This window comes from Mustela lutreola, chromosome 4, assembly GCF_030435805.1.
Source record: "Mustela lutreola isolate mMusLut2 chromosome 4, mMusLut2.pri, whole genome shotgun sequence".
In the NCBI taxonomy this organism is placed as follows: domain Eukaryota; kingdom Metazoa; phylum Chordata; class Mammalia; order Carnivora; family Mustelidae; genus Mustela; species Mustela lutreola.
Genome location: NC_081293.1, coordinates 191,236,741 through 191,297,688, shown reverse-complemented (window position 1 = coordinate 191,297,688; position 60,948 = coordinate 191,236,741). Strand labels below are relative to the sequence as shown.

The 60,948-nt window shown below is 50.0% G+C and overlaps 3 protein-coding genes and 1 long non-coding RNA gene across 7 annotated transcripts in view; 1 reads left to right on the top strand and 3 right to left on the bottom strand.

Moving 5' to 3' along the window:
• Nucleotides 1-3,137: 3,137 nt before the first annotated feature.
• Nucleotides 3,138-6,706, bottom strand: LOC131829891 (uncharacterized). Its single transcript, XR_009353024.1, has 3 exons — nt 6,155-6,706; nt 4,644-4,707; nt 3,138-3,973 (listed from the first exon to the last, which is right to left on the bottom strand). It is a non-coding gene; the product is annotated as an uncharacterized LOC131829891 (long non-coding RNA).
• On the top strand, nt 5,154-12,417 carry FAM131B (family with sequence similarity 131 member B). 3 transcript variants are annotated; one of them, XM_059172124.1, is made up of 7 exons: nt 5,154-5,356; nt 7,974-8,083; nt 8,637-8,672; nt 8,925-9,018; nt 9,283-9,480; nt 10,903-11,046; nt 11,243-12,417. In XM_059172124.1, the coding sequence occupies exons 2-7, from the start codon at nt 8,030-8,032 to the stop codon at nt 11,713-11,715; spliced, it is 999 nt and encodes a 332-aa protein (XP_059028107.1). In that variant the 5' UTR covers nt 5,154-5,356; nt 7,974-8,029; the 3' UTR covers nt 11,716-12,417. The 3 variants fall into 3 exon arrangements, with proteins under 3 accessions (XP_059028107.1, XP_059028105.1, XP_059028106.1); XM_059172122.1 differs by lacking the exon at nt 5,154-5,356 and adding an exon at nt 5,512-5,700; XM_059172123.1 differs by lacking the exons at nt 5,154-5,356; nt 8,637-8,672 and adding an exon at nt 5,512-5,700.
• Nucleotides 12,418-16,095: 3,678 nt separating this feature from the next.
• CLCN1 (chloride voltage-gated channel 1) lies at nt 16,096-45,477 on the bottom strand. The gene is given in 25 exon segments (XM_059172117.1): nt 16,096-16,511; nt 17,000-17,086; nt 17,177-17,281; nt 20,189-20,227; nt 20,477-20,556; nt 20,872-20,983; nt 21,256-21,500; nt 24,166-24,299; nt 24,530-24,743; nt 26,745-26,855; nt 27,044-27,113; nt 31,760-31,909; nt 32,157-32,241; nt 32,537-32,638; nt 32,855-32,939; nt 33,204-33,329; nt 38,696-38,774; nt 39,795-39,872; nt 40,951-41,034; nt 41,036-41,085; nt 41,309-41,429; nt 41,829-41,971; nt 42,414-42,482; nt 42,485-42,533; nt 45,224-45,477. Coding segments are annotated over 25 exon segments (2,973 nt in total). The 5' UTR covers nt 45,404-45,477; the 3' UTR covers nt 16,096-16,136.
• A 4,511-nt stretch (nt 45,478-49,988) lies between these two features.
• Nucleotides 49,989-60,948, bottom strand: part of CASP2 (caspase 2) — a 16,145-nt gene continuing 5,185 nt past the window's right edge. Inside the window, exons 6-11 of one of the 2 annotated variants that reach the window (XM_059172115.1) lie at nt 60,921-60,948; nt 55,971-56,099; nt 55,730-55,820; nt 52,608-52,757; nt 52,322-52,431; nt 49,989-52,190 (exon numbers count right to left, since the gene is read on the bottom strand). The exon at nt 60,921-60,948 is cut by the window's right edge and continues 149 nt beyond it. In XM_059172115.1, the coding sequence (XP_059028098.1) occupies nt 52,059-52,190; nt 52,322-52,431; nt 52,608-52,757; nt 55,730-55,820; nt 55,971-56,099; nt 60,921-60,948 (640 nt within the window). In that variant the 3' untranslated portion in view covers nt 49,989-52,058. Of the gene's footprint in view, nt 52,191-52,321; nt 52,432-52,607; nt 52,758-55,579; nt 55,645-55,729; nt 55,821-55,970; nt 56,100-60,920 lie in introns of those variants that run through there. The other variant, XM_059172116.1, reaches the window with a different exon arrangement.

Here is a 60,948-nt window from a genome sequence, read left to right as displayed (position 1 = left end):
CCACTGACTCCCCCGCCCACTCATGACTTCGTTCTGAGCCTGTTCCTCTGTGTCAGCAACTTCCAGCTCCCTTCTTTGTCTTCCTGTTCCCAGAGGATTAAGTAAATGACTCCCACTTGAAAGAATCCCTGCCGCCATCACTGCTGTTCTGACCTCACGCAGATGCACTGCCCTTCCAGGTGCTACCACCAGATAACCTGAGGCCCCTTCCCTGAGTTCCCTAAGTTCCCTAGTAGCCGCATGGCATGCCCACTTCCGGTGCCTTCAGCCAACGAGGCCTCCTGTGAGCCACTAAGAACTGCCCCAAGGCTGACTGAATGTGGGGGTGGCCTGAGTCACTTTCTTGTCTCCCTGAGACAGAGACTCTGATACAAAACACTGACATTGATAAGTAGGAACCGACACTCTGGTCATCTGTGCCTCGTGACCTACACCAGGGGCTGCAAATCTCCCTTGGCATTTCAAAATTTAAGAGTGTGGATAGACAATTCCTCTCTTCAGCTTACGGCCCCACCTTCATGAAAGAAAGACAACAGTGAGAGAAGGTGTAGCAAATAAAACCCTGAACAAAGTAGCTCTAATTATTTAAAAAACAGATGAACAGACACATAAAAGAGTTTTCCTACAGCTTCCCGAGTGAATTTTCTACCGGAGGGGCTGAGTTTATGCTCTTGCTTCTTCTCTTTCCAGCTGGGTAATTTGGGGGGGGGGGGGGAAGATAGTTAGTTAATGGGCCTCTAAGCCCAGATTTCTCAGCTGCAACACAAAGACAATGATTTCCCTCTTGGATTGTTGTACGAAGACAATGAAAACTCTTTGTCAACTGCTCAGTGATATTTGCACATTACTTATTATTATTTTATGCCATCTCCCCCATTCCCAGACTTAGTAGATGACTTGCTTCCCACTTCTCAGAGAAAACAGACACCATCAGACTGGAATCCCTCAACTCCCCAACACCAAATGTGCGACCTACTGGCATCTGCTCCATCTTTGCATCTGCAAGAATAGCTGGGCTTCTCGGTCTGAGCCCAGTGCCCCTTCCTGAGCCTGGTGTGCATCCCTTGCGGTTGTTGCCTTAGGAATTCACGCTCTGCCTCATGAACCTTCCTCTCCAGTACTTTGAACCTCCCCCTCTCAGCTGGATCTTTTCATCCACCCTTAATTGTGATTTAGTGTCTCCCAGTAAAACCAAAGAAATTCTTTATTAAGCTGTTGTTGTTTTAGGGTTTCCTCTGGATTTCTTGGGGGCGGGCATGAAGCTTGAGTGTGACTCTTTTAGTCCTGCAGATAAAAGGGACCTATCTTTGTTCCTGGCTTGGGGACCAAGTCTTCAAAATGAGATGTCAATTGTCTTGCTTGGTCATTGAAGTCGGTACTATTAACGGGATTATTAAACTCCTGCAGAATCAGAGACCACCCCACATCACCATCAACACCAAAAATATATTTAGAAGCCAGAGATTCCTTTTTTTTTTTAAGTTTTTCAAAAAAATTATTTTTAAGCAATCTCTACACCCATAGTGGGACTTGAACTTACAACCCCAAGATCAAGAGTCAGAAGCTTCGCTGATCCAGCCAGGCATCCCTGAGGCCAGGGATTCTCAAATGTTTTTCTGGTCTGGATCCCTTGGCAATCTAGAAAATCCATGGCTTCCCTGTCAGAGTAATACTAAATACTAAATAATAAACAATAATATAAAAAGGGAACAACTAATATAAAAAAAACAATTATTATAAAATGGTGACATAGTAATATATTTGCTTCTTTATCAAAGCATTTAATAGGAACATGTACAGGCAGGTTTACTACCACAATAATTTCAATGTAGTGATGAACATAAAGGATAGTGTAAGAAATCTGCAACAACCGTTGTATAATAGAAACATCTATGATTTCTATGGGCGGTAAAGACACAGAACAACAGCTCTAATACCACTGTGCTTTGCTGCCTATACACATACCTGAAGGACATGGAGAATTTCAGTTACAAGTCAGGGAACATAAAGATGTAAGTGCTTCCTAACTTTCAAGTTAGACACTCTGGATGCTGCCTGTGTATCCTGGGACAAGAGTTCCTGTTTTAGGGACACCTGGGTGGCCCAGTTGGTTAAGCACCTGCCTTTGGCTCATGTTGGGCTCCCTGCTCAGCTAGAAGCCCGCTTCTCCCTCTCCCTCTGCTTCTCCCCATGCCTGTGCTCGTTCTCTCTCTCTCTGTCAAATAAATAAATAAAATCTTTACAAAAAGTTCCTGTTTTATTTAATATTTATTTATTTATTGGGAGAGAGAAAGATCGAGCAAGCCAGGGGAGTGGCAGAGGGAGGAAGAGAGAGAATCTGGAGCAGACTCTTCATTGAGTGTGGATCTTGACCCTGGCCTTGATTTCAAGACCCAAGTCAAAACCAAGAGTCAGAGGTTTAACCCACTGGACCACCCAGGCACCTCTAGAGTCTCTGTTTCAGATGGTGCTATTTCTTTCTTTCTTTTTTTAGAGCAGGCTCCATGCCCAGTGTGGAGCCCACTGTGGGGCTTGAATTCACAACCCTGAGATCAAGACCTGGGCTAAAAAATCAGACACTTCACCAACTGAGCCACCTAGGCACCCCTAGACAGTACTGTTTCTGAACTCGGTTCTATTCCTTCTGTCCAAGAGCTATCCATAGGAGATTAGGGGCATGAAACAGCAACCACAGAGAAGGGGGAAACATCATTCCACCCCGTCGTGTTCCAAAAGGGACCAGTTAGGAAGTACCAATGCCATACTTGGGCATTCGGCCAAAGTCCTCTATTTTTAGAGTTTGGAAATAGACTCATTAATATGGTGATTTCATTGAGAGCCAAACTTACCTGATGAGTGAGCCCAGACATCTGTGAAACATAGACTTTCCTCAGGGAATCCCATAAATTACTTGGGATGGAAAGCCTGACAAAAGGCAGAAGAATGTGTGTATGCGATTTTTAAACAAACATTGATATATTCTAATTCTTGTATTACAGCTTGCTTCTTTATAATGTCATATCATGACTAATTTGTCAACAAATTCAATTATCAAATATTATCAGTGGCTACATAGTATTCTCTTATAAGCATATACATAACTTATTTAATTAATCCCCAGGTTTGAGCATGTGGGGTGTGTACCATCTTTCATTATTATGTAAATAGTGCTCTGATGGGTGCTGTAGATTAAATCTTTGTCCACATTCTATTTTTATTTCCTTAGAATATTTCTATAAATGGAATAGCTGTGTCACAATTTAGTAATGCGCAAAAACAGCAATGCATATTTTAAAGATTTTTTGATCAGTACTGTCAAATCGTCCTCCAGAAAGGTTGTTCCTGTTCATATCAGAACTGGAATCTTTGACCTTGGCTCTGAAGATAGCAAAAAGACTGGGAAAGAATGCTTCTAAATGGGGAAAAGTAAGAGGATCCTGTACTAGAAGCAGAAAGAAAGCAGGCCAGTGTTGCGCCTCTGACATTCTGTGTTTCCCTCGTGCTAGAAATACCTTTAAAACAGAATAGGAAACAGGACTGATTCCTTAAAACCTGGGGTCCCTTTTGTTGACTGGATTTCAATCATTAGGATAAACCCAGCCTTGTACAGCTGTGGCAAGGGGAACAGGAGCGGGGTTTGTATCCATGTTTGGACCAGATGAATAGTGGGAATACTGGAATCAGAGAGCACCCCAAAGGGAGAGCAGTTTCAAGTGGGAAGGTGTGAGCAGAGCTGGCCACTTGGTCTGTTACTTCCTGACCTGGATATTCCCATCAGTGCTTTCCCTCCACAAGCAAAAGGGACTGAGTGGCGCTGCTGTAGTACTGGAAGCTGTTTCCTCTTCCTATTCCCCTTACCCTTCTCCTCCTCCTCCTCTTTCTTCTCCTCCTTCTTCTTTCCCTCCATCATTCCATCTTCTTTCCTTTGCAGCTGGACAATATATTCCAGAAGGGCAGAAACCACATGATGCTCCTTTGTATAACCAACAATAGTAAGTATGGGGGGAAAATACTTGTTAATTCTTCTCACTGTCAAAATAAGGTATCAGATCTTGCCACAAATGATACTGGATGATTAAAATCTCAGGATGCCTACTGGCGACTCCCTCTTCTCTCTCGTGCTTTTATAGATGCAGACTGGATTTCTTTTGTCATGCACAGAGAACAAAGATCAGTTCTCTCTCCATAATTCCATCTCCCAGATCTACAATTAGATTATTTTCACCTTCTCTCCTATCTTTCATCTGGGACTCCACAGAACGTGGTGGTTATCACCCTAAAATTTAGCTCCCCATTCAAACTATACAGGGTTAAAAGGTGCATCTATGAGACTTGGTATTTTGTCCTGTTACACACCTGCACCAGGGACAGTGCCCTGCTCCCTGCCCAGCCCGGGAGGGACATGAACGCAGGTGGGGAACACACAACCCTGGGTCAGCATTTGCTGTCATTGGTGCTGACCCCATCAGCTCTCTCACACTCTGGGTTTGTGGGCGCTGCTTTGACAAGAGCCTCTGGTCCCTTTCTTGTGTGACTTTTCTGGACTTCACTTCCTCCCTGCTATACTATAGTACTTGACCCCTACCACATAGATCACTCCCTCTTTCTCTCAGTCTCTTACCCACCACACCCTTGGTACCTACCTGACCCCTTCTGGCCAGCCAGAGGGCAATCCTCCCTTCTCTCGACTGCTTCCTGACATCCATGCTGTCATTTGTCAGAGGAGATCATCGCACAGAAAGTTAAATTGGATACAAAACTGTGCCGTCTAGTCAGTCTTGAATCCTGATTTTTATTCCCCTCTAGCTGGGACGGAATTATCTCATTCTACTCTCCCATCCCCAGGCAGGCCTGGAGGGATCTGCACCAAACCCATACTTATCCCCGAGTTTCCAGCGAGCGCCCAGTACAGGGAAGCTTAGCACACGATCCACTCGCAAAGACTCCGCGATCTGTTTGGGTGGACAAAACAGCGCACAGGAAACGCAGAGCAGCCGAAGCTGTATCCAATCACGCTCGCGTTTGTGTCCCAGATGAGGCCCCAGGAAGAAAACAAGTGTTTGCGGAATTAGGCGGCCAAGGCCCTTCATCCAAGCTCTATTGCACGTCCCCCGCGCGCCGCCCCCCCACCCCCAATCCCGCGCCTTTCTCGCTGGGCATCCCCAAACCCGGCCCTCGAAATCCATCTACCAGAACCGGAGGGCGGGCGCTGGGTTCCTTCCCAGCGGTCCCCACCGGGGACCCAAGGGGGACGTTCTCCGGGTCTCCAGCACCCCCCGACGCCAGCCCGGCCGGGACCGGGCGAGGAGCCCCCGAGCGGGCCACCGACAGGGCGGGCGGAGGGGAGCGCCGCGAGGTGCGCGGGGAGCGCGGCGGCGGGGTCGAGGGCAGGGGCGGGGAGGCGCCGCGCGCAGCCAATCCCCGGGCCGCCCCCTCCCCGCCGCCGCCAGCCGAGCCGGGGCGGGGGAGCCAGGCGGCGGCGGCGGCGGCGGCGGCGGCGGCGGCGGCGACGGAGGCTGCCGCGGGGAGGGATGGAGAGGGGAGGGGGGAGCGGAGCCGAGCGGAGACAGCCGCGGCGCTGCAGAGCGGCTGGGGCGGCGGCGCGGCTCCCGGTGCTGCCCCCGGCGCCCGCCCCGCGGCGGTGAGCGCCCGGCCCCGGAGGCGCCCGAGCCATGGGCTGCATCGGCTCCCGGACCGTGGGTGGGTACCGCGGCGGGGCGGGGGCGGGCGGAGGCAGGCTCGGCCCGCGCCGCTCCCTGACCCCCTCCCCCACCGCCCCCCGGCGCCCCCCGGCCCCCGCCCCGGCCTGGCTCCCGCACTTTCCCCGCGCTCGGCTCTCCTCCGCGCTCTCCCCTCGCGCCTCCGGTGCCGGACGCCCTCCCGGCTGCTCCGCTCCCTCGTCTCCCTCCAGCCTCCTTCCGCCGCCCTCCCCCCGCGCCGCGGTCCCTCTCCATCATCTCTCCAGCAGCCTCCTCTCGCTACTCGCGCGTCCCCGCGCCCGCCACCTCCCGGCCATCCGCCTCGACCCTGCCTCCCCGCCCGCGCCTTTCTCCCCTTCCATTTCTGGGGCAGCCCCCTTCCAAGGACCCCCGGCCCCCGCCTCGGCCCCCGCCCCCCCCCCCGCCTCCGTCTGCCTTGGGTGTTTTGCTCCCACCTCTTTCCCTCTGTCTTGTTGCCTTTTTCTGCCGTTTCGGCCTCCCCCGATTCGCTTTGTTCACGTGCATCTTCCCTCCGGGGCGGGGGCGGGATGCGCCCGGTACCTCGGGGAAGAGAACTGGGTCCACGCCCGGAGAAAATGGGGCCGGGCTGGGCTGGAGGAAAGGGCCAGGGGCGCGGGAAGGAGGCTGGGGGATTTAGAGCCGCGGACTGGGGTGGGGAGCCCGCTCCCAGGAGGGTGGGGCCGGCCGGCCGGAGGAACGGGGACCAGCACCTGTCGGCGGGGGCTGGCGGGGCGGGGCCGCCTCTTTATTTACCTTGGACTGGGGGCGGGCACAGGCGCCTCCTAAGTCGTCTCTCCCCTCAGCCTTTGCCTTGCTTCCACCCCCTTATCCCCCGCCCCGCGCACCCACTCCACGCTCACAGCTCCATGAATTAGTCCAACCCTCTCCCAAACCCCCCAATTTTTCCCATTCCAACTCCCAATTTCCCCCGCCTACACGACCCAGTGACCTCACGCTGAGAGAATAAATCGTATTATTATTACAAACAAACTCACTCTCGGGAAGCCCGATTTCTCTGAGACCCCATTTATTTCCATGGATACTCCCCTCCTCTGCTTTCACCTCTTCCTGGGGTTCTCTTTCCCTCCCTGCCCCCCCCCCAGCTCTGACTCAGCTCTCCCTCCTTTACAAAGGCCACCCCCCCCTCCTTCTCTGCCCTCCTCATCTCTGCCCCCTTCCTGCTCCCTACCCCAGGGGTCAATTATTTCCTCTTCCCTGACAACCACAGGGCCTGGTCTGACCCATCTCATCACTCCCCTGTAGCTCCAAGGGAGAGGGGCTCACTTAGGAGGGGGCTACCTCCTTCCCACCCATTAACCACCATCCGCTTTGCACTAGCTGTGTGGATTCCTGCTGAAGGCCTCCCCATGCTTAAGCAAACCATCTGATGGTTGAGTCCCTTTCCAACTGCCCAAGGGGTTCTTCCCCAACTTCTCAGGAGAGGCACCACCCTGTCCTCTTGCCAGCATCTGCCTTGGCCACAAGCTCTGGCCTCCCCTGAACAATTCCCAGCCTCCTCTGTCCTCCAGCTCTCCAGTCCGCCCTCAAATCCTGTGCACCAGCCCCCTCATTATTTTTTGTCTTCTCCTTGACTTGAATGCCTATTCTTTTAGGTCCTCTTTTTTAAAGTCCCCTTCGCTTCTCCCCCATTTTGCTCCTCCTCCATCCATGGCTTGTCTCCCACCAGTCAGGGCAGATGATGGCATCTCAATCTTTGCTTTCTCCCCTCTCATCATTTCTGAGTGAACACACCCAAATCCTGCCTCTATCCTTGCCAAGCCTCCTTCCCGCCAGACAGACTCACCAACTCCAAGATACAAGTCACAAAGGCCACATATAAGGAAGCTTACCCCTAAAGAAGCTGTGCCCTTATTTGTGGAAACAGAATGGATGAAAGGCACCGCTCCCATATACTCCCATATAGAAACCCTCAAAGATTCCTCAGGACAGAATAAAGAATGATTTTCCTGGTAAAACCCAACCACCGATTCCTCCATTTAAACAACAACAAATAAGGCCATACAACACTTTCTCTGAATATGCTATTCTTGGGTGAGCTCAGAGGGAATATTCTGGCTCAGCATTAGGGTTTGTCCTACCAAAAATTGGGGAAGAGTAGGGACCGGAAAGGAATGTACTTTCAGAAGGAGTGGGAACTGGAGGGAAAGGAAGGTTCTGGTGGGGCTGCCCCTGGGCAACACTCTGCAGGGGGTGTTGATGGTGGAGCAACTAATGAGCCTGTGGCTTCTTCAGGGAATGAGGTGATTGCAGTGGACTGGAAGGGCCTGAAGGATGTCGACCAGATCCACATGGACAGCACCAGCTCGCTGCACGGGAGCAGTCTCCACCGGCCATCCACTGAGGTGAGACCCCATGCCCGGCTGCCCCCTAGCCAAAAGAGTTTTTGTTTGTTTGTTTGTTTACATTTTATTTATTTGTGTGAGAGAGAGAGTGAGCCAGGGAGGCACAGAGGCAGAGGGAGGAAGCAGGCTCTTTACTGAGCAGGGAGCCCAAAGTGGGACTCCATCCCAGGACCCTGGGATCAGGACCCGAGGCGAAGGCAGATGCTTAACTGACTGAGCCACCCAGGCGCTGCAGCTGAAGGATTTTAAAAGACCCCAGAAACCCTCATGAACAAAGCCTCCCAGCTGCCTGATCCTTGAATTATCTCCCTAAATTCCAAGAGAACAGCCCAAATACTTCTTCAGACTGACACTTTTAAGGAACATTTCTCCTGCTTTCCTCAAAACACAGGCCAAATGTTCCACATTGAACTCCTAATCCCCTAAATTAAGCTGAGGAAAAACCTCTCTACTTCACACACTCCTAGAAGTCCCTGGGATGGGGGTAGGGGGCGGGCTACTTGCATTCCTGGGAGTGCCTGAGAGCCGCACTCCATTTGCTCTCTCCTCACAGCAAAGCCGGACCGATTTCTCCTGGGATGGCATCAATGTGAGTGCAGCCTCGGCCGGCCCTCCCCGGGCACCCTCGCTCCTCTCCCTTATACTCTCCCTTGGTCTGCCACAGCAGGCACCAGGAGCCTCACATTTCCTAAGGATTCCCCATATTTTCAAGGGCATTTGTGGGATAAGCGTCCTTGGGATTCCTGGGCATAATGTTTCCCCGTCACCTGCCCTAACTCAGACCCTTTCTCCTGCAAGCTCTGAACTCCTCTCTGCCCCTCCTCCACGTTCCCTCTCCCAGCTCTCCATGGAGGACACCACTTCCATTCTTCCAAAGCTGAAGCGAAACTCTAACGCCTATGGCATTGGGGCCCTGGCCAAGTCATCCTTCTCAGGTGAGACTCCTGACCTGGGGATGCATCCAGACAGGAGAATACCTGTGCATTCCTGCTCTCAGTCTCCTTGCTCCTTGAGGTCTAAAGAAGACTCCTACCCCTGACCTATTTGCCCTTTCCATCAAGCCTCCTGTCCGGGCTGCCCGTCATATGGGGCTTCCCCATTGGATGGAGTCCCGTGGGACTTGGGTGGGGACACGGGGTGGATCTTGTATGGGTATTGTGTGCTATTCTGGAGGATGTGGAGAATGTCTGGCCCCTCAGGGATTTCTCGCAGCATGAAGGACCATGTGACGAAGCCCACAGCCATGGGGCAAGGCCGGGTGGCCCACATGATTGAGTGGCAGGGCTGGGGGAAGACACCAGCCATTCAGCCGCAACACAGCCACGAGGCGGTGCGCAGGGATACCGACGCCTACTCGGACCTCAGCGATGGCGAGAAGGAGGCACGTTTCCTAGCAGGTACTTATTCTGGGGACCCTCAAGAGACATGTTTTCAGGATGACTAGAGACTGACCTTCCAGCCCAATCCCTGATGGTAGGATTGGCTCTATCCATAGGATGAGCATAGTCATAATTTCCCCATCAGCTCCGATTTCAAGTACTTTGACTGATTTGGGTAAGTGCCCTCAAACTTATTTTTATTATTATCTCAGAAATTAAAGAGAATTACATAGGACTGTGGGTCCACCTGTTCCAAATTCCTTCTTTCCTAAATGGCAGCACTATCAGTATAGAACAAAAAGGCAGGGGCCTTCAACTCTGAAAGACTTTCCTTCCACTCATGTCTCTTGAGGAAAAAGAAGAAAAGGCAGTGGGAAGTCCCTTCTAGACTCTGCCCCCTCAGCACATTGCAGTAGTGGGTTCACTCACTTGACTCATTGCTTATGACAGCCACTAGAAGATCAAGGGAGCTTGGTGAGGTGAGGGCGGGAGGCAGAAAAGGCTTCCGTCCAGGACGTGGAATCCCTGCAAGACAGGCATATGGCGTGATTACAGGAAGACAGCTGGGAAGAATGATAGATCTGGAAGAGAAGGGAGGTCTCTCTGTGCCGGTGGCATGAAGGTAGAAGAACTATCGGCAGGGAGGGGGTGTATTCGTAGGGGGTAGTCTAGGGCAATTGGAAATGTAAGCTTCAACCGTCAGCTTTGACTGCAATGGCGACCCACAGATCTACCCAACCTCCCTTCTCCCAGTTGCTGGAACTTTCCTCTTGATACCACTGTGGACCTACAAGGCCATGGTGCTTCCTTGGGGATTTTCTATTGGAATCGAGCCCCCTCATTTAGTTTCCACTGTCTTTGATGACCTAGTACTGGCTAACATTCTTAAAACCGTCCAAAGAGAAACTTCTGGAAATTCCTCATTTTAATCCCTTTAGATATTTCACTAGAAGACCCTCCCCCCCCCCCCCCCACACACACACCAACTCTCTCAGCTTAGAATTCTTAACCTGACCTCTGGAAGTCCCACACGGTTTTGCCTTGTGTGGGGGTTAGTCTGTGCTGTCCCATATAGTAGCCACTTGAACTTGAGCTTGAAATGTGGCTCATCTGAATGGAGATGTACAGTCAGTGTAAAAGACCAGCTGGATTTCAAAAACGTGTATGAATAAAATAATGTGAAATACCTTGTTAATTTTTATATGGATGACATGTTGAAAGATAATCCAAGATATATGTTGGGCTAAATAACATATGTTATAAAAATTCATTTCACCTGCTTCTTTTATCTTTTCTTTAATATGGCTGTGAGAAAATTTTAAATTGCACAGGCGGCTTGCATTGTATTTCTAGGACAGTGCTGGCCCCATGTCACCAAACCCCGCACGTGTGTCCAAGAGTTCCAGAGGTACCTCGTGCCAACTCTGTTTCTTCTTGCAGGTGTCATGGAACAGTTCGCCATCTCTGAGGCCACACTCATGGCCTGGTCTTCCATGGATGGCGAGGACATGAGTGTCAACTCCACCCAGGAGCCCCTGGGCTGCAACTACAGTGACAACTACCAGGAGCTGATGGAGAGTCAAGGTGAGGGACGGTCCCTCCGAGGTCTGAGAGGCCCCCCCGACTTCCCTGGGCTCCCTCCGTTCCTGTGGGCTCCCGGTTCGTCTCAGCTTTCTTTCTCTCCTCCCTGCGCTGTCGCCCTCTCTACTCAGTTCTGTGGGCTGTTGCTGCCGCCGTCAGTGTTCTGTGACCCTGCTGACTTCCCTGATTCTCTTTACAGATGCCCTGGCTCAAGGCCCCATGGATGGATGGCCTCACTCCTATGTGTCCCAGGGCATGTACTGTCTGGGGTCATCGGATGCCTGGGAAGCCAGCGACCAGTCCCTCATCGCCTCTCCCGCCACGGGATCCTATCTTGGCCCTGCATTTGATGACTCCCAGCCTAGCTTACATGAAATGGGGCCTTCCCAGCCTGCTTGCGGATACTCTGCTCAGGAGCCTCCACCTTTGCTGGGGTCAGACACGGACTGGGCTCCGGGGGTGGGGGGAGTGGACCTGGCAAGGGGCCCTGCCGAGGAGGAGAAGAGGCCATTGGCCCCCGAGGAGGAAGAGGATGCAGGATGCCGGGACTTGGAGTCACTGTCCCCACGAGAAGACCCCGAGATGTCCACTGCTCTCAGTCGGAAGGTGTCTGACGTCACATCCTCAGGTGTGCAGTCCTTCGATGAGGAGGAGGGCGAGGCTAACAACTAGCTTCCTCCGACTCCACGCCCAGCCTTCCACTCCCACCTGAGGGGCACGGCTGCAACAAAACCCTCCCTACCCCAGCGGCACAGCTGAAACCCGGGCAGAAGACCATGAGGTTACCCAGGAGTTGCCAGTCCTCGCTGGGAAAATGGAGAGCCAGGATGGGATTTTACCCAGGCTTATGCTGTAGAAACCACAGGTCCGGGAACTGAGGCCCAGACCACCAGATGGCCCTGAACTTTGCTTGGCGGCAGGCTTCTGGGTCTGTAATGATGCGGCTCCCATGTGGCACCCGAGGACCGGAGCACAGAGCAGCTCGTGGTCGTCGACTGGACCTCAGTTCTTCACCCTCTGATTCGTCTTCCAGGAGCCTTGACTGTGGCTGTGGGAATGCCTCCTTTCTCTGTGTCACTCCTGCTTTTCCTGACTCTCGGTTTTCTCTGACTGTGGCCCCAGCTCATCCCCACTATGAGGAACAGACCTCGGGGGCTCTTGGTATGGCTCGACGACCCAAAGTCGTGGGCCCTTGGAGGGTGGAGAGTCTGCCCTCAGCGAGAAATTGGCTTCTGAGATCAGGAGTCATGGGGGAGGGGGAAGTGGCAGCTGAGACGCACAGGGACACAAACATGATTCTCTGTAACAGGGCCTGCTCAGAGACCAGAAAGTCGTTGATGAGACCGAGAACAAACATGGCCGCCTGTTCCGAGATCTTGATTATTCCCTTGTCTGGAAGGAGGATCCAAGGATCTGGGAAAGGGCCCAGCCAGGGCTGGCTGCCCCAGCTCTTGCTTCCGTTTTCTGCCTTCTTCTGTCTCCTGCTCTGGGAGCCCTGGCCCTGAGGGGGTGACACAGAATGCAGGTGTCCTGGCCAAATGGGGAAGCATGAGGGCTGTGTCTCCTTCCATCCACCCTCTAATTCTCTGGAGCTGTTTACACTTTTCTCTTTGCCTTTTCTACATTTTTATAACTTCTTTGGGGACTCAGGGTTGAGTGGGTTGGAGGGAGGAGTCCGGTGCTGTCAGGTCCCGGCCAGGGCGGGCTGTTTGCTGAGGAGCAGTGTGGGCCCTCGGGTCCTTTGCCCCTTCTTCAGCTCCTCCCAGGACTCTAAGGAGGGCCTCACAGATGTCCTCCCTCCCTCCCCAGGCCCCCTGTGGAGGAAGAGAGGAGAATCAGAGTGTTCTTCCTTCCAGGGCGGGTTACAGTGAGGCGCACGCCCCGAAAGGGCTGGTCCTCGCACTCCCTGTTTCCATTGTGGTGGGGACTTCTGCGTAGCCCTTCTGTGAGAGATCCTGCCAGCAGAGGCCCAGGGGGAGAGAGAAGGACGCCACAGCTGTGGAGATGCTGGCACATTGCCCCTTCCCACTGCAGGGGCACAGGGAGACTCCGGGTAGAAGAGAGAAGCTGAGAGCTTCATTGTTGCCTTCCCTCCTGCCTCGTGCGGGGCTAAGGCTCCAGCTCCAAGGCCTTGTGTCCTACCCAGACTTCGTCAGGGGTCCCACCTCTTTACCCTCTGCCAGGAAGGGGGCACTGTCACTCTCTCCCAGACCCTGGACAGAACTGCCCTCCCCCCCCCATGCCCCAGACTTCTATTGCTTTGGAATGAGGAGGTTGAGAGTCGGGGTGTTTCTGTCCATCGGTGACTGGACCCCACCCCGCACTGAGTTCACACAGTCATTCACATGTGCTCTTGCAATGCAGCTGAGGCCAGGATCCCATGTCCTCCAGAGGAGAGGGACGGTGGCTTTCCTGGGGCTGGTCCTTGGAGGACCCGGGAGTGGGCCTGGTGAGCGTGGGGAGGGGGTCACCTTATCCACAGCTGTCTCAACAGAAGGCCTCGCTTGTGTTTGGTGATGGGACCTGACACAGGAGGGCGCAGGATGGCGCAGAGAGCAGCTCGGGGAGGTGGCCCTGCATGCCCTCGCTGGTTGCCCCTCACTGGAGCGTCCTGCCCTCCTGCCGTAGGACCTCCGGGCTTGGCATGCTCACGGTTCCCTCTTCCCACTGGTCCCTGTTTCCTCGCCTCACGTCACCTGCTGTCTCAGTGCCCCGTCCCTTCCCGCTCAGTCTCACAGCCTCTTGCCTAGGTTCTGCCCTGAGACCGCGGCGGACATCCAATCCAGTGGGCTCATTCAGTACAGTTTGTCCTTGCTCAGGGCCTGTGGCGTCGGGAAAGGTGGACTAAAGCCGTGTTCTTTCCTCCCTCCCTCCCTTCCCAAAGGAAGCCAAATGGTCCCTGCAACAGTGGCTGAAGCCTTGAGGGAATCTAGCAGACTTTACTCATGGAGGGGGCTCGCAGACCAGAGGTCAGGTGGGGGCCTGCATTTTCCATTCTGAAGAGCCAAGGAGCTGGCCTGGGACCCTCTTAGGACTCTTCTGGAGGGAGGAACTGCCTCTCTGGTGCTGGGGGTAGGGTGCATGGGGTTTGCTTATAGCCTATTCAGGGGGAGGGGAGGGGCATGTGCAGGAAGAGGCTGTCAGGGGTGGGGTGGGGTGGGGGAGGGTTGCTTTTCCTTTGGGGTTAAAGGCTGTGCAGCACGTTTTCCAACAGTCCTGGAACAGGGCTGTTTTTATATTCTTGTGAATGAAACTGCTCTTGCTAAATGATTTTCCTTTGGTGGGGGGGGTGCACTTTCATTTTCGAATCACTTTATTAAAGAAAAATCCAAATCTCCCCCTCCTCCCCCTCCACTGCCCCACCTCCCCCAATGCCTCCCTTCTTATCCTTGTGCTGGGGGTGGGGGGTGGGGGGGCGGCTCTTGGCGAATGAGCCTATGACCTTTTCTTTGTCCCCACCTCTACATCCCAAGCTCTGTCTTCCAGGTCTGGGAAATAACCATTTTTACGGCCAGTCTTAGCATGTTTTCTTAATGTGACATTCCTACCCCAGGCCCAAGAGAGATTCTATGACATATATTACAGAGAGAATTATATATAAATATATCTATATATATAAATATCATAGATTATATACACATGGGCACGGGCTCAAATGCCCACTGCCAGCCCCCCTGCCCAGGCTGCACCCTGTCTTGGCCTGGGGGCGGGCATGGAAGGGACATCCTGTTGGAGAGGGCTACAGGCTGTGTTCAATGGCACTAAACAGAATGTGGTGGCACCTCTGACTATGAGTGTCTTCTTTGGGGGATGACGGAGAGTGGGCACAGGGGAGGGGAAGGAGGAGAATGTGGGAAAAGGAGTACAACTCGTAGAATTAGACAGGGACCAAAAGGAGGGAGGGAGGGAAGAAAGCCTTGGGTGTGGAAGCCAGGGCTGCCAGGGGCTCAGAGCACCCAGGCCCATTTCCGAGGAGAGACAGGCTAACGACAGGCACCCTATCGCTGGTTTGGGGAGGATAAGTCTCTGGCTTCCCTGGCATGGGAAACGTCAAAGAGGTTTGCCATCTTGACATTGAACCCCCATCTCCCCACCTCTAGAAAGCCCAGTGTCTGAGTGACACAGTGACCCGGCTGCCCTGAGCCTTGGTTCTTGGCAGGAGAAGCCCCAGCGGCAGCAACTGGAGGGCACGGCGGACCCTGGGGCAGGAGAGGTCCATGAGGACCGTGGAGAGGGGATGAAGTTGCCAGGGTGTCCTGGAAACTGGAGGGTGAGGAAGCTGTCGTTGGTGCGAGATGGGCTGGGTTTGTGCCCGAAGGAGGCATGCATGTTCTGCAACAAGACACGTGCTTCCTGCACGGAGCCCTTTGCTCTTAGGGGCCGCTCCTCCTTCATCCACAGCGCACTGTTTACACCCTGGGACGAAGAGGGGCCAGTGGGACCGGCCTTTCCCTGCCTCAGTGATGGCCCCTGCCCGGTGACAGGGAGTGGGAGCCAGAATGGAGTGGGAGACACATTTCAGGGAGCGGAGGTCCGCAAGCCGGAGGATGGGGTGGGGGGGGGGGCTGTGAGAGAGGGCCGTGGGTGAGTATATTCAGGGCTGGCACTCTGTGAGGCCGGGAGGTGACCCTGTCCTCCGAGGCCACAGTCATTGTGGGCCTCCCCCTGCAGACCCTGTCAGTCACAGGGGCAAAGCCAGGGCGGTGTTGGGTCACGACACTGGGGACTGCGGGGGACTGAAGGGAGGCTGAGAGAGGCAGGGGATTTTCCAGGCATGTTCCAGGAAGGCTCAGGAAGTCCCATGGAATATCGGGTTCTCCACTGGGCTTGGAACCCCCGCCTGTCCGGACATGGCCTAACAGGCGGACGTGGCCTAAAGAACTGACTGAGGCTACTCTCTCTGCCCAAATTTTAACCCTCCTCTAAGACTAAAACTATCACCTTTTAAAATTCCCAGGAGGGGTCGGGACGGTGGTGTGCTCTCTCCAGCTTCAGGACATACCCCCTCCACACTGGGGGTGTGGACAGTCTGGGGCTGTGGACAGTCTGGCCTGGGGCTCTGGACAGTCTTTAAGAGGCGGTCCTGGAGATGGTCACAGCATCAGCTCGTCCTCCTCCTCCTCGTCAGTGTCAGTGGACCGCAGACTGGGGCCCTGCAGGATGTCGGCCAGCTCCTCCAGCCCCGGGCTCCCCGCCAGCTCCAGCTCCTCCAGCTCGCCCTCCGCCTTGTCTGGAGCCGCCGACAGAGGAGGCTCTGGGGAGGGGGAGGGCACGGGGGTCTCTGGGGAGGCGGGAGTCCCATCCCCCGCCCCAGAAGCCCCCGTGCCACCGGCAGGCAGGCTCCAGGCCTCTGTGGGCGGGGGCGGGCCCCCAGGGTTCTGCCGAATGGAAGTCGTGTTCCGGAAGCTGGCGAGGGGAGGGCGGAGCTGCACCCCAGACTTGGTGTGCCCCTCAATGGCCTTCTGCAGCTGGTGGGGAGAGGGAAAGGGGGTATAAAATCGGGAAGAGAAAGAAGATGGGACGGGGTGAGACAAACAGGCGTGTGAGAAGGACCCATTCATGCGGAGGGGCACGAGAAGGGGCAGGGGGGAGGCACCTGTGGATCTGCGAATCTCAATCTCCAGCTCCGCTGGCAAGGCCCCTTCCTAGGGACCTTCAGGCATCCTTCAGCCACACCCCATCTCTTCCCTCTTTCCACGCCCCTCCCCAGAGCAAACACATGAAACTGTGACTCATGCCTAGAATCCTCATCCCAAACCCCCAGGCCATGGAAAACCCTGGAGCATTCCTCTCCACCTGCCACTTGCTCCCTCCGTCCCCTCCAATCTCTGCCTAAGCAATAGAGAGGGAATTCTGGGGGACCTCCCAGAAGTTAAACCATCCCCTCCGTACCCCCGCACCCTTATCCTGGGCCCACTCTTCCTCCTGCTGCTCAAATGGGACCTGTCCCTTTTACCTCTTCCAATGCCAACACGCCCCTGAGCTTCCCCATGCTGGTGACGTAAGCAAGGTGGAGGCCAAGGAGGGAGAAGAGCGTGTGGGTCTGCAGAGAAAGAGCAGCACGTCAGCGCACGTTCACCCCAGACCTCCGCTGCCTTCGGCAGCCCTGAACGATCAGGGGGCAAGCACTTGCCTTGTGCAGGGACGTCTGCTCCACCAGCTGGAAGGGGGACTGGTCAATGCAGCAGTAGTCAAAACAGACAGGCTGGCTCAGCTGCTCCTGCTCCCAGGCTTCAATCTGTGCGGCGGAGTAGGGCAGTCACTCAGTATCCTAGAGCCCCCTTCAGCCTCAGATCTGCAGCTTGACCCCACTCAGCCCTCCCAGCCCCAGCCCAGACCCTGAACTCTGCAACGAACTCTCACAAATGCTCCGGATCACTAGACCTGCTCCCTTCCTCCCAGCGGCCTCTCCTCCCTCACCAGGTCCCCATCACCTTCACCCTTCGGCACTTAGAGCGCGGCTCTGTCTTCTTGTCTTCCCGCCTTCCCCACCCCGTGCCTCCAACACTTGGTCATTTCCAGCCCTTCTGCCCAGTTTTATTTTCCACCACTCCTGCAATACCCGGTGCTCAGTGAAACCAGGCATGTCTTCTCGGATCTGCATTTGCTCTTCTGGATTCCCCTTATTCCTCCACCTGCCCGCACGCTGTCCCCCTGAGGATCCCAGGAGCACACTTTCTATCCCTATCGTACTCTGCCGGTCTCTCCTTTTCCGAGATGACCTGGGTTGCGCTCGGGCTCTTACTGGTGTTTGTCTTCTCTCTCCCTACAGGACAGGGGTGAGGGTGTAACCCCTTAAGCGTGTTCTGTGGGGTTGCCCCCGGAATGCTGTGCAGAATCTAGCACATTTGTCTCTTACAGAACATAGCAGCTACCCATTGGGTTTGAAGAGCTGTCCTGGATCACGCGGCACTTGGTTGGCTTGAGTAAAACCATTGTATTTTGTCTGTGACAGAAGCATGAAGGCATGAAGGCCTTAACCTCTTTTTGATTTTAGAGATACATGCTGAAATCCCCAAGATTCCAAATAATCCAGGAGAGCTCTCACTTTCATAACTGAATTGAAAATTTCTTGAAATCTCTTTTCAGTCGGTACCCTCTGAACTCTGTACTATTTTATTTTCCTAATGTCCAAATTCGCATGTCTCAGGCATCAGAGAATCTCCGAAGGCCGCCTCATAGTTCTCAAGCCCAGTGTGGAGTCCATAGTGGGGTGCCCTCCATCTGTCCCTTCCTGGCAGTTCTGGACTGCAATCCCACCTCCTCTAAACCTCACTCTCCCTGGCTGAATGTTCACACCAGGTCTGGCTGGCCCTCACACCACAGGGACCCACGGATGGATGGATGGGTGACCATTCGGCAGGTGTGCTGTGGATACGATTTATTTGTAGGACCTTTGCCGACCCTGGTTTGGTGGGTCCTGTCCTCCTGGACCATTTCATGCCCTTCCCAGTGCCCATGCATCAAGCACTTCCTCTGGGCCATGCATTATTCCAGCTACTGTACATGTCTTCACTCATTGAATCTTCTCCAACAGGCTCTCATTGTCTCTGTCTTGCGGATGAGGAGACGGAAGCATGGAGTACGTAAGCAGTCTGCCCAAGATGACACAGAGGTGGAGCCAGGCTTCCGACCTTGGCTGACGATCCTGTTCCAGGAAGCCCCAGCTTGTCTCCAAGGGGCAGGGTTTGTCTGCCTCAGGGTCTGATCTGTCCCACTACTTGCAAAGGCTCAGCCCCTTTACCAGACCGGAGCTCTGTGTGTGCTCCGAACCAGGGAGCAGAAGGAAACACTTCTGGTGACATGTAACTGAGCTCTTCCTGCAGGCGTCACCAGGATATTGCCAAGGGTGCCTCCTCGATCTTGTCTGAAAACTAGTTTCAAAATATCCTGAATTTTTACTCCTATGGCATCTTATCCCTCTAGAATATCCCAGAGCGACAGGGGAGCTTCGATACCCGAAATCTTCTTTGGGAAAGACATAAGCTAAAAATGTATGCTTTGTTTATACCCCTCGTTGGTTGTTAAATAGCCTCACTGGGTCAGCTAGCCAGCTTTCCCTCTGGTGTGCTTCTTTGAAGAGTATGATTATTGGGTTAGCACTTAGCAAGGCCCTCCTCAACCATAGTTATGACCCATCTGATTCCTGCTTGGGGGCAGAAGCAAGAGCTATTTTTTTCCTCTGTGCTCATCGAACTTTCCATGAAGCACTGATCAGAAAAGTGCGTGTTTTGAGAGGTGACAAGGGGAGAAGGGGAAGGCTTCCTTCTCTCCTATGACTCCCTCCCCCCACATCCAGTCTGCACAACCAAGGAGAAGTTTATTTTAAAATAACACCTGCTAGGTTCTTTGTCATCTACATACTTTTAAAGCTGTGGCTGTTCAGCCTCCACAGGGCGCCTGCATTCTTTTACCAAACAGAATGGTTGCTAATAGACTCTGCTGTTTCTCTGCAACCCTGGGGTCTCTTTCCATCAGGACTGTGATCAGGACCGCCCTGCTGCCTCCAAATCATGGCTCCATGTCTGTCCCCTCCTCACAACCAAGCCCATTCAGGGCTGGGTTTTCTCTCTCATGTACTCAATAATTACCTTTTTCAGGAAACAGGTGTTTGTCCCAATGAGACGCCACTGTCCATATTGGCTCTCCGTTTTCCATTCTTTCCAGTCTCGCTTCCTGGCATTTCCTAGTTGTCCACTGTCTGGAGGCCCTGTCCAGTCCGGTATCGTAACCTCAAGCAGGCACTGACCGCCTTAGTTTCCATGCTGCTCCTCCACATTAGTACGTGTAACTGCAGGCTGCCTGGGGCCCTCTTACTTCAGGTGAAGCTCGTCCTTCCTGCACGGCCTTTTCCAGGTCCAGAACGTCCCTAATGTCTAAAAGATCTAAGGCTCATCTTAGCACTGTTGGTCCCATCTATGCGTGGAAGCTCACAGTCTTTCTCCTCTGATCCCTCTGAGACCGTCACGTTTCCCTCACCTCTGAGCAATGGGCCCATCCCTTTCTCCATAATCACGTCTCATTCCCAACCTCTCAGAATGCCTTCTGGCCTGGACTAGCATCTTACTGTCACAACACAATGAAGCAAGTGAGCAAAGCCTTCACCTGACAGAACCATCCATCCCAGACGGCTGTTTTCTCTTACCTCTTCAGGCGACATGTTGTCCACTAAATCCGTGGACTCCTAGAGAAGAAAGCCACAGGTCCAAGTTCTTTCCCTTTTCTCCCCATGGCAGCTGTGGTTCCCCTGACCATTAGCAACCCTCACAGGCCAGGGCCACAGATGCCTGCTTTCCTGCTCATCCTTCCTGCCCTGTGATGAAGCGTCCCTGTGCTGGGACCTCCTCCCCCTTGATTTAAGGACCATGGCGCCCTCAGTCTTCAGAGACGTGGTCCTTTCCCTGTCCACCCTCTACAGCACATCTGCTCTTACCTGGGTTGTTTTCTTCTTTGTGGGGCGAGGTCTGCCCAGTAAGCAGCGCAGCAGGGACCGAAAGACAGAGGGTCTTTGACCTGAGAGGAGTGGCGAGCAGGTGGAAATGGAGACAAAGTCCTGTCTGTCCTGGGAGGAAAGGGCCGGGCCCACGGGCGATGGGAGGCAGCGAGGGGCCCCTGACACTTTGTCACACACAGTGTGCTCTTCCCAGATGCCTCCCTCTACAGATACTCTCTATCCTACCCTCCTGAATCAGCCCTTGCTCCCACCACTCGGGACAGTCATAGGGAGATTCAATGATCACAACTCCCTTCCCGCAGCCCTTGGGTGGAGGAGAGCCCAGCGAGAGCCCAGGAGGCACGAATGCGGGTGCATGCTGGGAGAATCTTCACCTGCAGGTTCCGGGGCTTCTGGCTGCTGTTTGTGGCTGGGCAGGGGCCCACTGGACTCTTCGGAGGACAACGGGGCAGTAGGAAAGGGGTGAGGAGGAGGGAGAGGAGGCAGCTATAAGGAACAGTAAAAATTCTCAGTCCTGGGGAAGAGGCTGGTGTCCCAGGAATTCTATCTACGTCCATTCACCCTCACACCCGTTCAGAATTCCTATATCCCTTTCAGTTCTCACTGGTGCCATCCCCCGCAACCTGATCTCCTTCAGTCCCTGCCCCGGGTGCACTGGGCGCTGTGACTTCCTCGGTGAGCAGCATCCCATCTCCCTCCTCCCAGTTTCCCTTTGCCCCGATCCATCCGCCTCCCGCAGCCCATCCCTGCCTGGTCACCTCAGGCTTCCCAGAGAGGTCCTCATCTTCATCCTCGTCCACAAAGGCAAAGGACTCCCTCCGGCCCTCAGGGGAGATGCCTTGGTGCCCCTTGCCAGCCAGCAGAGCCTTCCCGTCGAAGGGCAGCTCGGACAGCTTCCTGGCCATGTCCTGGGCCGCCCGCAGCCTCCGCTCGGGGCACAGGTGACGCTGTAGGAGGGCCTGCAGCTCTGACCGCTCCACGGAGCCCAGCAGGATCATTGAATCTGGGGGAGAGCCAAGCGCAGCCTGAGGGCCTGCATGGTTCCCTGCCCCCTCCAACATGCTCTGCAGGACTGAGCTGGGGACAGAAGCCAAGCACCCCTGCTTCTTTTTCCAGCTCTTCCCCTCTCTTCCTGAAGATTCATTTCATACATCTTCCAGGACTGACCTCATTCAATCCTTTTTATTTCACTCATTTAGCACTTAGAGACCCAATTGGTAGTATGCTAATTGGTGTTAATTTATACTTATTTTGATGCAAGCCCTTCCTTATACAGGCTGTTTGTAAATAGGTGAACTTGGTACTAAAATGGCTAATCAATCCTATCTCGAGAGAAAGAAAGAAAGAAAGACTTCAAAAGCCATTTATATAGACTGAGATGTAAATATACTTAGAAAGAAGTCTAGAAGGCTATCTGAGGTTTAATCACTTAAAGACTGTGGGTCCTTCTAGGATATATAAACAAAATGTCTCCTTTTCCTGGGAAGATCTTTCATATATGGAAGAGTATTTTCATTGTTTTAAGCCCATAAAATTACAACAGTGTTATTAAGATAAATCTTACCATTAGGTCTTAGTCACTATTATGAAAACCCTGTACCTCCTGGGCTGTACCCCTGCTCCAGTGAAAAGCCACTGCTTTAGAGACCACTTACAAAGTATTTGGGATTTTGGAAAAATATTAAAATGAATCTAACTTAAACAACATGGACATTCTGATTATCTGAAATCAGGAACTAACAAACTTAATGGCTCCAAATGGCCCTACATGATTCTTCTTAATTACATGAATTCAAACATTAGGCAGTGTTTACTTAATATCTAGTAAATACCTAGAAGGAGGCAGTCTGAAGGAGATAGAAGTTATAGTCTCTGCCCTCAAAGAATTCTCAGCCTAGTGAGACATAGATATAAACTCCGATAAGAAATAATATAGAGGTGCCGGGGTGGTTCAGTCGGTTAAGCATCTGCCTTTGGCTCAGGTCATGATCCCGGGTTCCTGGGATCAAGCCCCACAAAGGGCTCCCTGCTCAGTGGGGAGCCTGCTTCTCCCTCTCCCTGTGCCTAGTGTTCCCCCTGCTTGTGCTCTGTCAAATAAATGAAAAAAAAAAAAAAAAACCCTTAAAAAATCACAATACAGAGCAGAATTAAACGCCAAAGGTGGACTAAAAGGATGGTGAAGGAAGGGAAAGAGCTGCTGTAAGGCCATTCCAGAAACAAACAAACTTCCAGAAACAAACAAACTTCCAGAAACAAACAAACTTCCATAAATAAACAAACAAATGAATGATTTTAAAAAGGGGTGCCTTGGGGTGCAGTTGGCTAAGGGTCCAACTCTTGGTTTCAGTCTGGTTTGTGATCTCAGTGTCATGAGCTCAAGACCCGTGCTGGGCTCCGGGCTCAGCACAGAATCTGCTTGGATTTCTCTCTCTCCCTTTCCCTCTGTCCCTTCCTTCCACGCTCGCTCTCTCTCTCTCTTTAAGAATAATAAATAAATTCTCTTAAAAAATTAGAAAGGAGTAAAACCACTCACTCTTTCATATGGAACTGTTTCATTTGCCCCTCAAGTTGGGCACTGAAGAACAGCTCCCATTCAACTGAGTAGCAAAGAGAACCACATAAGGGGCTAGGGTTTAACAGCGGGGCCTCACTCTTCATGAATGCCCTGTTTGCCAATTTGCCTCCTGGCTGAAGTCCAGGTATTTGTAAACCCCAATCAGGGCTCAAGATGCCTCCACCATCATTCACAGACTTGCACAGCGCAGCAAACCACTGGAGCCTCCCCCAACACATGTTCCCAGCTGAGGTTAGAAAAGTAACATTCTGCTTCTTCTCTCAGCCCTCATAAGCAAGCATTCTTTTCATTGTCCATTTGATGTCACATTTTCACACTTCTGTTGGTTTTGTGTTAGTGATTCTGCTGTTTGACATCCTTCCCACCCCTACCCCCTACCCCCCAAACAAGAAGGCTGTGATGTGCCTTATGGAGAAAATATACCTGTTAGGTAAGCTTTGTTCAGGCATGAGGTGTAGCCCTGTTGGCCATGAATGCTAGTTAATGAATCGGCAGTATATAAAGAAAGACACACATAAAATAAGTTTATGCATTCATCGGTTGAAGAAAATGAGACAGGAGGAAACTAACCCTGTATTTTTTCCAGGGCAGTGTTTCAGTATAGTAACCCTAGTTCAGTGTTTAGTGACTTTAGAGGACATAGCTACAGTGACTAAAGAGCATCGGCTCTTTAGTGCTCTAATTGAATTTTTTTTTTTTAAAGATTCATTTATTTTAGAGAGAGCGAGAATGGGGGGAGGGGCAGAGGGAGAGAAAGAATCCCAAGCAGACACACCGCTGAGCATGGAGCCCAGTTCAGGCTTGATTTCACGACCCAGAGATTATGATCCAGAAAGTGCAACCCCAGCCGAAATCAAGAGTCCGGTGCTCGACTCACTGAGCCTCCTGGTGCCCCTCTCTGACTGTATTTTTAACTTCCTTCTTTTGCTTGTGTTCTGGCAGTATTTTTCCTCCTTGAAGATGATCGTGTTGACTAGGAACAAGCTGGGTATCCTGTGGCAGACTGGGTGATCCCTAAAGATAAGCCCGCACTACAGTGGAGCCCTGGTTCAGGTCACTGGCTCAGGAGTCTGCTTCCTTTCTTCCCACTCACCTTTTGAATCAACCAGTGGTAAAGTCTTGACTGTGGTGGTCTGGAGCAGGGTTTGCAATTCCCCATAAGTGCAAGTGGCTGAAACAAACTTCACATCACGTACCATGATGTCCTCAACAAAGATGGTGAATTTACTACGGGGGGAGAAGGCATGGGGCGTTAGCCCCACCATAAACTTGTTCCTTTGCTGTCCCTTCCATTCTTCCCATGAGGTTTACCATGCATCATGTCACTCATAATACTCATTAAGTACATGGGAACATAAAAATAAGTAAAAAGCAGTATTCCCAAATGTTGATCCTAATCTCAGTAGCTCCCACCTCCACCCCATCAAGCCTGAACTAATTCCAGCTGGTGCCCTGACCTGAGCTGGTTCCAACCAAGGTCAGGCAAGTAGGGTAGCTTCTTGACCTGGATGATGCTGTCATAGAGAGAGGGCTGAAGGCTCTGAGCCACCATGTTGGCCAAGATGACAGCCACCATCATGGGTAAGATGTGGGCAATCTGACCCGTTAATTCGAAGCAAATCACAGCGGTGGAGACTGTGTGGGATACTGCACCGGTCAGCGCGGCTGCCCCTAGAATGACACAGGAATGTACCAGTGGGTTAGGGCTGCCACATGCGGGATGTGATCCTGGTCAGTGCCAACACTCCTGACACAACCATCTGTCAAGAGTAGGAGCTAGAAAACTGTCAGCAAATCATTTTGATCTCATTCTGTGTCCTTGGGCAATTTACAAAATCATTGTGTGTGCCCAAATTTTCCTTTGTAAGATGAAGATAGTGATGTCTTATCTATTCCTTGCTTTTGAAAGTTTGGATCATTTTTTTTTTTTTAATATTCTCTATATCCAACATGAGGCTCAAACTCACAACCCTCAGATCAAGAATCACATATTCTACTGACTGAACTAGCCAGGCACCCCCAAAAGTTTGGATCATTCTTAATTGAGCATTCTAAAACCCAGTGACAGCATTTTCTACTGGACCTCGGGTTTTAAGGTCAACAATATATGAGGGAAGGGAGTCAAAACCCAGGACTCATGGTGTGGACTTGGAGTAATAACACCTGTGTCAGATTCTGATTCTATAGTTTCTCAACTGTGTGTGTAGAACTTGATCCTTCTGGAATCCCATACTATCATCTCTAAGGGAAAAAAAGGTCATTGAATAAGTTGTAAAGCCCTTGCAGATCTAAAATGTTATGATTCTATGAACTCTTTGAAAACAGAATCTTACTTTTCATTGTTTTCCCATCAACAGAAATAGTCACTAGAAGATACACGAGAGAAGAGAACAGGAAAAAGACACAAACGACAGGAGCGCAATTGAGAGAGCACGTGACTCTCGATCTCAGGGCCGTGAGTTCAGGTCCCTAGTTGGGTGTAGAGCTTACTTTAAACAAAAAAAAAAATAAGAAAAGTCACAAAAGGGAAATACTGGGAGGACTAATTCTGCAAGATGGTACACATGACATACTTCAGAACATCAACTGTCACAAGAGATACGTATTCCGGGAAATGTCCACCAGGGGAGATGGGTGACACCAGAGAGTCATGAGGATGGGGAATGAGAGCTGAGGATTCTTATGGATGAAAGAGGCTTTTCATAAAGGTCTGTGATGAGGGGTAAGGACACCATATGCACTGGAAAGCTGCCTAATGCTTCTATATTTAAGGGAGGCACGGCTGTAGGTGTTATGGGGTTTTGATGGGGAAGAGCAGGAGCGGGGAGGCATAATAATTTTGAGGATTATACAGGCCACTGTGTTTGTTAGACAGGGTTTTGGTTGGATGGGATTTTGGATTTAATGAGAAAAAGATTATCACAGATCCTCAGAATGTGAGGGTTGTAAGATATCTCAGAAGTCATTTTATAATAAAGAAACTCTGGTGCAGAAAGGTAGGTAACTTGTTCCACTGTCATCCAGGTGACAAGTGACAGGGATGAGTAGAGACCATGTTTCTTTGCTCTTAGTCAGGTACTTTAAAGTCCTGTCAGTATTAGCCCATCTGCAGTTTGGGAGTATCCAAGCCAGTCACCCGCACTGCGGTTTCTGTAATTCTTTGGAAGGAAGGAAAAAACCCTTACCAAACATTCAGACACAATCCTAGTTGCTTTCATTCTTATTATCTCATTTAATTCCCATAATCCCTTTTCTACATAAAGAAACTGAGCTTCAAAAACGTTCAGTAAGAGCTAATGAGAGTCAAAGCCAAGGGTTGATTATTTGAATGAAAGTTGAATCAAATAGCATAAAATTAAAACCACATTATGGGGTGCCTGGGTGGCTCAGTGGTTAAGCCGCTGCCTTCGGCTCAGGTCATGATCTCAGGGTCCTGGGATCGAGTCCCGCATCGGGCTCTCTGCTCAGCAGGGAGCCTGCTTCCCTCTCTCTCTCTCTGCCTGCCTCTCTGTCTACTGTGATCTCTCTCTGTCAAATAAATAAATAAAATCTTTAAAAAAAAAAAAAAAAACAAAAAAAAAACCACATTATGTAGTTTGTCTGGAATAAAGATGTCATGGGAGAGTTTGCATGTGGCTATTAGGGGTTACTAGAGGGTGGAATGTGTCTCACCAATTACTGCATAGCCCCCAGGTAGGATCTTGTAGATGATATCATCAAATAAGATACCATCAGGGAATAGTATAGCCATGATCTCTCCTACCAGCCTTCCGAATGCAGCTCCTAGAGGAAAGACAAAAGGAAGGAAGGTGTTGAAAGATCCAAGTTCCTTATCCTCTATATTTCAGAGCCAAGCCCTTCTTGGGCATTAAGACCAAATACAACCCCTGGCCTTCCAGGCCTTTCCTTAATTACCCAGTACCCGAGATTGCAGCTGTTAGCAAGATCCCAGGCTTCCCATCAGAACTTACCTAGCACGAACACAGGCATGAAGCCTCCGCAGGGTATGGGCATAGTGGTGGCCACGATGGACATCCAGAACTGGGGTAAAAACAGGCATCAGGACACCCTCTCAACTCTGCCCAACACACACACACACACACACACACACACACACACACACATCCCTATTCTACTTCCTCCCCACTTCCAACCCTTCCTCTTGCCTCAAGAGTCACAGAAACCCTGGGGTAGCTAATTTGTCCAGAAGCCATCTTGTCTGTACTCTTTCTTCAGAATCAAAAAATGTGGAGTGCTCACCCAGGCTAAAAACCACCAAAGACAACATTGTAAGAGTTCCTCTTGATGATCGTTTCCCCTTGGAGTGACTATATTTGCCTTTAGGCAATCTAGAACAAGAAGCGGAGCCCCTGAAGATTCCTGTCACTGCTTCAGAAGGTATAGTATAGCCTATACTATACCCTCCTAGCCCAAAAAGTTCACCTCAGCATAACAGCCTGAAACTCTTGAAGCTGGAGGGTTATCTTTTCCTGGTCAGATTGTCTCTGAAAAAGAGCTCAGCTCTAAGTGTCAGACATCTTAGAGTCTCAGTGACTTCCTATGTGACTAATTTAATGATACAGTTATTTATAAACCCATTTATATGGCAAACCTCACAAAGGAACCTGGAGTGAAGACTGTCCTGCCTGAGTCATTTCCTTTAACATCAAACCACATTAAACAGAGGTTCAAAAGATCAAATCTATCCTAGCCATACTGGAAGGACACATTGAGAAAGTTAGCCAGTACAACAGAAAAGATCTCGAAGGTCAACTTTGTCAGGTAATATTCCAAAAGAAACCAGAACAATTTTAGCAAAAGTAACACATACATTCTGTGGCAAAGAAATGTGGAAGAATTAAGAAATAGAATGGAAAAATGAGCATTGGTTGAACCTTTAAAATACCTGTAAAAGAAATAAAAATAAGAGATACACCATGAAAATGTAGAAACAGGTTTTATATATAACTTCTAAAATAAGTAAGCCAATCTTACAAAAGGATCTCAAACTCATGTAGTGAAAGATGGTAGCAGCTAAATTAGAACAAATTGCCAGGATTTAAATATTTGTAATTGAAAATCTGTACCAAGTGCAGTGTAAACTAATGAGAAATACATTTCTTACTATTCTGAACTGTAGAAAGATTCCCTTGATCTAGGGCTGATGTCAAGAGGCCATGCCAAAGGCTCTAAGAAGGCTTCATCCCAGAAGCTCTGAGATGAGGCAAAAATGCATACTTCTTCATGTCAGAATATGACCAGCTGAGAAGTCAAAGGTACAGATGAAGACATTATAGACTGAGAAAGCCTTGAGTATAAAGCAACCTTGTGTCTTGTTTTCTCTGCCTGCTCTCAGTCCTGGTGGGGTGCTCATCAATGCGGGTAGCATGTAGGTAGGCCACTGGGGAGGGAAGGCGGAAGGAAGGAAAGAAAGAAGAGAGCTTGGTCAAATAGCGTCCATGCAGCACAGAAAAGGCTTCTCAGAGCTACTATTTGCTGAAACGCCCCACAGAAATGCTCGTTGGGGAATTTGTTGAACCTGCAGATGACCAGACACCATGTAGGTCAGTGTGGACACGGAGTTCTGGGTATTTGTAGCTTACTTAACCTTTGCAAATGATTCTGACATGTAACAACTGGAGACCCCTTGAACTACTTTGTACCATCTCTTTGGAATAAGCACATGAAAGCCGTATGGGATTTTATAGGCTCGGGTTAATCTGAAAGCTCCAGTAATACAGATTATAGGTGGCTGATAGGTCTGATTTCAGAGGATGAATTTTGGATTATCCTCCAAGATATGTGTAAGAACAGATGAGGATCAGAGGGCCCTGAAGTGAACAACTCCTAAGGACAAAGAATGACCCGAGGTTAGCAAACTTTTCGAGCTATTAGCACACCAAAGGAAAGATCCAGATGCAATGTAAATAATGTAGAACACAAAGAACTCCCAAGAATTTAAACATCCAGCGCTGGAGAACTCGGAAGCTAGAGACCCACCATGACAGATTCTACTTTAGTCAGACCCTTCACAAGAAGGAGTGCCACGGAGAATTCTACAGAGCCTCAGGCTATGCTGGTCAGTGATACTAGGTAATGACTTTAGACTTATTAAATAAGGAAACTGAGAAGTTGTAATTTTATTCATACCCATTGTAGCAGCTGTTAACTTACAGCATGCTGATATTTCCATGTCTTAAGACTGGGGAAGATGGAAGTTCCCTTCATCAATAGGGGAGAACCTTATCTGCCTGTGTGAATACCGGCCGGAAGCCCATACAGAATAAATTTCAAACCAGACTGTGGAAAAACAGTTCCAGTCACTTTCATATTCTAATTTGGTTATGTAGCCTATCATCTACACTTAGGAACAGATAAAGGGATGGATGCATATGGGTCCAATTACAGAAAAGTGAAAATGCTGGAAACAGTGATAATTGGACAACACCATGGATTTATAGCAATGAGTGGTATTAGTTACATTTTTATTTTTATTTTTTTTTAAGATTTTATTTATTTATTTGACAGACAGAGATCACAAGCAAGCAGAGAGAGAGGCAGGGAAGCAGGCTCCCCACTGAGCAGAGAGCCCAATGCAGGGCTCCATCCCAGGACCCTGAGATCATGATCTGAGCCGAAGGCAGAGGCCTTAACCCACTGAGCCACCCAGATGCCCCTACATTTTTAAATATTATGGAATGGCATAGGCCTGATGCAAACTGTGAGGCTTGAAATATAGCCCAGGAAGTATGTGAGTTTCTTCCCCTGTTACGTGCATGATGTAAACATTATCAAGGATGTGATTCAGTGAGAAATTAATAATAGCGACATACAGTTGAGTCCTGCTGTATAATCCAAGTAGGCCTCCCAGAATAAACTTTAATCTGTGAAGTCAAATCCAGATACATACTTGGGAATCTGGGGAGGTGAGGTGAGGTGTAGGGGAAATGGCGAAAAATATATGGTATTTTGTTTCTACAAAACTTTGCAAGAGCTTGACATTTTAAAAATATGTATGATCCCAAAGTTACCATATAGTTCAGTCTAGAGGAACAACAGGAAAACGCAATCATTATCCTTGAACAATAAATCCTGAGAGGCTATCAAAGCTTGGATTTGGTTACTTACAGGAAGCTGGGATTTATAAGTTAGAGAAGAGGAAGTCTGTATTGAAAGTCCTAAAGTCAATTCCTTAACAAGGCTGAGAACGAACTTACGATGAAAATATCAAATCTTTTGAAGGTAATAAAGTGGGTGTACAAAATATTGAAGCTGCCGACCCACCATGGAGCAGAACGGGAAAGAACATGCAGAGATGCAGTTTCCAGAAACCCAGAGCAAATCCTGAGAATATAAGTCACAAAGTTGGAACCTGGTGTGTCAAGCACCTGATGTCTTTAATCACAGGGTCCTTGACAAGTACATTAAAGGAGCAGCCAAAAACAAAGACATTTTTTTCAACCATAAGCATGAGATTTGCCAAAGTACAACAATCAAATATTATATATTTGGCACACGGTAGGTGTGTAATAACATTTATGGAATAAATGATCCCATGACAGCTATTATAATGTAAATATAACTTAGTGACTCATATCCTGGGAAAATATAGATTCAAAAAATGTGTCATGAATAAGTGAATATTCAAAAGCATGAACGTTCAGTGTGGACAGACTTTTGAATGAGAACCTTAATGTACAGAGGAAAATGCTGGATCATTCAGGCAAGACATAGGATTTGTAATAAGGCAATCACGGAGAAAGAAAACAAAATGGGGAAAGCAGCAGTTGTAATAGATGTACAACTGGGCGTGGAAATAAGAGTGTGTTTGTATAAAGCAGTGACTGAGAAGCCTATGAAGACGTGGAAGAGGCCAGCTTTGGTTCCCTAATTGAAATGAAGAGAAAATAGCTTGCAAGTGGCAAAATCCTCATGGCCTCACCAGCAAAAGGGGAAATAACAACATGTATAAAAATTACTTATAGGGCGCCTGCGTGGCTCAGTCAGTTAAGTGTCTGACTCTTGGTTTTGCCTCAGGTCATGATCCTAGGTTTGTGGGATTGAGTCCCATGTTGGGCTCCATGCTCAGCAGGGAGTCTGGGTAAGATTCTCTCTCTCTCCTGCTCCCTCTGTTCCTCCCTGAGCTCAAGAGCATGTTCTCTCTAAAGAAATAAATAAAGTCTTAAAAATTATTTATAGTCACTAAAAAATTGAGTTAAATATTTAATCTCTTTGGCAATTCTAGAAAAGAGATTACCCACTAGGTAGGGACAAATGGATATGCAAATCATCTAAAGATAGATCACTGGATATAGGAGAATGAAGTACCTAATTATCTAATATGTGGGGGATTTGGTTAATTTATGCCGGGTGTTTACACAGTTATCTAAGTTGCTCAACCTTGTCTGTTCCTCATTTACTAGGCTGCTGTGACGTCTTGATCATTTAGCAAGTAGAACCTTTAGCAGGCTTATGGTAATTATGGCAACATTGCTAGGTTGACATGAAGGGAGCAATTAACCCAGATATGGGCTCACTTCTGTAGGTGAGCAACTCACCTAGGCTATGGGAGCATAGCTATTTCTCTTTAGGTCGGACAAAGCCCCAATGAAGTTCTTAGGCAAACCGTGGGTTCCCGGTTGAAAAGGGACAGAAGCTTAAGGGGTTAGGAGTGCAAGGAGGGGTACCTTCATGATAAAGAAGAGGAAGATGATGATGACCACATTGACCTGTGGGTGGATCCACACAGCCGACCGGCCCAGGCTTTCAGGGTCACCCACATGCTTCACCCAGGTGTTGTTGTCAAACAGGGTACTGATGGCTTCACGAGGCATCAGCTGTGAGAGGAGGAAGCAGAAGGGGGAGGTCTCCAAGCATGTCAGGTACTAGCGCTCTGTACAGAACTGCTCCCCCAGTCTCATTGCTTGAGGGACTCTCCTGCTCTTCTTTCGGGGGAGAGGTTCTACCTTTGAGCAAAAGAGCTCAGAAGCCTGAGGAATGTCTGCTGTGGCCCTGCCCTGGCTGCGTCTGGCCTTGGGCTCAGTGACCTGACCCCTCCCACCCCCCAGACTCCTTGGAGCTGACCTCTCCAGCCATGAATTGACCCATTCCTGGCGGAAAGGTGAGTGAGGCAATGATGAAGGTGACTATCCCGGGATACAGCAGGCGGCTGAAAAAGAAACAGATTGGAACCCTGCGAGTTAGCCCCGGGGGACGCCACGCTGAGCCAGCGAGCTGGGCCCACGCAGCCTCAGCTCTTTAAACACACGACATTCTTGTCACCAAAAAGCAACTTTTAAGGGGCAGGCCACGCCCCTTGCTCCCCCCTGTGTGGTATATTGGGCTCCCATATTTCATCGCGAGCCACCTAAAGCCAAGGACGGCCTTTGACAAAGATTAAAAGGGAGGGGCTCATGGAGAAAGCAGAATGGAACCGGGTAGGGCACAGGAGGGCAGTGACTCACTGCTTCGCCAGAAACTGGCTGAGGGCCTTGTTCTTTCGGACACCGAGCATGACTTGGCGATGCAGGTACACAAACACAGCTCCCAGGAAGCCACAGCAAATCCTGCGGGCGTAAGTTACACAGCAATGGAACCCTCTTCAGGACCCGCCCTCGGCGGGAGACAAATTCCAGGCGTGCACGCTCCCTTCCTGCGCTCTTGCCCTCAGCCACGCAGCACCCTTAGCCAGGCCTGCCCCCCTCCTTCCAGCCGGGGCCCCTTCCGGCCGCAGCCGCGCCCCGCGCCCCGTTCACCACTGCCAAGCGGCCAAGCCCACTGACCCGATGACGGCGAAGGCTGGGAGCTCCTGCAGATCAAAGGGGAAATCCATTCGGAAATTGGTTCTGAAGAGAGCCGTGATGGTGACTGAGGGACGGAAAGCCAGGCATCACGGTGGGAGCACCGCAGAAACCCGGTGCTGGGGGTGAGGGGGTGAGCCGGGGGGAGGCTGGAGTCCTCCGCTGCGGGTCAGCTCTTTCCTTCCGCCCAGGCTATGACCTAGATCTCCGCCCTATATCCTTGGGCCCTGGGCCCTCTCTCCAAATAATGGCATCCATTCCTTCTCTAAATGGCCCCCAGGACTTCTGTTCCCCAGCCCAGTTCCCGCTCCAGCCCAGGCCGCCCGGGTACCTGCGTCTTTGTTCCACACGGCCAGGACGCGGAAAACGAAGGCGCTGAACGTGGCCGCAAAGAATCCTCGCCAGTAGTTCCGCACCGCAAAGTAGGTAGAGGTGACCTCGATGCTGAACAGCACTCCTGCAGGGCCGTGCGGGTAGTCAGGCGCGGAGGAAAGCCAGCAGCTCTCCCCCGCACTCTCCCTCCTGCGGGCCTGAGGTGCTTTTGCTGAAACCCAAGTCGTGAGGGAAGCAGTAGTGGGAAGCGATGGTCTCCTGGAACCTCATGCTCTAAACCATACACTGGCTCCTGCTGGCAGTGGTTTGCAGGCCGGGGATGTGGTCCATCAAAGATACGGGGATGGGGGGATGGGGGGCGGTGGGGGGGGGGGAGGGAGAGGGATGGGGTGGGAGGGGGGTGGTTCTTAACCCACAAACCAGGAAGATCAGGAGGTCCTCCCTCTCTCTCCCTTAGAAAGTAGGCTTGGGTGGGATTCTCATGTCCACAGTCATGCAAGTTTCTGCAGAGAAGTTAGGAGAGAGAACCTTTCCAGAGCAGGTGCTCCACAGAGTTGCGAAGCAGAGCTCGGGATTTATAGGGACTCGCCCTCACATTCCTCCCATGCGCCATATACCGTAGGGCAAGTTCATAAAAAACAAATTACCAAAATGAACACAAAAAGACTTCATGAGAGGGGCGCCTGGGTGGCTCAGTGGGTTAAAGCCTCTGCCTTCAGCTCAGGTCATGATCCCAGGGTCCTGGGATCGAGCCCCACATCGGGCTCTCTGCTCAGTGGGGAGCCTGCTTCCCCCTCTCTCTCTGCCTGCCTCTCTGCCTACTTGTGATCTCTGTCTCTGTCAAATAAATAAATACAAACAACAAAACTTCATGAGAGCTGATAATACTCGATGTTCCAAGAAAAGAAAGTAGAAGATTCACCCAGAGTTTAAAAAATAAATAAATAAAATAAAAACCTGACTTAAAAGAACCAAACAAGGAGAAAAACCAAGAGGCTAGAAGTTAAAAACGATTTTGCTTAAGAAAAAGGTGAATGAGATAGGAGGAGAGCTAATGGAAAGCCCTAAGCACTACTGTTTCCCAGAGCAGATGGTGCACTGGAAAAGGAGTTGGGAGATGTACAGACCAACAGTAGGCGTGGGCAGGGACAAAGTCAGGAACGCTAGGGAGGGCATAAAAACAAAATTCAAGAGACGGCAAAAAAAAGTAACCTTTGAACATATTAAGAATAAGGGAGTGGACTTTGATTAGAACCAAAGTAAAAATTGGTGACAAAATGACCTAGTTACACTTCATCTTTATCAGAAATGAGGAGGAGAAACCAGGGAACTGAGGCATATCATCAGATAAATGGGGAAGAACTTGGCCCCATGAGAGGCCATGAGCCAGATGAGGTTTTTCTCCTCCTTTCTGCCCATGGTGGACAGTTGCTGGCCTGCCTGAGACCCCCACCAGCTCCCCTCTACCCCTTCAGGGAGCATCTCACACCCCAGCCACTTTTTCTCCCTGTTCTGTACTCCAAGTTACAGTTCTCATATTCCTCAAGAGTCCCCCCTCTATTTCACAGTCACAGGAAGTTACTTGCAGCATGGGGGTGGGGGGTGGTGGCCCAACCGTTACCCTCTCGTCTAGTAGCTGCAGCGCTTGGCCGAAGGGCCCTAGTGGTGAGCTCAAACGCCACCCTCTCCCAGAAGGCATTCCCAGCAGCCCTCATCAAGTAGAAAAGGCCCCTCTCACCTTCCTGTCTCAGAGTTTGGGACTTTTTGGGCACTTGCCACTTGCAGACAGAGTGATTTGTTTCCATCTCAGAGTTCTCTGCAGGATCAAAAATTCCTTGGAACCCCCCACCTAACTAATCCCATGCCTGGTACATTATCAAGCCTTAGAGCCTAGTCTGTGTGTGAACCGTGAGGAGAGGATGGGAAGGAAAGAGAACAAAAGAGAACAGAACGGGTGAAATTTGAGAAAACGGAGCGAGGGACCGTGGAATTGGGGGCAGAGAGAGCTGCCAGCCACCCCTTCTGCCCCTGCTCCTCAAATCACATCAGGTGAGGCATCTGTGTCCTCCGGCTAAAAGGACGATTTGACACAGTGGGGAAGCAGGTGGGGCAAGTCTCTCCTTTTCTTGAGTAGTAATAAAACCAAACCAGCTTTGATTTGCGGGGGGTGTAAGCTATCCAACTTGTGCGTATTTTACAACCATTTTTTTTTGAAACCCTAGGCTAGATTTTCTTTCCTACGAGGTGGTTCTGGGATGCTTTCCCTAGCAGTCTGTCACTGTATCCTCAGGAATGAGAACTGATTTTAATATTCGTCGGAGCCAAACAGAAAAAATGTGCTTCTAAAAGCAAACAAAGCCTTACAAACACAAACAGCTTTTGGAAACTCTCTGGTGTCTAAGGTTCTGGAGTTGGCTCTCTCCTGGCACCCTGGATGTTCTCTGTGCCCCTGCTCTGGCTCCTTTGCCTCGGCCCAGGCTAGGGCCTTCCTTGCCTTGGTGTCCTGTCCTTGCTACTCACAGACGCACTCTCTTAGCTCCATTTATGCCCACGGCTTCAAGTGCCGCCTCCATGCTACTGGGTCGCAGAGTGATGTTTCCAGCTTGGTTCCTGAACTTCAAACTCACCCATCTGGCTGCCTATTTGGTATCACTTGGATCGGCCACAGGAACTTCAAACTCAACCAACTACAGTAAAACCGGGGGCAGCTGGGAGGCTCAGCTGGCAAAGCGTCTGACTCTTGACTCTTGGTTTCGGGTCAGGTCATGATCTCGTGGGTGGAGGGACGGAGCTCAGGGCTCAGCAGGGAGTCTGCCTGAAGGTTCTCTCCCTCTGCCCCTCCACCCCTCCCCTCTCTCCTTCGTCAAAATAAACAAACAAATCTCTCTTTTTTTAAAAAAATAAAGTAAAATTGATCAACTCCTCCAGACCTGTTTCACTTCCTCTATTCCTTGTTTGGCTTACTAGCACCACTGGCCATCCAGTTTTCTTCAAAATGAACTTTGGGAACTGGCCCCAATTCCTCTTCCTCTCTCATCCTTTATAAAACCTTGCACAAAATCAACCTCCAGGTCCGTCAATTTGACTTCTTATCACTCCGTGTGTATCATCCCCTTCTCTCTCTCTCTCCTCTGTCCCCATCCAGTTCATTCTCTCATCATCTAGCAGTAGGGCTACAATAGTCTTCTTGTTAATCTCAGATGAATCCTGTTAATCCACGGCCAGTTCTATTCCGCACACTTTTGCCAAAGGGATCGGACGAACGTGCAGTTTGACATGTCACTTCCTTGTTCAGAATTCTTCTGTGGCTCCCCTTCGCCCATGACCGAATCTCCCAAAGTCCATCTGTGAGATACTAGGAGCCTCATGAGAAGTTCCTCGCTAAAGGGGCTCTGTGGGAAACGCTGTGTTTGAGCCAGAGTTTGCATGGTCGCAATGCCTGCCGGCAGAGCCAACATTCTGGTCACTTCTCCAGTCGGTCTGTTTAACATAGCATCTTCCAACTTATTTGACCTTGGGGCCCTTTCACCTGTTATATCTATTAACACCGTGGAGAACTATGTTCTGTAAAACACATTTGGACAAAGTCTAGTCTGGAGGACAGAATCTAAGTTCTTGTGTGTGGCCGCTGAGGACCCTCACGATGCAGCCTCATAAGTTCCCCTGCATCCTCTAGCGATTCTCTCATCTCCTGTGATTAGAGCCCCCAGATCGCGACTCTGCGATGCCTTTTCTTCTGTCCAGAGCACCCTGTCTTCACAGCCTTCTTTGCACTTTGCCCAAGAGGCCCTGGAGACGCGTCTTTGAGTGGGCTAGAGACCGGTCTGTCTGCCTGGCCACCCTCTCAGCTGGGAGCGCCTGGGAGCACAGCACCCAGAGCACAGGTGACGGAAGAAAAAGGATGCTTGCCGTTTTAGCAGAATGTGGAAGCAGACTTTTTGCAGTGGTGTAAGGAATTAAGAGTTGGCTACATAGCGAATAAATTACCTTATTACTAATTGTTTTTCTTTCAGGATTATTCTATGATCATTAAAAAAAAGGAAAACAATCAAATAAAACGACCTGCCAGGACATTCATTACTTGTACTCAATATAAACATCCTGAAAATGGCACCTCAACTTTTCAGTCCTGAACCTTTTCTCACATCAAGAGGCGTGTTTTATCTGTAACTCTCTTATCTTTCCTATAGTCTCCACTGAAGTCTCCAAGAGAACCTTCCTCGCTCATCCTAGAAATTCCAGTTTTATGCAAACAAAACAAAAAACCCCAAACCCAGATTCTCTTCATTTTAAAAGAATCTGGCTAATTAAAACCAAAATTTAAAAAGTCTTCCTGTCTGAAAATGTTGTTTAGATCTTCTGGATTTGTAAGGCAAAAAGAGTAAGGAAAGGTGAAAGTGGGAATAAGTGTAAGCATGTAATGTCTAACCTGTACAGAAATTCAGACACACCCCTCACTCGGGGGGCCTAGTGACTTCAATGACAAGAGCCAGAGTGCAGAGGATGCTAGCTGATGTGATCTCCTTGAGCTGTGTGAGCTGCTGTAGCGTCAGGATAAGTGAGCAGGACGCACTTCCATTCACTCTGAACGCTTATCCCTACGTCATTCCTGAGCCAGGTCCTGTTAGCTACCTGGACACTCTTCTATGAAGGCACTGATGACATTGTCATAATTGAAGAGATAGCTCTCACAGCAGGTGTGTGGAAGAAGCATAGGCTTTTCTAGCAATTTTGTTCCCCCAGTTGTCAGCTGGGTGTCCTTTTTATCACCAATGACCCGAGGAATGATGCGCGTAGTCCCACTGCGTCAATCCCATTACAATGCACACCGAGTCGTAAACAAACGGGTACAGCTGCTCTCCCTGTCTGGACCCCTTTGTTCGCGTTCCAGGACACAGGTGACAGTCCGAAAAGCCACCCTTGGCCTTCCACATGCAGAAAGAGCTAATGTCAGCTTTAAGCTACTCTCAGGGAGCTACAGGGTTTAACTCCCATCTTTAGCCCTCGTGAAAGCTGACCGTGGGTCTAAGTAAGGCCCACCTACACACCCGTGTCCTAATAACACGCACAAATGGAATTTTTTCCTTGGAGAACAAACTACGGAGAGTCCCCTGGTAGAAGACGTAGCTGTAAATGGAGGGCAAACACGACCAACCATATCCACAGGCTTTAAGACAAGGACAGAACCAGGGAGGCTGCTTGGGTTTTCATTCCTGCCTCTCCTGCTCGCTCAAGTCCCTTACCCTCTCTGTGATCAGTTTTCTCCTTCCTCTCCTCTGCACTGTGGCTCTCATATGGCTTTTAGCAGGAGTGAATGTAGAGAGACACTTAGAATGTCACTAGCACATAGTAAATGCTCAGTAAAAGTTCGCTATTCTTGCCATACTTTCGTTTTAACTGGCAATATTGCATTTGGGGATGCTGACAAAACCTGGCTGGAGAGAGCCAGCCTGGGCAGCGGACTGATGTAGGAGGGGGTGAGTCACTTGCCTCCAAGTGGCGTCCCAAAACAACAGCCGACTCCTACCGCACAGCCCACCGTCAGCATGTCAGTGTAATAGTACGGCTGCTACTAGGGGAGAGACAGACAGACAGACAGATGGGAGGGGCAGGGAAGGGGGCCAGAGAGGAATGGAGAACAAGCAAGGGTGGGGAATAAGGCAGAAGGGGAGGCTTAAGTCACAGGGAATCAGAGTGGCCCCCTCATCCCCAGTGATTCCCAGGCCAAGTGAAACTCAGTTAGTTTGGCAAACAGGAAGTGACCTCATAGCGCAAGTCCAAACACAGAAAATGAAATCAAAGATAACTATATGGAAGGCACGTCAGGCAATAAGTGCTCATCAGAGAGAGGCTGGAGATGGGGACGGCCCAGGGCAAGAAGTGTCAGTAGCAAGAGAAACAGAAAGGACTCCGGACAGTACCAATAAAGCCTGCATAAACCAGCCGCCAGCCACAAAGGAACACACAGCCCTCTACATAGTAGAGAAGTATGGGTGCCTGCAAGCCAGGGGCTGCGATCTGGGTCACTCCTTGAATGCCCACCCGCTAGTCCCGTTGGCGAGCACCCTCTCCACCCCAAAGGTTAGGCAGCCACTCCAACCCCCTTCCAAGTCGTGCTCGGGGAACGGGGTAGGGAGGAAGTGGGACTTGCCTCCAATAGGGGCTGCAAAGCAGCATCCCACGCCCACCGCACAGGCCGACACCAGGAGATCAAGCTGCCCAGACACGGTCTGCAACAGAGAAGCACGCAGGACGAGGAGAGTGGAGCGCTGGGGCTGGCAGCAGTGTTCACGAGGGATAGGGTGGGGGCTCGGGAGACCAAGGGACAGGGGTAGACAGGAGGGCAGCAGAGGAACTGGGCAGGGTGCAGGTCTGGAGCAGGGGTGTGGATCAAGAAGGGAGGGGTGTCCTGGGGATGGCAACAGGTGGCTGGGGTAGGCGGGTGGGGGGTGTGTGTGAAGAGGATAAGGGAGCGTGGGTTAGCGCAGTGCCCCACATCAGCATCGCGTCCAGCCCAGCACAGACAGCCCCCCCCCCCCAGGCCCCGAACACGCACAGCCCTTCCCTCATTTTACTTTCTCAACCTTACCTCATAGACTCCACAGAACATCGACATGAACCTGCTGAGGACAGCAGCACAGATGCTGGCGATGTGGACAAAAGGGCCCTGAGAGAGAGAAGGAGTGGACAGGTCAGGGGCTGGGGGTCCGGATAGGAGATTTGTGTCTCCAGGCACTGAGCAAGGTGCCCAAAATACAGTAGTGAGCAAGACAGAGAGTGTGCCCTTGGGATCTACAATCCAGAGAGGAAGGGGTGGGGTGGACCAGCATCTCGGGGAAGCTCTGGGGACAGAAGAGGAGGGAGGGTGAGGGAGGAGGAGGCAGGGCAGACGAGGGTGCAGTGGGGGACTAGAGAGAGGGCGCTCAGCCATCACAGCTGAGCAGAATCTCCGCCGAGAGGGGTTGGGAGCCACATGCATGTCAGGAGCAACAGAGAACAGCAGGGGCAGGAGCCTTGGTACAGGAACAGCTTGTGTGGTTGAGGGACGGGAAGAGCTTGTCACCCAAACACAGTGAACGAAGGGCAGCTTGAGAGGACCAGAGGACCAGAGGGAAGCCAGATCAGCACAGGTCTCCTAGCCCCAGTAAGAAGTTGGGGTTTTATTGTGAAAGGACTGGGCAGCCATTAGAAGTTCGAAGCAGACGTCAGCCAGTACTGATTGCTTTTTGAAAAGACGACTCTGGCTTGCCATGTGGATCCCCGACTGTAGCAGGCAAGAATGCACAGCAGCGGAACCTTGGAAAAAGCACAGCCTTTTTCTGGGTCTCAGCTTCCACATATTAAAACAAGGAAACTGGTGCTCAACTGGGGGAGACTCTCTATTCCCTCCAACCCCGGGGACATTTGCCAGTGTCTGGAGTTATTCTGATTGTCAAAACTGGGGGGGGGGGGCCACTCCTGGCATCTAGGAAGTAGAGGCCACGGTGCTGCTAACCTCCCTACATAATGTACAGGGCAGCCCCTCAGAACCAAGAATTATCCAGCCCCAAATGTCCACAGTGGCCAGGCTGGAGGCTCCACTCTAAGTCCCTACCGGCTCAGACAGGTCTGTCATTCTGCGTCAGGACTGGGAACTTCCTGAGTATTGATTTCCTTCCCGGTGCCCCTTGGCACTGCCTCTTCCTGTGCCCCGGGGCTCCCTCTGGGCTCAGTGCTGCCCTCTGCTGGAGAACCAGCGGACCTACCTCCTTCCCCACAGGAATGCCACTGCCCAGCCCCGCAGTCAAGGCCACAACCTTGGCCACGAAGGCCTTGAGGGTGAGATATTCCCTTCAGGATCACCCCACGGAGTATCGTCTTCATTTCAGGGATTCCAGAGCCTAGAAGGGTCAAAGAATGATATGCGCAGCTTCCAGCAAGAGTTTCAAAGGGAGAGAATGGCCAGACAGTGACTTGGAGATGGGGGGTGGGGGGGACCGATGGCAGAGCGGGGGAAAGGGTTGTCAGGAGGGCTGGCAGAGGAGAGAGCGGACTGGAAAGGTCTGGAGGCCAGCGACACTGTGCTGACGACATGGCGCGGGGAGGACGGGGTCAGCGTCTCACCAACAGCCTGGGGAGACATGAGGTGGCAGAAGAGGGCGCTGAAGAGGATGAGAGTGAGCGGGAAGGTGACCCAGACCAGGTACTGCAGAGGCAGGCTGGGCTGCATCTGGTAATAGCTCCACTGTAGGCTGCAGAGACACGAGCCTGGTTCAGTCCCAGGGTGGCGGGGATGTCGCCGCTCCCGCACGGCCGCAGCGCACCGGTGTGCCGTGAACGTCCTCATGCCCCGACCGTGCTGCCAACCCCACTGGAGCAGGCACACTGTTAGCAACTGTGCCGGTTGGCCCAGAACTGAGTGGTGCCTGGGACTCGGGGCGGACAGTGCTCAAACCAAAAAAGTCCTGGGGCACCGTCAGCTTGGCTGGTAGCAGCAAAGGGGCAGGAGAAAAGGATCTGGGTCCAGGTCTGGTCTTAGCCTGGGCCAGATCTCCTCTGGGCAACACCTGCCTCCCCGAACACCCAATTTGTCTAGGCAGGAACTCAAGAAATAGCCATCGTGAGGGAGAAGCTGAAGGGCCACGGTGAACCTACCCTGAAGGGTTTTGGCACTGACATAGTCCATGCTCCAGCTAACCAGAGCCATAAGCAGTCCCAGGAGCACCAGAAAGATCCAGTCTTCTCCTAATTTTCTTCTCATCACATGTCCCAGGCGGTGGACACAGCCTGCGAAGAGGAAGGGAAAGGAGAGCGGCCCTCCAGTCCCCACCGTGGCTCTGACCGAGGGCTGGCCTGGAAGAGCGGGGGGGGGGGGGGGGGGGGGGGTGGGGGGGGGGGGGGGGGCCCGGGTCTTGCTGTCTGGGTCATTCAGCAAAGCTTCTATTCACCTCTCTGCCAGCCTGTGCCCCGTCCCTTCCAAAGGCACCCCAGTCCAATTCCCCTTGGGATACTTGAATGCCTTCTAAAACTCTTGCTTCCTGGGGGGCGAGTGGGAGAGTAGGGAATAAGGCAAAGCCAGAGGAGACAGGGAGGGAAGCCTTTCTTTGTGGCTAGGAGGAGGGCTCGAGTGTGGCTAGGGGGAGGGTGCAGGGCGGGAACTTCCCAGTTACTCTCTTAGTCCCTGTACTTCCTTCCACTCCAGATGCCTTTAGCCTGCAGGCCCCATCACCTTGACATTTAGAAGAGTGATCCTCGTCCTCGCTGTCCACGCTCTCCCTGGAGCCCGTCTTCTTGGGCATCCTGTGTCCTGCTCCTTGTCTGAGAATTGCTGTTTGTAATGGCCATAAATCTGGACACAGAGAGAATGGGAAAGGTCTGTTTTGCTGGAGGTAGAAGAAATAGGTAAGAGGGAAGTGCAGAGACCTGCGGGGGGGGGGGGGGAAACAGCTTTTTAAACTCCTGGGTGTTGAGGGCCTGGCCTAGGACCCTTTTGTGGCAGAACCCGCCCTGAGCTCTCTGCATGCTTCTACTCCTTACCTACCCGACCGTCCTCACCCTCTCTCCGTCCGCCGCCCATCTTGGTCAAGGGAGGCCTTCCAGGAGGCCAAGTCCTACTCTGCAGTAGAGACACAGGAACTCTGCTAAGACTGGACATCCGTGTCACTGAGGTGTTTTGTTCCAGCTTACGGTGCTTCAGCCCCTGTCTCTCTACCACCCTAGCTACCCCCTTCCTTCCTAGGAATCCTCACATGGACTCATGAGGACAGACAAGAAGGTGCCTCTCGGTTTTTCCATCCTGGTGTGTCTGGCCTTTCTGAGGCCCCTCAGATGCTCTGCCAAGCTCAGAGAAAGCCCATCCACCTTGCCTCCCTGTGCTCATGTGCACAAACAGGAGCCAGTCCTGGTAAGGGACTCCCTGGACCAGGATAACTAGGTGCTCACTAAGTGTGGGGAGGGCAGAGCGGCACCCCTCTGATCTGGTAGCCCTCTGCTCTCAGCTGTGCAGAACATGTGTGTTTGGGGCAGGGGGAGCAAGGGCTCTCACTGCTTTTAGTCTGTCCTTCCCCACTGTACTAGGTCTGTCCTCCGAGGCCAGGGTCAGGCCAGGCCGTGTTGCTGTTCTGGGAGAGCCTGGGTAAGAGAGATCTGATTTCACAATAGGAGTGGCAGGGTTTACGCCCCAGTTCTGGACAGGCGCACACTAACGGCCCCGGCTCACGGCTGTTTCATCTTCTGGGAGGAGGTTAGTGACTGAGGAGACAGTGTGTCCCTCCCTGTCCCACCTGGCCTCAGAGGGCGGACACTACCCGAGCAGCTTAGGGCACGTCCCTCTCCACCGGCTGTCTCGGCGGCCTCTGGTCCTAGGCTGGAGGAGGTGAGGGACGGGGTCCTCCAAACCCAAACCCTGGCTGGGAAACACCGAAAAGAGCCAAATCAGAGCCAGCTGGTTCAGGGCTGAGCGCGGCATCAAAGCAGGTCTGGGGAGGGAGAGGACGACCCAAGTCTGAAGGGATGCTGCGGGGAAGCCGCCTCTGGGCCTCAGGGACAGAAGCAGCAGTGTGTGGAGCAGGGAGGCGGGGCCTGGAAGGACAGCTGAAGCAATGTCGCCAAGTACTGCTAATGGTGCAGCTGGGTACGGGTGCTTTGGGGATTCATCATATGGGTCTATTTTTAAGTTTGAAATTTTCCATAATAAAAATTAAACAGAGGAAAACTGAAGTCCAAACCCCTTGTCTTTGCTTTCAAGCCAACTCTACTTCCCAAATTAATTTACCAGTCCTTTCCCGCATGAAGCTCCATGTTAATCTGCCTGGTTTCCTCACTGTCAGCAGAAAGTGCCTTTTACTTTTCACTCTCCCCACCCAGGTAGCTTGGTGAACGGGTGAGAGGAGCGGGGGGGGGGGGGGGGGGGGCCGAGGCCATGCGCGGGTCTTTCTGTCCCCTCCCATCCTGTGTTCCAAGGCCGGAGCAGGCTCCAGCTTCCCTAGGAAGCACCTTCCCTTCCACTCATATTCCAGCCTCCTCTGACTTGGTGTCCCCATCCCCCCGCTGCCCCCTTTCCCCAGGGTTGCCTCACGTTGGGGACTAAGGCTGCAGCGTGAATCTCATAGACTTGTGGCCCCCAATGCTGAGATCACCCGTGAAGTCCCCCTCAGGTGCCACCCTGTCTAGATCCCCCTCATCGCTCCTGGACCTATCTTTAGCTAAAACACCTTTCAAGTCTGGCTTCCTGGTCCTGACAGGATCCATCCTGATACTCTGCAACCGCCTTTCCTCACTGACCCTCACTTCCCTGTCGATCCACGGCAACCTCTGGCAACCGAAGCTTCCCTGTGGTTGCGCCCTCCCATTTTCCCTTTCTAGATGTCTGCGCCGCACCACTCCCCACTCCTGGGCAGGGAGGTTATTCCTGGATATTCTGGACACTCCCAATCCCCTCTCCCCAGGAACATGCACCTCTACCTTCCCAGGCCCCTACCCATGAATAGGTTCTTATCTGATCAACCCTTCCCACCTAAAAGTTTGATGCGTTTCTTCTGCTCCTGTTGACCCCGGTGTATCTTTGATCACTCACAAGCAATCCAGTTAGTTTCCTCTGCTTCTCTTAGCACCTTCCTTCTGCCTTCTCAGCAGTGTTTGTGCGTGTTCTGCTGAGGGTCAGGAGGGAGAGCTCTGGCGGTGTCTGCATTGGGGTGAGGGTGTAAGACACAGCTTGCACACACAGGGGTGTGGGTTCCCATGCCTGTCACTCCACGCACGTTATGTAAGCACGAGCTAGTCCAGCATGCGTCGCTGTGCCGGTGCCCCAGGATTCGGGTGTTCCGTTAGTCAGGGTTATATAAAACTGCATGGGTCTCTAAGTGCATGCTTGGCTGAGCTTGGCCCTTTGAAGGATTTTCGTATTTCGAACACATTACATGTACTTTTTTAAGTTAAAAGATGAACACTTTTGCCTCTTTTCACCTAATTCCTAATTTCCCCCAATCCATCACACAACTATCTCCTGGATTCCACCACCCTTCCCCCGCAGGACTTTACCTGTGTGGGGCGGGTGTTGGCACGGGGGCCTGCATCCCTCCGGAGCCTGTGCTGAAGGGCCCCGTTCTCGGAGGGCAGTCCGTAGCTGGTGCAGTGTTCGAAGGGCATATACTGGTACTGGGGAGCACTACCCCACCAGCTCTGTTCGCCCCCACGCCGCAGGGACCCAGCTGGCTCCATGTTCCCTCCCTGGGCCGGGCCTTGGCCTGCTTGCCCCCGTCCTCCCCCCAGTACAGCTCCTTAAGCCTGTCCTCTTGCCGGTCCCCAAGGCGTCTGGGGCAGCATGCCCACCCCCAGCTATTTATAGGCATCTCTCTGTCACATGACCCCCCCCCCCCCCCCACTGCCACATCTGATCTGCTTGGGGTCGAAGCAGGTGTGAGAGCAGTATGGGGGAGGGGCTGGGAGGAGAACCTGCGGGACAGCCCCACAGGGAACTCCCTCAGCAGGGCCAGCAGCACTGTCCCCCTCCATAGCCACAAGGAGGCTTCCAGCCCCAAGGCACTGGGCCCTCTCTAAATATTGCTCAGACCAGGACAGACAGCAGCTCAGCAGCTCTCCAACCTGTGTGCTCCCAGGGAGTGGCAGACCTGCACCCTCTTCCACGCGTGGAGAGGTGAGGGGTGGCCGCTGGAGTGACTCTAACGTCTGGGAACACGGGAGGGTAACTCACCGGAGAGAGTAACTGGTGCCTTTCTGCCATCTTTTCCTGTTAGGCTGCTCCAGCTCAGTATCTTCCCAAGACTGAGTCCTCATCTGTTGGACCAGCTCTCCCAAGATTTTCAGTTTTCTCCTCCAGCTTTGCTATTTCTATCTGCCAGATGCTAATAATGCTTTGGTGTCATCCCCTTGACCCCACCCTTATTACCCATTGGGTGTGGGAAGCAGGGGTAACAGCCATGGATTCTGGCCTTTCTCCCACTTCCCAGACAGATCTATCAATCACACCAGAATTCTGGACTCTTCACGGAGGGACTGAGCTTCTACTTAGACTGTGGAGCACCTGCCTAGGTCTATCAGGGCAGGTTAGATAACAGGGGAGAAGGGGAAGTGGGCCAGAGGCCGCAGGAGGCCCGAGTCGGAGGGGAGGGAGTAAGTTTTATCTCATCATGAGGCCCACAAACATAAAAGATGACGGGGAAGTACTCTGCTCTTCTTCCCTTTTCCGATCAATAAACAGATTTTGGCCAAGGCCAAACTACTTTATCTGCTGTCACTTTTTTTAAAAACTGATTTTCCTAGGACATTCCTTCCCCTGTGAACTCTTCACCTTAGAAGTTACAAACACGAGCCAATGTATAGTTTAGAATCTGTCACCAAGTAGGATCTGCCCCAGAATATTCCAAGTTCAGGGACAGCAGAATAGGGACACCAATCATCTGGTCTACAGTTAAATTTCCATCTCAGCTAACTGAATCTGCCCAAAGCAGGTGAGACAGATGCTGTTAAAAGCAGGTTGTCTGGGGCACGAGGCTGGCTCACCTGATGGGGAGGATATGACTCGTGATCTTGGGGGTGTAAGTCGGGCCCCGTGTTGAGTATAGAGATTACTTACGTAAATAAAATTTTTTTTTTTTTTAAATAGAAGCATGTTTTCTAACATAAATCCTACAGCTTGAAGGCCTATAATCCACCAGCAATGATTAAAAACACATGACAATTTGAGGGACTTGAAGGCTGTGAAGTTCACCTTCTCTCTAGGCAGAATGAACATCTAAGTATGAGGTATAAAATGAAAGGAATATTTCTTAATAAGGACAGTACAGTGCCAAGGTGAAGGTGGATTCTTTGGGGGGTTTCAGAAACGGAAAGACTGTCACCTGCTTGGGGGGCATGGCTCTCCTGAAGGGAGCCAGTTTTTACAAGGACATCAATAATCCCGAGAACACAATTACTATTTCTTTCCGACTCCTTAGAAAATCAGGACCTGGTTACAGATTCCAAGATCTTAAGGCCAGCGGGACCAGGAAAATCCTCATTCTACCACACCAAGTAGAAATGCCGGCTGTAATGCTCAAGACCAGCTCCTGAAATTGGGAGGGTCGAGGAAATGTATAGCGGCTAATGCCAGAGAGTAAGGATTTGTAACTATCTGGAGTTTGACATCACAAAGAGTTAAAAAATCTCATGGGCTACCATCCTTTAAGAGAACAAGAGAATAAAATGTAAACTATGACTACCCTCCACCCAACAACTCCCAGGGACCGGTGCTTAGGGTCTTATTTGGAAGATGGGTTTCCGGGGAGCTCTGTGAAAAGCTCCGAAATCTGGAAACAAACTTGGAAGCGTGCGTGCATTCTATTAGGTATGTATATTGTGTAAGGTAAGTATTCTTCTGATATTTTGATTTTCTTGAGGTCCATGATACCAAATAAAACCTAGAGGCTTCTGGAATTGCTATTGGAAGGAAGGTTGTAAAAAATAACCATACGGAACACGTGCGGAGGAGAAAGTGTGTGCTGGGAATATAGGTGGGTGTGAGCGAGCCAGCCCCTTGGCATTCCATCGATTTACGCATGAACTTTCTGGGTTACATCCTTGTTTCCAGACCTCTTCAAATCTGACCCCCCAGCCCACTGGACGACACACCATTACTCTTTTAAGGGCTTCTGGCTGTCACTTTCCCTCTGCACATCCAGCCTGGCACCTGGACCGCCTCCTTCCTAGTGTCACCTAGGCAGCAGTGACCCCCTCACCCCACACTTTCTCTCTAGATGTACTCACTGGTAGTCATTTCTCCTCTGCTCCCCATTGGACCCTGCCCCACAGATCTTGACAAATCCTTGGTGCCTTCCAAGGCCTACAGAAGGCCTTCCTGATAGCCCTGGACAGGTCTCTCTCTCCCCCTTCTGGTTTTTCAAACATGATACACTTTTTGCCTACTCTCTACCTAGCTGGCACAAAGATGTAATAGTCTTTGGTCTCAGGCTCATTCTCCCAGTTCAGTGGGAGAAAATCTTTCTTCCCCAAAAAGTGAGGGGGGGGGGAAATCTCATGCTAGGAAGCCCCAAACACAATACTGTTAGCAAGAAGCATACACTCAAGGTCACATTTTCACATCCTGACCTCAGTTTCTACAGAAAGGCAGTAACTTGGGGGGTTCCGGTAATAGAAGAAAACCCACCAGTGTCTGTCCCGAGAGTAAGCGCGGAGTATGGAGGCGTCACAGAACTGAAACTCACTATGGCAGAGCCTCAGGTGTTTGTAGTGCGCTAACCCCTGCTAACACCATGTTGCGAGTTTGCCTCATGTTTTTAATCCTCACAGGGACCTTCTGAGGGAGAAGTAATTTTCCTCCTTCTTAGCTAAGGGAAACTGAGGCTCCATGAGCTTAGGTATCTTAGCCAAGGTCTCCAGTATCTCGAGAGGTTTGGGCCAGCTTTCAAAACCTATTTAAGTCTAGAGTTCGTGGCCTTAAAGCTACATTTCTTCCTTTTTTGCGTGTATTTGAAGTCTTTGAGACTCATTTCCTTCTGGAAAAAACAAAACAAAACAAAAAAACGCCTGGGAAAATGACTCGATCGTGGGCCGCAGGGAGGGCAGACTGTGGAGGTGAGAGTGGTCCCTTGCCGTGGCCCTCACTGCTGTGCTCCTCCTCTGACCAGACCAGACGCCTGCCCTGCCCGCCCCTCAAATCGGGGCTCCGCCCTCCTGACCCGCGCGTCCGCTTCCCCCTTACAGGAAGCAGGACGGAGGAGAGCAGCAGAGAAGGGCAGCCCCCAGCTCAGGGAGGGGGATAATTTTAGCAGAGAATCCCTGGCAGCGGTAGCAGGGGGAAGGGAAGAGAGCTATGAAATTCGACCGGATGCTCTCCTTCAAGGGCGGGGTGGGAAGGACACGCGATCCGAGTCAGAAACCAGAGCCTCGCTCTAATTCCCACAAACGTACACTTCCAAAAAGTTTGCTTACGCTGGAAATGGGCACTCCGCTCACTCCTATGGCTCCAGTAGTTTCTTAACCTCTTCGACACTCTGCAGCCCTCCCTCTCCTAAGGACGGCCCCGCTTCTCCCCCCCCCCCCCCCCCCCCGCGGTGCAGCCAAGCAGTGTCAGGGGCTTCTCCCCCGCGCCGGACCCGGACCGCTGTGTTCCTCAGCCAGTTCTCCTCCCTCCACGTGCTCATCTGCCTCGGCTCAACTTCACCCCTTTCTGATCTTCCTCCTCCTCCTATATCCCAACCGCTCTCCCCCAGGTCCCACTGATGCTTACTTCCAACATGTTCCTAAAGAATTTTCCATCTCTTTCCATGGCTCACATGCACTTACATACTCGTCTCTCCATGCACATACTTTGGACACACCGCAACCCAAGAATTTACCAACCTACAGAGCCCACTGCTTAGATCTCTTTCCTGCTGCCCTGAGTTCTCTCACAGTCCATGTCCACTCTGGAAAACCTTAAATCCAACTTGGGGCCACAGAGATCCTATAATCCTCACCATTTTGTAATTCCAGCCCAATCTCCTTCTCCAGCCTCTATCCCATAATCTACATAATCCAGAACCAACACTGCTTGCTAATAACTCTCAGGTCTCTTCTGACCCTGAGAAATCCCAGTGTCAGCTATATTCTGGGCAGTTGCCTATGGCCACGACAGCGGAGATGGGCCCCCACCTGTATATGTCACAAAGATCGTGGCAGCAAAGGAAGAAGGGTGTTCAGCTCGGTTTGCCTTGGGAGGTGGTGAGGAGTGCTGTAAAGGGCCAAGAAAATGAGAATATATGAACTTCAGAAGATTATCTGTGGAAAAAGAGATGTCAGGCACACATCAGCAATAAATACGAGCATTTATTTGGCACCTGGAGGCAATATAAAATCCTGGCAGTGGGAAATGGAAAGGTTCTATCACCTAAATACTTCCATATGATACTGATCCAAGAGCAGGACTCAGCAGAAGTGTCCAACACCCCCCCCCCCCCGCCCCCGCCTCACCCAACAAGTATTTACTGAGCACCTGAAGTACTACAGGCTGAGCACTGTGCCAGCAATCATGGGAGATGCGGAAGATGGCGTCTGACACATGACAGCTGTCTTCCCGAGCTAGGACTATCAGTGGATAAAACAAAACACCTGGAAAAACCTAGAGTGTAAATACTAAACTGTGTATATTGTTCAAGGGAAATTTTGTCCAGAAGTAGGGTTCTAGTCAGGGTTGCTTTCTTCCTTTACCCAAAAGCATTTATTGAAGACCTACCACGTGCCAGGTGCTGGGTATATACTGGTGAACAAAAGAAACAGAGACAAGATTTCTATCCTCAGGGAGCTTACAGCCTAGTAGGGGTAACAGAAATGACCAAGTGAAGCAAGCAAAAACGTAATTATAAATTGCGCTAAGTGCAATGAAGGAATTCAACAGGATGTAGTAATAAAGAAACATGGAAGATTATTTAGACAGAATGACCCAAGAAGGCCTCCACAAGAAGGTGGCATGTAAGCCAACACTTGTGAGGAACGGAGCTCAGCAGACCCCAGGAAAGTGTGTGATGGTCCAGGGCGGGAAGGACCTCATAATGTTTGAGAAACTGAGGATGGCACGGGACAGTCACTTCGAAGGAAACCAGCCTTTGAGGAGGTTCAAGGGGAAGGCAGGAGCCATACAGGCCGAGGTTAGGAGTTTGGACATTGCTTCAGGTATGACAGAAATCTTAGCAGGGGAGTGAGATGATCAGATTTATATTTAAAAACCCCAAACCAAAATCTGTCATGTAGAGATCTGATTGGAGGGACAAGAGATGTCCCTGAAGAACAGGGAAAGCAGGACACGTGGCACAGATAAAGAAGGTTTCTAGGGGACACAGCATGTACAGCCAACAGCCTAAAATGGAGGCCTGGGAGAAGGGAAAACGGGCCATATAAAATCAAAGGGGATTTAATACTGAAACAGAAAGCAGGAACAAGCTACCACATTCTATCTGTGAGCAGCCAAATGATCCACTTAGAGCAGTATGTTAGACAGATTTGGCGGCAGCAGTAAACAGGATGAGGAAAAGGTGAAAGGGGAGAAACAGGAAGTAGGGAGATAACAACTAGGATGCTTTATAAAAAAATGGACATTTCAGAGGAAGCAAAAGATAAGGTGACAGGTTCGAGTATGAGGAAGCACACCACCCTTATCTGCCTCTGCTAACACTCGCTGCTGAGGTTCATCTCAGTAACCAAGCTCAGAAAGAGAATCTCTGATTAAGAAAAACTCTGGAACTTCCCTGAGCAAAGATCAAGGAGTTCCAGGTACCAGGGATCCTCAGTAGGATTCCTTGAGCCCAAAGAAGCCAACTGTGGAGCGGAGAACGCCGGCCTTCCACTGGCTGGCCTTGCGGTCCCGACCACACACGCGGAAGCAACGTGCCGCCAGTCCTGTCTGCCCTTTTGAGGCAAAATGAAAAATGCCTACTTGGAATCAGAACACTTTCCAAACTCTCAGTCTGGGATAAATGCGGTGGAAATATGAAAGAAAAACGAAAGACAGGGGATGGTCTCCGAAACGTCTTAGCTAATGTAATAAAAGCAATCACCAAAGTGCTGTCTACCAAAGACCTGGGGCGGGAAGTGAACACAAACCATGGGGAAACCCACATGTCCTCTCCCCATAAAGACACTGTGCTCTTAATATCATCCGCCAGGCTCCTCTACTGCAGCTGCCCGTCTGGCCAGAGTCCGCTCTACAGGGAGGGAGCTGCCACAGGAGGGGCTGGCCCGTGGCCCTGCGCACGCAGGCGGAGAGGGCAGGGGTGCTCCGCGAGCCCCGCAGATTCCCAGTCCCTGAGGGGGAAGAGACACCGCACACCAGAAGAGGACATGTCCCATCAGGCCTCCACGCAGCAGGGCGGTGGGCACGGCGTCACGTGGGAGGGTGGCCCGGGAACAGGTAGAGGGGGCGGCACAGGGTGCTACAGTACTCGGACATCTCCTTGCAGCGGTGGAACTCCGTGCCAGGGGCGTAGCCCTCACGCTCCTTGATGAGCGCGTTCACCTGCGGAGACAGAAACCCACCGTCGCCCCGTCTGAGCCTGTCGGCAGCAGGGGCAGGCTAGAGACGATGACAGACAGGGCGAGGCAGGAGGGCAGAACCTGATCAGACAGAGCCGGATGGAGATGACTGACCTTCACGAGCATGTCGGCCACATGCATGTCACAAGCCCGCTCGGAGAACACCTGGGTGAGGGCCTCGATATACCAGGAGCCCCGTTTGGTGTTGCGCATGGCGGCAGTCCCTGCAACAAGGAGGGTGCCACCCACAGCGTGAAGGTCCCAGGACAGCTTACACGGCTGGATGTCCCGAACTGGACTTCCCTGGCATCCTGGACCCTCCCCACTCAGAGAGCCTGGGGGCAAATGTGCCCGACTCTGGGAGCACAGCACGGGACTTCCCTCTGGGCGCTCCGAATACCTCTGAGGCAGGCATAGCCACAGATCATGTCTGAGCGCGTGGGCAGTCGGGCCTTCAGCATCTCCTCTTTGCTGGCGTCGCTCTCCTCGCACTCAGAGGATCCCGTGTGATTCTTTCCGTCTCGCTGGTCCACCCCACGGTCTGTTTCATCTGTAGCAAAGGCAGACAGAATGGACAAAGACGTTACTTCCTCCCGTGGCTCCTGAGCCTGCCACAGGCAAGCCAGAGTTCCCTGTCACCTTGACTGGGAAGAGCCATTTCCAGCTGCTGCCTCCAATCTCCGGCTGATGAATTAAAAAAAAAATCATCATTACTCCCATTCCTGCCCAGCTTCATCCACTCTGCGCAAGACGGAAATTGCCAATCAAACACTCCTTGTGATCAGAACTAAAAATCCTATGTCTATATTTGTTCAATTAGCAATACACCTGGAAGTCACAGTGCTTTTTATGACAATACATAATTAAATGCTGACAAAACAGTTTTATATATAAACAGGAAAACCAAGTTAATAAATGGATAATATTATTACTACATGCACGATGTATGAAAATCACTTCAAATCTACGTATCAATAAAAAAAAATTTTAAAAACCCCGAACGTGATCACTTTCTAAATCTTTTGGTATTTTTAGGTTACTTACTCCTTATTAATTTCATAAGTCAAATTGTGGCAGGCATCCAAGATTTAAGAGAAATTTGTAAAAGGAAAAACTTAAAAATTGGGATAATTTGATTATTTTCTTCTATATGATTGAAAAAGAACACTTACTAAATTTTAGCAATTTTCAACATACCTGGACTACATGTCCAACCTCCTGACCCAGGCCTTACCTATGCCCAGACATACTCTTTTTTGGAGGTTGCTGTTTTATTTTGGAGGTCGGTAGGATACAGTCAAGAGGAAAAAGAGACAGGGAAGACACACAGCTCAACACACCAAAAATAAGAAAGCGAAGCCTTTTACAGTATTCCTACGCCAGGCAACACTTGAGAGCCCAAAAGGCAAGTGAAGCTTGAAGAATTACGGGGAATTGACCAAAATTTGCTGATCCCAGAAAAAGTTATTGAGCAACTGCCATGTGTCAGGCACTATTTTGCATTAAGGCCCAGGATCTAAAGATTCCTGCCCTTACAGACCTCACACTCTAGTTTAGGAGCCAGGCAGCTGCAGAAAGGAGAGTAATTTTAGAGACATCAGTTCTAGTAACTAATAAGTACGACAGTAGACAGGGGAGTTCAAATCTTCCAAGGTCAGCTCTTGAAGGATTTCATTTTAGAGAGAAGATTCAGATTACCCCAGGAAAGAGCAATTCTCCCTATCCAGATCTGACACTGTATATATATCTCTGAATATAGTAAGAGAAAATGATCATAAATGTCTTTAATTCATTTTATTTTGCCAGTAATACCTCCTGAAGGCAATAGGCCAATCTAAATGTGTCCCTCAAGGAAAAGGAAACTTTCTTTCTTGGCTTTGAGGTTCAATAGATCAATAAATGTTATTGCTTCTCCCAGTAACACAAATCCCATCTATTTTCTGTGTGACTGCTACAATTTTTGAGAAGATTAATTTTCATCCCTTTGTTCAATATTTATTAAGTGCTACCATGTATCAGACAGTGCCCTGGGTCTGTGCATCCAGCCGGTGAATAAACAGTAAGTTCCTGCCCTCACAAACTCTTTCCTCACTATATCCCTCCATGTCCTTTCAGTCTTGGTGTGCTTGTCATCTTGTATCCCTGTCTCCTCTGAAAGGCCCTATTGACTACTCCACACCTATGCAGATTTTATCCTTCTGGGTCCAAATTAAGCCATACCACATTAAAATACTTATGAAAGGTCTTCAAACTAAGCCGGCTTAAAACAATCTATTCCTTACTGCTTATTCCTTCATATGCATGGCCTGTATGTAACTAATTCTCCCCTTGCTTGAGGCCTCCGAATCATTCTCAAGCTACTTCGTGTATACTTGCATTATCTTTTTCGTAACTGGAAGGCTCTTTCAAGAGACACATTTTCTTTCTCTTTTTTCCTTTTTTTTAGATAGTAGCAGTCTCCTGAGAGACCACACATTTTCTTCTGCTTTTCTGATAGTAACTTAGTCATGTTGTACGACCATAATAAATTATATTCTTTGGTGATATCAGAAAGATAATGTTAACCATTTATATTTGTTGACTACACGAGAGATAAGAATCATTTGAATGTTAGGACAAAGTGCTCTTTAAACCAAACTATAAGACCCTTGAGGGCACGGACCATGCCGTAACAGTCACAGCTCGGCCTCTTCTATGGATTGACTATGAGCCAGATGCAAAATAAGCCCTTCATACATATTATTCCATTCAGTTATCTCAGCAACATTATGAAGTAGGTCTGATTACTAGCTACAGTTTATATGGAGAAAATTAAGGTGGAGGGCCATCAAAGAACTTCTCTAACTTGATATAGCTAAAAATGGTCAGAGCTTTTAAATATTACGGTTTCCCGCTAGGAGAAGAAGTATGCCGGCATGTCTTCGGCGCACAGCCTCGGTGCCCCGGCTCTTCGCGGTTAGGAGACTGCACGCGAGAAAGAAGAGGGATGGAAGCAGCTCAAGGCTGAGTGAGAGCCACGGCCCGGCCTGGGGCCTCTGTACTCCCGGGCTGCGCACTACAGGGATGAAGCAGAGAAGCGGCCACGACGGAGCGTGGATGAGGAGAGAAGGAGGAAGAGGCCGGAGAACAGAGGACGGGTACGAAGGGAGAGAGAGAACGCAGAGACAGACAGAAGCTCCTCAACTGCAGTGGGGAACAAAACCGAGCACAGCAGAGTTAACAGCACAGGAGAAGTGAGAGTTCTCCGGGAAGAAGGCAAAGGCACGGATAAAGAGAGTCCTGAGGAGAGGAGATGGTGGTGCACAGAGAGCTGACCAACCTGAGAGCCATGGGCTGCCCAAGGCCCAGCACACCCCATGCATTGGGAGACACTTACAGAGCAAGAGAGGCGGTGGCAGCAGTGAACAGAAGGAGGTGCCCAAGGGATCCAATAGCACCTGAGAGGAGCAAACAGGAGAGTGAGAGCTGGTGGGAGGCTGCCCAGGAGCCACCACCCAGGTGCTGACCTGCCAGGGCACTCACCTCCACGGCAGGCCTGGATGAAGAACATTTTCGGTTTGTTCTGTAGGTTTGGGCAGCTGGCGTTGTCAAAGAGCCGAAAAACCTCTTGAAGCTGCCAGAAAGACAGAAAAGAGAAGAGAGGTTAAGTAAACTGCAGGCCTTTCTGAGTCCTCCAGGTACTAAGGCCACCGTTATGAGAGGCAGGTGGGCAGGAGGGGAAGGCATCGAGCATGAACAGCTGTCGCCACAGGATGACACACACCTGAAGCAGTTTGCCATCCACACCGTAGATGCCTCCCTCCACACCGTGAGAGAGAAGCGCCACAATGCAGGAGTCGGTGACACGGTGGGCAGGTAACTGGGCAAAGTTCTGAAGTTTCTCTTGCATTTCCTGGAGGAAAAACACATTTTAGTGTTGTTCACTGCAGTCAGCACCAACAGAATCCTTCTTTGGATTCTAACCCTAAGCTGTTTATTACTGTGGTCAATGAAAAGAAAAGTCAGACACCCTAGGAAAGGCTAAAAAAAGGCTGTGGACTCATCAGAAAGATGCATGACTTCAGATACAGAATTCTGAATATTATCTCACAAAATCCAGACTCACTGAGATATGTCAAGAGTTCTTGGACTAAACCAAGACACTTATAAAGCTAATTAAGTGCTAGATAACTCTCTCCACTCCCCAATCATCAATCTGATCCCTTTCTTAGAGCAAAGGCTCTCTCTATAAACATAAATGGCACAAGGCGGACCACCAGGTGAGCTATGAATGAGTAAAACACCTATCCAGCCATAAGGAAATAAATTGTTCTGACAAAGGGCTAATGGAATCATGATAATAGAGAATGGCAGTACTTCCACGCAGTTTTCGGCCCGAGATTTTATGTTCCCCGGGGACGTGACAGTGTCTGGGTAAAATGCTCCATGCACGGAAGAGCACACCGTCTGGAGAATTCTGCACAGGACCATGGCCACATACATGGGCTACAGGAGCAGAAAGACTTGGGTTTGAGCCCTGGGTTCACAAACTGAAACGAGTTCAGTTTTTTGGCCCCTCAAATCTCTAATACTCATTTTGTAAGAAGATAATTAAGAGTAAATGTTCTCCAATTTCATAAAGACTAAATGAAATACTATGTAGAAAGGATTTATAACAATGTCTGGCACATACTGCATTATTCTGCCATTCCGCCATTCTTATAACGTACATATCTAACACGGAGTAGCAATGTTATCTTTTCAGAGAACCTACTACTGGTCCATCTTTAGTCCAAACTAAGACTCTTGTTTACGGTGTACCAGGTTGCCATACACGAGTATCACTCTGCCTTAAGCAACTGGCCTATCCAACGGAAAGTTGCACCAAATAGTAAATAACCCAATACAAACTGTTAAACCTATGCCTCCTCTACAACTCAAGAAGTCTGAGTGGTCTCTCCTATTTGAGACCCGAAGAGAGAAAACAAGTTCATTTTACTATGAATTTTAGTGAACTATAATGAGTACAATGATAGCAAACTAGGGAGGATAGTTGCAGCATCACCTTACTTAATAGTTACCAGGCACAGCTCCCCATAAAAAGCACACTCTATAATACATCGCAGTAGTTCTGGAAACTTGCAAGAAATGCAAAATTTTGGGTCGCAGCAAACTGTTTTAATACGCCCTCCAGGTGACTTTGACATGCTGAAGTCTGAGAACTACTGGTCTGTGTGGAATACTTCTGTTTGCAGGTTAACAGAGACAATTGTATAGAAGACTTGGAAGTCTGTAACTAAACTGGAAATGAAGAAGAAATTGGCTTGATTGAAAAGTATGTACATTTTCTGGGTCAAGAGAAGCCAATCATAATATTGGAAATCTTAAGATAATAAAAAGATGTCCAAACTCATTTATTTCAGGAATATATAATCTCAAGAGACTGCAGAAGCATGAATGTTCTGGAGTTGACCATAATAGAATTCTCATTTGTAAAGATTTCATTTATTTATTTGGAATCTTAACACAGAGTAGTTGATGCTAATTTTGCTGGAAGGCAGCAATAAAAACGTATGTTTGGCACCTACTCATGAGCATTTTGAACTTCAGTGAGACTCTTAGATCAGTAAACAGAGGACAACAAAGCCCAAGAAAGAACACACATCCTCAGTAATCGAATTTAACAGTACTCAACTGGTAACCGGGCGTTATTTATTTGGGGGGAAGTTTTCCAAAAGTAGCACAGCTTAAAACAGAATCTCTAGATTTATTTCTGATAAAATTATAGCACTTCTAAAAATAGCAAGGTTCTTCACTCTTGCCTGTGTTTTTGACTGGAGGTTGGGGGGACACAAGGGAATAAACTATAAACCCTCTGAGATGATATGCAAAATTTTATGGCTAGCTGCATTCTCCAGGGATGGCCCCTAGTGTACCCTTACAGTTTCAAGGCAGTCTGTAACCCATATGCAAGTTAAAAATCGATACCACATGGTAAAAGGAAATTTGCCACTTTAAAATGTATCTCATTTCCTAGCACAGGATAAACTGTAATTCTAGAACTAGAAACCTCAGGAGGGAGGCATGGTGACAGAAGACTTTGATGACAAAGAGAAAAACTGAAAACCCACACAAGCGGTGAGAATACTAGTGCACTGTCCAGCACTGTCAAGTGAAGAGGGTTAGCTAAGACTATACTTAAATGCAATTATTTCTGAAGCCAAAAGGTATAATGGGGGGCGGAGGATCTTAATTTTTTTGGTTCTCTTTGGCTCATCAAATAATCAGATGATAAAAGAGTTGAATCTCTCTCTCTCTCTCTTTTTTTTTTAAGAGTTGAGTCTCTTGAGAAGTCGTATTATGAAGAAAGTACTCTGTGCAGATGCCCAAAGAACCAAATTATCATACCCATTGTAACTACTTGGTTGTAATTGTATCTCAGCATTTGACTGGCCACTGTTGGAAACCGACTTTGCAATGTCCTCCTCACATTTCTGAATCTCCAAAGCTGAGGACGAGGCTGCAAAGGGAGGGTTATATCCCAAGATTCAGTCCTATGCTTTCTGCTTGTTACTCTACTCTCCTCAAAGATCTCATACTCTCATCACTTAAAGTATTTCTTCTACACACGTAATGCCCAAACTACATTTTTGGTACTGACATCTCTTGAGAACCCTCAATTCCTTACTTAATTTTTCTGTCTTCTTCCATATGCAATCATTTAACTACCAAGCTCTTATAGTACAATCATGCCATTGTGCTATTTTCCATACATATTATTTCCCTCTTGTTCCATTGTTTTATCCAGGCTCCCAACATCTTGTATTGGCATTATATCAACTCCACACTGGATTCCCAGCCACTGGTCTCTACTTCTTTCTTTTCAATGGTGCCTTGAATCATCACTGTGAATGTATCACCTTTCTGTTAAAAGAATTACTAATGTTTTTCTCTTACTTTCTTTTTTTTCAAAAATATTTTATTTACTTGACAGAGAAAGACAGCTAGAGAGAGAACACAAGTAGAGGGAGAGGAAGAGTGAGAAGCAAGGCTCCCCGCAGAGCAGGGAGCCCGATGCAGGGCTTGATCCCAGGATCCTGGGATCATGACCTGAGCCAAAGGCAGACGCGTAACGACTGAGCCACCCAGGTGCCCCTACTGTTTTTCTAAAACATGGAAGTTCAAGGTCATGGCATTCAGATCCTTATCTTATTCTTGGCACTCCTTTGTCCTAGACATTTGGTTTACCCATTAGGTCCCTAACATCACACACACATTTCCTATCCGTAGGCCATTCTCTCTGCCTAGGACCCATTCATCACTCCTCTGTGCTTGAGTAGCTTCTTTCAAGTTCTGCTCAAGTCTCACACCCTCCATTTATCCTTCTGACCACATCTACCCAGGTGGATTGTTTCATTCTCTTAACTGCTGTAGAATGCACTGTCTACTCTTGCTTGGTCCTTCAGAATATAAGGGTAAGTACTTCTGCTTTTGCTGATGTCAAGACTCCCTCATCTAACTGAGGTCCTATGAATTTAAGATTCACATTTAAAAACATTTTTAGTATAGCAAGCAGAGTCCCCCCACCAGTATAAAGTACTCAAAATTAATTAATTTTTAAAGTAACCTCTATGTCCAACATGGGGCTTGAACTCACAACCCAAGATCAAGAGTCATATGCTCTTACACAATCATTCCCATGAAAGATAGCTAAGATACAGAATTAAAAACCACAGACAACGCTGAAGACAAAACAGATTCTCTACCTCAACAAATCAAAGTGAATGTCCTAGAAACTTTGATTTTACCACTGACACTCCCAAAGGCAAGTTTAGGAAAGTGCTATTATTCTGGAATCAAAATAAAGAATTAGGGGTGGGGATGGATGGGTGAGACAGGTGATGGGGATTTGGGAGTAATGTACGGAAGCGTTGAATTACTGTACTATATACATGAAACTGTTTTAACACTGTATGTTAACTAACTGGAATTAAAATTAAAACTTTAAAAAAGAGGAAAGGATAGAAATGGAAAAAAGATGAATAATTAGTATCTATTTACTAATAAGGCTACTATCAATTTCAGAACAGAAATACCTAAAGGTAACTAAATCAGCAGTATAGCTCAGTAATTAAGGGTTAACAGGGAATAATGAAAATGCTTGTGATTTGCAGGAATCCAGTTTAGAAGTAATCTCCCCTAAGATCTGTCTTGCGGTCACACAACTGGTAAGACTAAGGAATTTCCCCATATTCATTCATTAAACCGCCATGGACAGTTCTAGCAAACTTTCATTTGCAAGAATGTCATCTGCTGAAGTAATAATAACTGATCAATAACTGGGCTTGTAAGCGACAATGTCAAACCAAGGAGTAAATGTCCTGTATTGTCCCAGCTTATAAATATCTTTCCTGACTAGTTGGGTGAATCTCAGGGTCTCCTCACATGCCGAGTGACTAGGAATTGAGTCTCTGGTATATGAGAGTAACAACCCAATCTGGGACCAGTATTACCCAGGGAGAGCACAGTGACTCTGAGAAGCTAACACTGAAGCAGCTCGCTGGCCCTAATTCTTTTTTTTTTTTAAACTAGGTTGCAAGGTAGGACAGGAGAGAACGAGTAAAAAGGGAGGGAGAAGAAAGTAACCAAGTAAGACCTATCCAGCAGGCAGAGGGGCAGAGGATGTGTCTGGCCCCAGTGTTGCTCAGCTCTCTACTGTACACATTACATGTACCTGCGCAGTCTGGTCAAGTAGGACATGG

Coding starts and splice junctions, on each gene's coding strand:
- FAM131B (XM_059172122.1), top strand. CDS start 5,673: ATGGGCTGCATCGGCTCCCGGACCGTGG. Junction 5,701..7,973: donor CATCGGCTCCCGGACCGTGG/GTGGGTACCGCG, acceptor TGGCTTCTTCAG/GGAATGAGGTGATTGCAGTG. Junction 9,019..9,282: donor GGCCAAGTCATCCTTCTCAG/GTGAGACTCCTG, acceptor CTGGCCCCTCAG/GGATTTCTCGCAGCATGAAG.